This window comes from Lactuca saligna, chromosome 2 (assembly GCF_052625555.1).
Source record: "Lactuca saligna cultivar CGN05327 chromosome 2, ASM5262555v1, whole genome shotgun sequence".
Classification (NCBI taxonomy): Eukaryota; Viridiplantae; Streptophyta; class Magnoliopsida; order Asterales; family Asteraceae; genus Lactuca; species Lactuca saligna.
In genome coordinates, this window is record NC_136418.1 from 68,134,257 (window position 1) to 68,206,345 (window position 72,089).

Below are 72,089 nucleotides of genomic sequence, written 5' to 3' on the forward strand. Positions count from 1 at the left end.
CACCCAAGTATTTAAAAGGAAATTTCCCAACATCAAAAGGAAGAATTCCCAAAATAATTCTCCTCATATTCGGTTTAACACAACTGAAATAGATCTGGCTCTTTTCCATGCTAACCTTCAGCCCAGAAACATTTTTGAAATCATCAAGAGCTTCCCTTATGATTCTAGCCGAATTCCCATTACCATAAGAAAATACCAGAAGATCATCAGCAAAGCATAAATGAGAAATGCTAAGCACCTCACACTTATTATGGTATTTAAAATTATGGTTGTCTTCTATTTTCTTACCAAGAATCTTATTGAATACTTCCATCACTATAGTAAATAAGTAAGGTGACAGAGGATCACCCTGCCTAAGACCCCTCTTTCCTTCAAAATACCCATGGTCTTCACCATTAAAATTGATCATAAACCATGGGGAAGACACACAAGCCATAATCCACTGAATCATAATCGGATGAAATCCAAACCCTTTAAGACTTATATTAAGAAACTCCCAATCCACTGTATCATATGCTTTTTGAATATCAATTTTTAAGGTGCACTTTGGAACTCCCCTCTTGTTATTATATCCCACCATCAATTCCTGCGCAAGAAGAATATTATCCAAGATCGATCTTCCAGGAATGAAAGCAGATTGATTCTTACTAACAATTTTCCCCAAACAGCTTCTAATTCTATTCACTATAACCTTACTAATACACTTATACAAAGTGTTACAGCAGGCTATAGGTCTAAAATCAGCAACCTTCCTCGGCATATCCACTTTAGGAATTAAAATAACTCTCGTAGCATTTATCCCTTTAAGAAGCTTCCCTGTCCAAAAAAATTCTCTCACTGCTTTGCAAACCTCCGATCCAATAATATTCCAGGCACTCTTGAAAAATTTTGAAGAATATCCATCAGGCCCAGGGGCACGATTGTCATCAATTCCAAACATAGCTGCTTTAATTTCTTCATCTGTCACCACTCTGATCATATTAGTAGCATCAGTACTGTCTAACCTATTTTGGAAAATATCTTCAATTAACTCCGGCTTAACAGAATCATCCTTACACCCCAAGAAATTTTTGAAATACGAAACAAATTTATCCTTCAAAGCAATTCCACTAACCCATCTTCCATCTTCATCCAAAACCTTCATAATTCTATTTTTATTGCCCCTGCTCTTCACAATACTATGAAAAAACTTAGTATTATTATCGCCTTCCTGAATCCATTTAATTTTAGTTCTTTGGAATAAAAGCTTCTCTTCATCATTACAAGCTTCATTAAATTTGAACAAAAGATCAGCATGCTCATTCCTAATCTTATAATCACAAGGATTACAATCAATTTCCACTTGTTTACTTTCCAGCTTTTTCCTTAACTCATGAATTCGCTTCCCATATCCTCTGTATCTGTTACAAAGATCCCTACAATGCTTTTTAAGAATCTTCAATTTCTGACAAACCTTAAACATATAAAACCCTTCAATGTTTTCATCCCAAACTTCCTTGACCATAGGTAAAAATTCTTCCTTCTCAGTAATAAAATTAGCAAATCTGAAAGAAGGTCGCCATCTCATTTTACTCAATGGAATATTAAGAACAGCAGGACAGTGATCTGAAATTCTATAGGGTTTGAACATAGCATGAGCCAAAGGATAATCCGAAACAAACTTCAAATTAGTCATCACTCTATCCAGTTTCTTCAGGAGTCCCATACTTCCAGCAGGAGTTTTATTCCAAGTAAATTGAAAACCAGTCGAATTCAGGTCCTCAATTTCTAAACAGTTAATACATTCAATAAAGTCTTCAACACCTTTAGGAAACCTAGAACATCCTTCAGAATATTCCGAATGTTTTAAAGCAACATTGAAATCTCCTAATAATCCCCAAGCATCCTCTTTAACCACTAGTTTATGTTTCTTCAAATTCTCCCATAAATCTCTTCTATCCAGATAATTGGAAGCAGCGTAAATAAAAGACAAATACATGCTATAATTAGATTCACAGAATCTAACATAACAGTGAATAACTTGTCTAGATTGAGAAATCACCATCACATCCACAATTCTAGGATTCCATCCAACTATGATCCTAGTTCCAGCCTCACAACAACTATTATTAGAAACCCAATCCCATTGTCCAAAAGTCTTTGCACAAACACTCTTGAGATTTAAGATTTTGACATGAGATTCAATCACAGCACAAATACCAAGGTTATTACACCTAATAACATCAATAACCTCCTTCTGCTTAACAGATTTATTCAATCCCCTAACATTCCAAGCACCAACAGACATCATTGGGAATTAATAGTATTTTTGGCATTTACCTCCTCAAATGCCTGAGAACTCCCCATCTTACTTCTATTATTATCCGACTTCAACTTATCTTTATTCACTTTATTACTTTCATTTCCTGTCTTCTTCCCCTCTCCCTTGTTTGAAGTAATCAATTTGTTATTCTTGCTATCTTTAGAACCCATTCCAGCATCACCACTATCAACATTTTGATTAGCAACTGTCTTCACAATCTTATTATCCTCTTCCATTTTATCCAAAACTTCCTCTTCAATCTCTCCCAAGATTTCATAACTGTTTTTATTACTTAATCCCTCCCCTGTTATATTCTCACTACCAAGACTAAAATTGCCCATCTCTGCCTTATTATCCTTTTTAACTACAACCTCCTGCTTATTATTCTCCTTCAACCCCCTACTACCTATAACATCCTTCCCATTAACATACTTCTCATAATTTCTATTCTTTTCTAAATTCCAGTTACTTACTCCTTTATTACTCCAATTCCAATTTTGCCCTTTACCATTTCCACCTCTGTTCCTATTATTGCCTTTAGAGAAAATACTCCTTCTCCAAATCCCATTCTTCCCATTATTCTTCATATTATTCAATTGATTATAACCCTCTTGAGACTTGCTAGTGCCTTCACCATCATTGTTACCCATTACCTTTTTATATTTAACTTCTGTGAAACCATCCCCATTAACTACTTCCTTCCCTTTATTATTCTTTAAATTTCTCACTTCTCCATTATTATCCTCCTTCTCAACATTCATAGCAGCAACACAAACTTTATCCACATGCCCATAGACTTTACAATGATTACATCTAGAAGGAATCCAAGCATATTCAATATCAAAACTTTGAATCACAGCAGAATTAGAGACAAAATCCCAAGTAGCTATATCAATCTTCTTTCTCCATTCCTTCCCAGCTGCCATTTCAACAAGAATTCTAGCATAAGCATTCCTTCCTTTATGTTCCAAACACATATCCTCAGTAAAGGAATCAAAAGCCAAAGGAATACCTATCTTACTAGCAATTCTACATAAGTTTTCACCACTCCAAACTTCCAAGGGCAAATCAAATATTTTAATCCAAACAGGAATTTTGTCATGCTTATTCTTAGTTAATGTCAAACCAGGCCTCCAACGTTGAAGAAATAAAGGCATATTATTAAACATTAACCAAGGACTACCCTCCAAAACAGATAACATCCCCTTTTCATCACTGAATTTAAAGAAGAAAAATCCTTTGCTGTTCATGAATACCTCTTCCAAACCCACATTCTTCCACAGTCTTCTAACTTCTTTCTGAATTACAGGAAACGCCAACTTCTTGTCAATCATATAACCATAAAGAGTATTAGAAAAAGGAATACTTGCATTCTTTAGATTCTCTATTGGAATTATAACAGGACCATCCTCTTCCCCTTTCTCCCCTGGAATGAATCTAACATCAATCTTACCCTTATGTCTATTACCCTTTAACACACCAGCATAAGAGTTCATCACATTCCCCTGCATTCCTCCTTCCTCCTTATTGCTAATCTTAGCATTTCCCAAAATAGAAGGAAGTAAATTAATGCTATTAATAACAGTACCTGACTTCTCATTGCAGCTAGTATCCATATTACTCTTAGCATTAACCTCTTCTTCTAGTTCAATTTCCTCATCCCCACTAGTATCATCCTCACTTGAATCATTATCCCCTTCCTCGTCAGTATTCTCATCATCATCAGTATTACCTTCCATCTCCTTGTCTTTCTTTTCCAAATTTGACCTATCAACATCCATTTTCTGATTCTTCTCACTGTCTAAATCTTTCCCCATAGTCTTCTCAACTCCCTTTCCCACCTGTCCTTCTTCCTTCAATTCACTCAGAAACTGAAATCCAACTCCTGGAATGAACTCTTCATTATTATTAGCCCTTTTATCCCCATCAGTTATAGTCTTCACAACTTCATTATCTTCCCTATTAGAGTTATTCTGAATTTTAACATCCATCACCGATATGGTAGGGTTCACATTAACCATTTCACTAATAACATTCTTCAATTCAGAGATTGGACTCAAAACTTCATTACTCATCATCAACCCATCCCAATTTCTCATCAAATTAGCAGTATTACCAGTTGGGATAGAAACAACATGAGAACTTACCTTTTTAGAGTCACCAGACAACCCTTTCTTCAATTCCTTCTCCTTTCCTTCAGATCCAGGAATAGAAATGTTAGAATCCGACTCCCAAACTGAGACAGATTCCGATTCTTCTTCCGTTTCCTCCTCTGAACCATTTTCATTGAAGAACTCTTCCGTATCCATCAGAGCTAATTTATCCACCTTCTTCCTAGCTCTGTTCTTAATCCTGAAAGATTTCCCCTCCATTTTCCATCCAGCTTTGCTAATCCCAGATGCAACAGCTCCAGTCACACTTGGTTTGCGACGAGCTTTATAAATCGTGGCAGATGATTGTTCAATTACCCCAGGAGGAACAAGATCATTCACCTCCATTTCAGTTTTTGTATAACGAACAGCAGCACTTTTATCCGGAGGTTTAACCTTCACATCCTTCAATCTATCCGACTTGGAAGATGCTCCCATTAAATCAACGGAATTAGGAAAGATATTGCTTCACCGATTAAAAGAAATTCGTCGGAAAAGCAGCGCCGATGAATCTAAGCTAGATCGCACCACCGTCAGTAAGAATCAGGATAAGAGAGAGAAAGTAGAGAGAGAAAGCGAAAAAGCTCCTCCATATGTTTCATTTTTGAACTGAACAAGTTAACCGTTAAGAACCGATATCCTCTTCCAAGAATAGACGACCTCTTCGATCAACTCCAAGGAGCCAGCTACTTTTCTAAGATAGACCTTCGGTCAGGGTACCATCAGTTACGAGTCCAGGAGAACGATGTTCCCAAGACAGCTTTTAGGACTCGGTATGGACACTACAAGTTCGCAGTGATGCCCTTCGGTCTAACCAATGCACCAACTGTGTTCATGGACCTGATGAACCGGGTGTGCCGTCCCTTCTTAGACAAATTCATCATCGTGTTCATTGACGACATTCTCGTCTACTCCCGAAGCGAAGAAGACCACAAGCAACACTTGAGGCTAGTGTTGGAAACCCTTAGATCCGAAAAGCTATACGCGAAATTTTCCAAATGTGAATTTTGGATACGGAAGGTAACTTTCCTCGGTCATGTGGTAAGCGAGGAGGGTATTCATGTAGATCCTTCCAAGATTAAAGCGATAGAGAATTGGTCGGCACCGAAAACACCCACAGAAATTCGTCAATTCTGGGGTCTCGCCGGATACTATCGACGATTCATTCAGAACTTTTCCAAAATCGCCAAACCTTTAACCACTCTAACACAGAAAGGTGTACCCTTTTGTTGGAGTGATAAACAAGAAACCGCATTCCAAACATTAAAGAAAGCCTTATGCAGCGCGCCTGTTCTGTCTCTACCCGAAGGGACAGAGGATTTTGTTGTCTTCTGTGATGCGTCTAATCAAGGTTTAGGCTGTGTGCTTATGCAAAGAGGAAAGGTGATTGCCTATGCCTCTAGACAGCTGAAAGCACACGAGGTTAACTATACCACACATGACTTGGAACTAGGAGCAATAGTCTTCGCATTAAAGATTTGGAGACATTATCTCTACGGAACCAAGTGCACAATCTTCACTGATCACAAGAGTCTGCAGCACATCTTTAATCAGAAAGACTTAAACATGAGGCAACGGCGATGGGTAGAATTACTCAGTGATTATGAGTGTGAAATCCGTTACCACCCCGGCAAGGCCAATGTGGTAGCAGATGCCCTTAGCTGAAGGGATAGTACAGGCCACAAAGTGAGGAACCAGACGATGACCATCCATTCCAACTTACCCATACAAATCCAAGAAGCCCAGTTAACAGCCCTCAAACCCGAGAACGTGTCAGATGAAACCTTGAGAGGGATGGAAAAGAAACTTGAGATTAGAGGTGACGGGGTTCACTGTTTCATGAATCGAATCTGGATTCCCAAATCCGGAGGATTCAGGGAAATAGTCATGCAGGAAGCACACAGAACCAAATACTCTGTTCACCCGGGTTCGGACAAGATGTACTTGGATCTCAAGAAACAATACTGGTGGCCAAACATGAAAGCTGAGATAGCTACATTTGTGGGCAAGTGTCTGACTTGCGCCAAAGTCAAAGTCGAATATCAGAAGCCTTCAGGTCTGCTCCAACAACCCGAGATTCTCGAGTGGAAATGGGAGATGATTACCATGGACTTCATCACCAAACTACCCAAGTGTTCTAGTGGGTACGATACCATTTGGGTAATTATCGATCGTTTGACAAAATCCGCTCACTTCATCCCGATCAAAGAATCATACAAGATGGAGAGACTCGCACGAATCTACATCCAGGAGGTAGTACGTCTACACGGTGTACCTGTATCCATTATCTCTGATCGAGATAGTAGGTTTACCTCCAGATTCTGGCAATCCCTCCAGAAAGCCCTTGGAACCAAACTAAATATGAGCACGGCATATCATCCTCAGACCGATGGACAGAGTGAGAGAACAATCCAAACACTGGAAGACATGCTTAGGGCATGTGTCATTAACTTTGGAAAGTCGTGGGATACACATCTATCCTTGATCGAATTCTCGTACAACAACAATTACCACACCAGCATTAGGGCTGCTCCGTTCGAAGCCCTATACGGTCGTAAGTGCAGATCCCCTCTGTGCTGGGCCGAGGTGGGGGATACACAGTTAGCCAGGAGTCGAGTCCCCGACAGTGCTCTCACTGGTCCTGAAATCATCCGTGAAACCACCGAAAAGATCATTCAAATCCGTAACCGACTGAAAGCCTCACGTGATCGTCAAAAGAGTTACGCTGATAATCGTCGGAAACCACTAGAATTCCAGGTTGGAGACCGTGTCCTGTTAAAAGTCTCACCCTGGAAAGGCATTGTATGCTTTGGTAAGCGTGGGAAACTTAATCCAAGGTACATTGGACCCTTTGAGATCCTCTCCAGGATCAGTCCAGTTGCCTATAAACTTCATTTACCTCACGAACTCTGTGACAATCGTCAATCTTGAGTCAAGTCAAGTCATCAAGTCAAGCCGGTCAACTCGATTAAACCTTGTGTATTAGGGTTTGTGTTATGTTCATACCGTATAACTTGCTATATTAATGGGAAAACATCACTTGAGAAAAGTCTTGTGTTAAAAATTTCCTAAGCCCTAGTGCTAATCAATGAACTAAACTGATAAAAACCATGTTGAATACTCATTGGGAGTGTGTGGGATCCTTAACCATGACTTAACGGGGCTCAAGAAACTTGCTTAGCGGAGCCAAACACTCACAAATGCCACACTTGAAATCTCTCTCAAATATCTCTTTGTATGAGAAATCTCTCCAAGAAGGTCAAATCTATCCCAAATCTCTCCAAGTATGTGAAATCTCTCTCAAATATCTCTCTGTATGAGAAATCTCTCCAAGAATGTCAAATCTCTCCTAAATCTCTCCAAGTATGTAAAATCTCTCCCAAATCTCTCTCCAAAGTTTCCCGTAACTTTTTAGAATCATTCGGGTCATTCCGACGCTTAACCGTGTCAAAAACGGCTTAAAACGGGGTAAAAACGAGAAAAATAGACATTAGGAACCGAAACCTCTCGAGAAGAGAGAAGCTTCTTAGGACCCGAGGGTCCTCTTAGGGACTGAGAGCAAGGAGGAGCCGAACCCTCCTGAGCCGAACCGAACCTCGCCCTGGAAGAACCGAAACCGAACCCTGCTTAAGAGGAACCGAACCGAACCTCGCCCTGGAAGAACCGAAACTGAACCCTGCTTAAGAGGAACCGAACCGAACCTCGCCCTGGAAGATCCGAAACCAAACCCTGCTTAAGAGGAACCGAACCGAACCTCGCCCTGGAAGAACCGAAACCGAACCCTGCTTAAGAGGAACCGAACCGAACCTCGCCCTGGAAGAACCGAAACCGAACCCTGCTTAAGAGGAACCGAACCCGAACCCCGCTTAAGAGGAACCGAACCTCGCCCTGGAAGAACCGAACCCGAAGGTACTGTTCACCATTGTTCATTCGGCACCTTTCAGTCGGACGCATCGCCTCTTATCTCCGGACCGAACCCCCTCTCGCCTTCGCCTGTCGCTTCCTCGCCCTTTTTGCTTCCCTCTGTTCGTTTCATTTCCGGCTACAGCCCCCAGCAAGGACCGAACCTCGGCCTAGGGACCGGGAGGTCTCGCTGGGAATGCCTTTCTTCCCGGTTTTCGCGTAGTTTTGCATTTAAGGCCCGTTTTTAATTATTTTAACGCGGGATTGTCACCCAAAATCATATTTTAACATAATAAACTCTAAATATTCATAATTTAAACATATTTTTATGAAAATCATTATCTAAATAATAAAGATCTAATGGGGAATTTATTTAAGGTGGAGTGTTGACTTTGCCTTAACTTATGACACAAGCAACCACCCCACACCCACTCTATGACCAGCCATACCTCCCCACCTTACCTATATCACTTCAATGTCCCCTTACACTCAAATTTCACTCACTCCCACGTTTTTTGAGCTGGAACAAACAACCACACTCCTCATTTTCTCTCATTTCTCTCATTCCACTAAGTAACAAACACCACTTTTCTCTCAAACTTTTTCTACACAAATTTTCGAGATTCAAGGCTGATTTCAAGTGTTCTTCCACTCTTAGTAAGTAAAAATTCATCCTCCCTATTATTATTTCACTCCCTTCTACTCAAATCTTTGATTGCTTACACAAACTCCATAACTATAATGTTAGATTCTCGAATTCCTTCAAGGCATCTCCAAGTGTTCTTGAATTAAACACTTCCATTCTTCAACAATCATCTACTGAAATCACTTAAGGTGAGTTCATACCCCTACATTTTCATGTTTTCTCAAGTTTTCAGGGGGGGGGGGAATACAAGTTAAAACATCAAGAACATAACTAAATATTTCTAACAGCCTTCATCAGAAAAGTTCAACTCCATTCACGGATTGTTTTGGGCATCTTAAACATTTTTGTTTTCAAAACTGTACAAGGTGCAAATAGTTCAAGTTTGTAGCTTTAAAATGACTACTTGCACATCTCCATACGATTTTTTTACAATTTATGGTGATTTTTACAAAACTGCCTATCATTTCAAACAACAATCCGGACCAGTCTGTGATTATGGACTTTTTCACCCAAGTTGGAGGTCATTAAAAATCGTGATAAAAATTATGAGTAAACTAGACACATTTTTTGAACTCTCAGAATTTATGGATCTAGTTTTCGACTTCGTATGATTTTTCTATGATTTTTCCAAAACAAGGCAGAATGGCTAAAGTTAGCCAACAGCATATAACACTTTGTATTATGTTGAGCAAAGTGTATAATCATAAGTTCTAATATTTGAATGTGTTTCCTTGTTAGTTTATCATTATGAACTGAAACTAAGTCATTCATATTAAATATTATTCATTCTTTTTAGAACACGTATTATGTAACTATAAAAAATATAGTTTGATAAATTCACAACACTAATACATTTCCATAAACGAATTCATACATATTACATACATTTTAGATAAACTATAATAGGTATAGTTTATGATACATCGCTCAACACACTCGTACAAAAAGGGTACATTCATACAAGAAAGATTTATATCCACACACATTCCACGTAAACTTGTTAACCTATGTTGTGAGACTCTCTCTCTCCCCGTACGTCCGAGTGCGGGATATAATTCCTGGTAGTTATAATCAGAATCTCCTTGAGGGAGAACGTGATACTTGTATATAGATCTATATTGGGTTTGACACCCCACACCTTGCTGCTAGCTACAGTGGGACCTGCAGGTCTACGGGTGACAAATGTCATTTCATTTTCGCGACGCCTGAGAAACGTTGTGGCAGGTTTACATAGTCACAGTATGATTATAGCGACTCACCTAGGGAGTTAACAATTCATAAAGTTTACGGGATTTCATAAAACCGAAGTAGGTTTTAGGTTGATTAAAAATTTACTTTCCATATCATTTTAAACTCACGACATTTCTACTAAGTAATGATGATTTCTTATACATTTTGGTCTTTGGTTATAAGGCTACATTTTACGGATTTCAAGGAAAATATCGGATTTTTCTGAAACAAACGCGACATTTACATGTGAAAGACTTCTACTAAGTTTATTAATAAAAGCTTATGAACTCACCAACCTTTGTGTTGACACTTTTCAAACAACTTGTATTCTCAGGAAAACACTAAACAGGTAATCAAGTGCTTTTGAGGATAGGACGTTAAGGCGTCAAACTTTTCATATTTTGTCAACATATTGTAATTGATTTTGAAAAATGTAATTCATACAAGTGATGTAACTTTTTCAATTATATATATGTTGGTTGTGTTTGCTTAAATTACTATTGAAATTGTGGTTATGATACTATACATGAAGTCCTACACCCCCGGACGTTTCCGCCATCCTTGGTTTGGGGGTGTGAAAAACTCAGTAACATTCATCCTATCTTCCATGTTTCAAATCTCAAAAAGTGCCTATCCGATTAAACCCTAACAATTCCCTTAGACGAGATCGAGATCAATGAAAACCTTAACTTTAACTTTGTGGAGGAACCGATCGAAATCATGGATCGAGAAGTTAAACGTACAAAACAAAGTCGCATCCCGTTAGTGAAGGTTCACTGGAATGCCAAGCGGGGACCGGAATTCACTTGGGAACGGGAAGATTCAATTAAACAGAAGTATCCACAACTCTTTTCTTATCCATGATTTGTATCTTGTCTTATGTTCTAGACTTGAATTTCGGGACAAAATTCCCTTTAACGGGGGGGGGGGGGGGGGGGTAATGTAACAACCCGAAATTTCCGTATCATTTTATTGTAACTCTTCCGTAGTACAATTCGCGCAACCAATCGTCATTCCAAATTCGATTTCCGATCTTCCGTATAATTAAGTCATTATTTAGTACACATTTAAAATGACTTAATGGGTGTCTTAATACATTTAGAAATCATTTTAACACCCAACTTTAGTGATCGGAATATTTCTAGAAATTACCGTATCGGGTTACGGTAACTCAATCGGGTACGACCAAAAACCTCGACTAAAGCCGGTATCGGGTAGAATTCCACCGTGTCCGAAACTTAAACACTATATAAACGTGTTTAAGACTCCATTTGAAGCCTTTGGTCAATTTACCACTAAACACTACCAACCTCTCTCCTCATCCAAGTTTAAGAGATCAAAACTCAAATTTAAGGCTTCAAATCTCTAAGGTACCTTCCTAGCCTTAATCTATAGCATGTTTGGCTTCCAAATTCGACATTTAATCATAAAATAGGACAACATATGTGAGTTTACGGCCCAGGAGCATGCCTAGGCCATAAACACCAATTTGAAGGGTTTTAAGCCCTTAAACTCCTTCCTAAACTCATTTGGACTTTAGATATGGCCAAGGGACTTCAAGATATGGACTCTAAACAACTAAAACATAAATTTTATGAGGTTTGAAGGAGTTTACGGCCAAGGATCATTCTTGGGCCGTAAACTCATATTCAAAGGGTTTTTGAGCCAATTAACCCTTCCAAACCATAGTTGGGACTTAGATATGACCTTTGGGCTTGCTAATCTTGACTTGGAACACTTTAAACTTGATTTTTGAGTAATAAAAGTGAGTTTATGGCCAAGACATACTCTTGGGCCGTAAACTCCTCTAAAAGGGTGATTTAATGCCTTAAAACATGTCAAAATGCTTTCAAACTCAACCAATGGCTTTGTGGTAAATCCTAGATTCATCTAAAAATGAGTTGGAGACCTTAAACACAACATATGCCCTACATGTGTGAGTTTACGGCCAAAGAACTCCTCCTAGGCCGTAAACTCCTAAAAGTTTGTGAAATGGTAATCTAAATTCATAACAATGCTTAGAAAATTAGTTAGAATTACATGTGATTGCCCTAAATAGTTCAAATTAACCATTCTTAGCCATGGGTGAGTTTACGGCCGTAAACTCTATGAGTGTGGCCGTAAACTCATGTTTTAAATGATGTCAATCCATTCCAAGTGTTCCAAGGCATTTTAGATAATCCATTCTAGCAATCCCTATGTCCATTTGAGCCCTTAAACCATCCAAACCACACCCACATGAGTTTACGGCCGTAAACTCATGTATGTGTGTGTTCAATAGTTGTAAACTCTCTAAAATGATTACTCTTGGGGAGTAAACTCAAGTCCCAAGTCCCTAGTGCCATTACACGTCCGAAGATGTCACCCGGGTCACTCCAAACATTCGTTTTGAGGTGTTTAACCTCATTGGAGTGTAATGTTCCATATGATTAGTGAATGTATCCCTAATTGTATATATGTGGACATTATTTCATTTTACATAGGGACATCGCGAGTAATCAAACCTCGAACCAGCGTCTAGCATTCAAAACCGACACGTTTCCGAGTCCGGTGAGTTCATACCCCTACCCTTTTTCACTGTTTTTCACTGTTTTTAAGGGGAACACAAGCAAAGTACAAGGGAATTCTTGTACTCAAACCATGTTTTCAAATGTGTGTTTCATATTCTTATGCTTTTATAACTGATTACTACAACTGATAACAGATTGAACATACAGATCACGTAACATATATTTGTGAAATAGGTCTTTAAACTAGTATGTTTTACATATATTTCACAAATGGCTTTCCACATATTATCAGTTAAAAGCATGACATTAAAACATTTGAACATAATACCTGTACACTGTTTTGTCCTCCGTAACACTCCACACACATACACGAGTGGAGGACTATCATATTATTACTACTAAATTTGTTATTCCTGTATGATTGGAGACACGTCCTCAGAGAACACTCCACCCAGATTACGCGAGTGGAGGACTACACCCATAACCAGAATCTCTGGTATTTAGAGAGCGTGACTTGAGTGTATAGATCTATACGGGGCTGACTACCCCACACCTGGCTGCTAGCTACAGCCGAACCGAAATGGTTCAAGGGTGACTAAAGTCATAAGTATGTGGACGACTTATTGCCACATGTGGACTACTTATTGCCACAGGTTTTAGTCTATTGTATGGTTATGGAACTCGCAATTAGGATAACAGAGATTTACTTACAATAATAATGAATCACTTTATACATCTTTTACATCTTTCACGTTTTGTAACTAACAATCAGGAAAGTACGGGACTTTCCTGGGGAAAACATGGAACCTAATCACGATTACATCTTTTACATCTTTAACATCGTTTACATTAGAAACCTACATGCAGGAAAGCATGGGGCTTTCCTGGGTAACACTTACATAACTAGAAAGAGTAACAAACTGGATAACATTACATCTTTTACAATTTGTAACATACAATAAGGAAAGTATGGGACTTTCCTGGTAACACATGATAAGTAAACAGAACAGTTTAACCAGTCAGATAACCAACTATACATTTTCACATGAGTAGACATGTTTTCAGTGTACAACCTTATTATACTTTACATTTGTGAAACAATAACCAACTTTTAAGAAAATACGGGATTTTCTTGGTGTACATAACATTTCAGAAACAGAAAGGAAACCGATACATTTTCGTAAAACAAAACCGCTTATGAACTCACCACCTTTATGCTGATTTTCAAATCGCTTGTGTTCTCAGGTCAGCATTAGAACATGTACCCGAAGATCCTTTTGCTCGAAGACGGAGTACATGAAGATCCGTTTCATTTTGTTTATATATACTATGTATCACAACTGTACAAACTTTACTTTTGAAACAACTGTAAAACTTTTATTATGTAATGTAATGGTTGTTTTACTTTACTTACTATGTGCATTGGATTTGATACTCAACGTGGTAGTCAACCCCGGAAATGTTTTCCGCCTTCGGTTTTCGGGGTGTGACATCCGCTTGTTCCGAGATTTCTTTTTGCTTCCGTCTCCACTGGTGTATGTGTCGGGGGTAGTAGCTTCCTCATCAAAGTTGTCTTCGTGATCGATCAAGATTTTCGCAAGACATTTAGCACTGTCGTAGGTGTCTGGCTTCACAGCCAAGACATTCCCTTTTGTTGGCTGGGTCAATCCCCAGATGAATCTCTCGATCTTTTTACTCTCCGGGGTAACCATTCCCGGATAGAGTAATGCCAGGTCATCGAATCTTGAAGTATAAGCGGCTATGTTGGAACCCTTCATCTTAAGGTTCCAGAGTTCGTGTTCTAGCTTCTGAATTTTGCCCCGAGGGCAATATTCTGCGAGAAGAAGCTCCTTCATAGCTTCCCAACCCATGGCATTCGCTACAGGTAGAGTTAAGGATTTGACTCGGCTGCTCCACCAAGTCAGGGCTTTGTCAAGGAAAGTGCTGGCGGCGAATTTGACTTTGTCAGACTCCGAACAGGCACATATTTCGAAGATTGATTCGATTTTCTCGAACCATCGAGTTAGGGAAATGACACCTCTAGTGCCATCAAAGGTTGTGGGCTTCGCGTTCATGAAGTCTTTGTAGGAAACCCCAAATGAGGTTTGGAAGGGTTTTATGGCACAAAACCCCCATTTATACGAGTTCACGGCCTAGGGATGTTCTAGGACCGTAAACTCATGCTAGTGGTCCTAATCCTCATACAAATCTCGAATTTGATGGCCAGAGGTGATATACTAGGAGCTAGGTTAGTTACCTTGATGATTTGAAGCTTGCTTTGGATGATTTTGGCTCAAAATCGGATTTTAGAGAGAGAGTAGAGAGAGGAAGTAGAGAGAGAGGAAAAATCTACAAATGAGGCTCTCTCAACTTTATATATGTTGAAAGTTTGGGACACGGTAGAATTCTACCCGATACTGTCATCAAACGAGGTTTTTGGTCGTACCCGATTTAATTATTTTTATAACTCGACGGAATAAAACAATTATTTTCTAAATAATAAATTGGGGCGTTTCCATGGATTTCTAACGTATTTGGACAATTATTAAGTCATAATAACAAACTTAAAATTAATGACTAAATTTAGGAACGAACAGAAACAATTCAAGACGACGAATTTTTAATGACGAAACGGGGTATGACGACGGAACGAACTTCGGGTTTTCACAGTGATGTAAGTTGTAAAGCATTGTGGAAAATGTATATGTAAAAGTGAAGTAAGCTGTAACTTCTATTTTGAAAGGTTCGCGTGTTCCTCTAGAAAATCATATATTTCCTACTTGAATGAAAGTTAAGTAAAATGACACTACAAGCCTTTCTATGGGTACTAAGTGGGTACAAGTTATATATACTCAGAGTAAACAAACAATCGATTATGCGCATCTGCCCCAAGCTCACAACCCAACGGGGAACAGAAAGTAAGTCGGATAGCACACATTCCATTGGTTGTTAGATCGTTGTCATATATAACCTTGGTGTATTCACTTGTTACTCATGGAGTTATTTGTAATGGTTCCTTTATATCTAATGAAAAGTTCTTTAAGAAAATCTATATTTCTTATAGTAAAATAATGACTACGGTGACTACTTTTATAATAGCTTTGTTTATACTGCTATATATAATCTGATACCGGGTAGAAAGATAATTGAGTGAATCTGCCCTACGCCCACAACCCAATGGGAACAAGAAGTAAGGCGGAAAACACACATTTAACTATCTATTAGGTATTAGTTTTATATATAAACATGGTGTATAAACTAAGTTGTTATAGAGTTACTCATCTAAAGTCTCTAAAACTATATCGGCTTAATAAAATGGATTCAGCCCTTATATGGGAAAATCTCTAGTTTTGTATACCAAAAGTACTGACTTTGAAAAGTAAGTTTTGTACTAGAAAAGTTGTGCGTTGACTTTGTGTCCTATAACCTGATCCATACCTGGTACCCTTATGATGACTTAATGGATACTAAGCATAGATATATATATATATATATATATATATATATATATATATATATATATATATGTATGTATATATATATATATATATATATATATATATATATATATATATATATATATATAGATTCGGGTAGATAATAGATTGAGTGACCTAATTCCAAGCCCACATCCAACAGGAATAGGAAATGAAGCGAAGAGCACACATCCTATTAGCTATCGGAATCTGTTAGTATATATGTATCCTGCAGTGTATACATTAAGGAATCATAAAGCTAGCATTATGATCCTATCCTTTAATCGTAGCATTCTACCAAGGCATCTTCTGATCTGTGTTAAACCCGACTATTCCTTTGTCAAATATAAAAGTATATTCTCCCTAGTTTATAACTATCTTGACTAGAAAATAGATCAACTTTCAAGTAGTACTGACACTTTATGAAAGTAATGGGAAAAGTAAGTACACAGATGTCGTTTATAATGACATGCGGATGTACTAATAACCTAAAAACATATTTGTTTTATTACGGTCATAACGTGAAAGCTAGAACCCCTACTAAACACTCTCAATGTAAAGAGATTTAGGGAACCAAACGCAAACCCAACAATTTCTTGCAAGCCATGTAATTCACATTAACGTTATATGATCATATATACCCAATATAAAAATCACTAATGTGTTAGTGATTCATTGATATAATTAGATCCTGTTTGTGTGTTCTCATGCTATAGCAACTTAACCTGTTTGTTATGTTCTGTTCTGATATTGTTTGATTCTCTTGACTGTTTGTTCTGTTATGGTATCGTTTGATTCTCTTCACTGTTTGTTCTGTTATGGTACTGTTTCTTTGTGTACTTCATTGTACTAGAAGTAATGAATAACATTCTCCTAAACTATACCTATAATAGTTTACTAATGTTCTACCTGGACTGTTACTGAAAAGACTCATTTATCTACTAAGTTATGCTTATATTTTAAAAAGAAAGTTTTGTATAAGTATAGAGTAACATAACTTTAAAAGAGTTTTGAATTGTTTTGACAACTTATAAATAACATAAGTAACATTTTGAAAGATGTTTAAAAACAAATATTTACACAATTATCATTGTGTTCAACCTGTATTCCCCCCCCCCCCCCCCTTAAAACAGTTAAAATAGTTAAAAGATTCATTACGGGGTATGAACTCACTTGATGTGGGTGATTCAAACGGGTTTGCGAGTGTGACAACCTGAAATTTTCCATTCTAATCAAACCATTTCAATCCAATAGAAGTAGAGCAGTTACAGTAAAAATTCAGACTTAGAATATAAGTTTGGCAGTTTCAGGGTTTTACACCTAAAGAGATATTAGGAGAGTGGTTGCACTAGGATTTTGTGCAACACTGAAATTCCATTACCCTAGATCATTGGAATCCATTCTGAGAATAGAAATATTTTCTGCCAAAAAATCTCAGGACTATAAATAGAATTCTGAACCAAATTGGTTCATCAGTTGAATTCCATTTAGAGAAAAGCCAATTTCTCTCTCACGGATCTTCGGGTTTTCATCCCAGATTGTGAGTCTACTTCCCTAGATATGTTTTAATACTTGTTACATACTTAATAACATTATTTACATGTCCAAAACACAAGATCCGGGAGCTTACGGCCCAAGAACGTTCTTGGGGTGTAAACTCCAAAACAAGGCCTAAAGGCCATCTAGTCCCAATTCCTTGTTAGGAACCTAGTTAAGGACTTTATATATGAACATTAGAGGCTAGAAATCAATCAAAACCATATAGTTTTAGGAGTTTACGGCCAAGGATATGCTCTTGGGCCGTAAACCCCTTTTTCAAGGGCTAAAAGTGCCCTAATCACCCCCAAAGGCTTGGACTCTATTTTTGGCAAATACCTTAATGTGTTTAGGACCTAGAAAACATAAGAAAAGCACAAGTATTGAGGAGTTTACGGCTAAGAGTGGTTCTTGGGCCGTAAACTCCCATAAAGGGGTCAAAGGACACCCTAAACACTTCCTTAGGCCATGAGACAATTTGGGCATGTACCTAGATGAGTTATGGACTAGCTAAAACATTTAGAACCCCATGTGTGAGGGAGTTTACGGCCCAAGAGGTTCTATGGCCATAAACTCCAAGAAATGGTACCAAATGCTGCCATAAACTCTTCCAAAGCCAAGTACAAAAGCCTAGAATTGTTCCTAGTTATTATAGAGACTTGAAAGCACCATAATCACCCTCCCAAGGGAGTTTACGACCGTAAACTCCAAGGGAAAAGGGTCTTTGGGTCGTAAACTCCCCAAAGGAGTCAATATGGTGCCCAAACACTTGTATAAGCCTTGAATAAATTCCCACTAGAGTTGTATTAATTGTAAGCATCATTTCAAGACTTGGTTGAGAGTTTACGGCCAGGAGCTTACTTCCTGGGCCGTAAACTCCAATGAATATGGTCATTAGACCTTAAACTCCAAATAGGGGCATTGCACTCCTTTGTTGCAACCCTTTAGCCTCCTAGCACTTGACCAAAGGTGTTATCCTCGCGCTTAAATGTTATTACTTGTGTAATTAGTGTTATAATCACTAATTATTTATATACATATGTTTTCATATGTAATTAGGATCATTGTGTGTGTCTAAGTCTCCACTTGACACCAAACACTTGTCCGATCCTTCAGTACGATAACAGTCCGTGAAATTCCAATCACATACTGCAGGTGAGTTCATACCCCTTAACTAATGTTTTAAACTATTTTTAAATGTTTTATGGGGGGGGGGGGATACAAATAGAATCATGCTACTTATTATGTCAATCACATGTGATTAGTAAGTAGGATTATATTACTTATTACATCAATCACATGTGATTAATGTACAGCATTCAAATGATTTGGCTACTCATTAGCCGTTTTACCAAACAGTTTCCTTCAAATGACTTTTTATACACATTTTATATGTTTTAAACTCCTTTTTACACTGTACAGCTTACTCCGTACATTACCTTTCAAACTTATTTACAACTGTGTTTCAAACAAATGTTTCCTTATACTTAAACTGTTTTATTAAACTTATGCCTTCAAATTGTTTTATAGATTGACATCAAGTCGATCTTTTCTTAAAATAATACTTATATTTCAAATGTCTTACAAAACTTATTTATGCTTTTATATTATAAATTGCATGCCTCTATATGTATACTTATATAAGAAATGTTTAAAAGACTTAGGAAGGCTATCCACCCTATTTCCTTTTCGCGCCTTGAGATGTGGTCTGGTGGGATATCGGGTATTCGTCCGAAAGTCTTTTAAATATTAGTTATATATCATGTGTACATATATAGTCATAAAAGGTCCTCCCAGTTTAACATATGCCCTTGGGTAGCGAGGGTATACATCCATGTCCATACTTACCAGATAGATTACTAGTAAACTACCATATGGGTAGTTTAGGAAGATACTAGAATAATTACTAGAACACGATATCATACAATGAGTCCGTTCATTCATGAGTCAATACTTTCTAGAACTTTTCAGTACATTACATATACAACTATACTAGGACGAGAACATATACAGCTATACTAGAATGATTACATTACTATACTTGCTAGATAGAGAGAACACACATTACAGCTAGCACACGTAGAACATTATAGTACACTACTGTACTATTACATGATCACACTTACATGAGTACAATTACATGATCACACTTACATGAGTACACTTACATATACATAGAATAGACATCACTAGGGGCTATAGCACAGAACCAGTTCAGGATCTAACTATACTGATGAATCACACCGCAATTGTGATAGTTATATCGAGTATACATGATCATTAGTAATGTGGATGCTCACGGCTTGCATTCATGCAGGGGTCGTGGGTATGTCCCAAAATCCCTTTGATAGGGGAGCGTATAGTCTGGGATCTAGACATCACATTATACCTTATCCCTCAAATAAGGTAGTTGAGTACCGATGTAGTTATTTATATCAAATACTACAGTACTTGGAAGTATTACCCTAGATTTAAGGTAATAGGTACGGTTGTAGTTCGGCACTACACCATAGTACTACATTGATTTTTCCATTACATATTTTTAGTGATAACCTCACTTAAACATTAATGTACAAACTATATTTTTGGATAAGGATAGTTATACTTTGGAAAAATACATCCTCTTACAAGAGAGACACACACACAGAACAATTAGGTCTTGGTAGAAGACACCTTCATATACTAGAAGGAATCATCGGGATTCTAGGGTTTTTCAAACACTTACAATCCATATACACTTACAAATTCTTACATACAAATTAAGACACTAAATACTTATGTTCTCACCAGCTTCAAAGCTGATACTCGCTTTCAAAATTACTTGTATCCTCAGGTCATCATAGACAGGTACCGATGCAAGGAGAAAGGAAGATGGAGCTTGTCCAAGACTTATCTTTCATTTTGATTTATGCTTTAGTGTTTATCAAAATTTGACAGAACATATTTGTATAATAATTATATTATTAATGCAATGGATGATGTTGTTGCTTGTTTACTACTTTACATTGTTGTTGATATTATACATGACGTCCTCTACCCCAGAACGTTTCCGCCGTTCTTGGTTTTAGGGTGTGATAGCGAGTAAGGATGAGAAGTTCCATGAATAAAGTCCTGAGACACAATAAGTCCTAAATGATATATAAGGACACATATTGACATGAATATAGTATTTATAAACAACTATATGAAAGGAAACACCTTCCGGCACTTGGAAAGACCTTGACCAAGTGTTGGAATCACATGTGATTCAACAAAGGAAGGTAGAATGGCACTCACATGAGTTTACTACCATGGGTTTATGGCCCAAGGGAGTTTACGGCCGTAAACTCATGGTTACTCATGTGTAAGTGCAAGTTTGAAGGCTAGGGGATGATTTAGGGACCTTAGCTCTACCCTAGGATGAGGAAGACCACTTTCTTTGGAGTTTTTGAGGTGTTCACAGCCCTAATGAGTTTACAACCGCAAACGCATGGCCATTTATGTTTATGAGGGTTGTTTAGGGTCCTAAAGGTCATAATGAAGCATCCTAAATTCAAGTCTAAGCCTTAGGAAGTGTTTGTGGCATCAAAACATCCCTAACTTGAGTTTTTCGCCCTTGGACCATTTTGACATGTGTTTGCGGCCGTAATCACCTATGCATGATTGTATTTTGATTGTTTTGAGTCCTAAACACATCAAGGTAAAGTGCTAGGTTAGTCTCTTGGCTTAAGGAAGGAATTTAGGGCACTTTGGCACCATAAAAGGGAGTTCACGGCCCAAGAACATCCTTGGCCATGAACTCTCTTCTAACCCTTGTTTCTTAATGTTTTTAAGGTCTAGACATGTCAAGGGTAGTTCTATGTTTGGTTCCAAGGTCTATAGGCACATAGGGCACACTTTTGGCCTCATTTTTAGTGTTCACGGTCCAAGAGGATCTTGGAGCGTGAACACCTTTTCCTTGGGATTTATGGATGATTTCCATGTTATCTAGTCATGTAGTACCCTTTAATACACTCTAGGGTTGAAGTACTTACAATTGGGGGTGAACGGATGAAGATCTTTGGGAGAGAAATCAGGTTTTCTCTAGTTGGAAATGAAAGAAATGAACCAAAATGGCTAAGTCTTACTTATATAGTCTTGAGGGTTTGCAGCCCCAATACCATTTTTGCACCGTAAATTCCAAACTCTTGAAGTTTTGGGCACATATTGCTACATAATAAACCCTAGGGTATCCTCTCTCCTGATATCTTCTAAAGCACTAACTTTAAAACACTCAAACATATCCCAAAAGCTTGAAAGTTAGCAAAAACAGATTTGACTTCAACTGCAGTTGATGGTTTTACATAATGGAAAATTTTGGGTTGTCACAGACATGTTCTTGGGCCGTAAATCCCTTTTAAGGGTGAAAATGACACTCTAACACCTTAGTAAGCCTTGGATCTTATCATAGAACCTTACACCATTGAACTAAGGACTTCAATACACGAAATGGTACTTCATACCATGAGTTTACGGTCATAAACTCATGGGAAAGTGGTCCCATGGCTGTAAACTCCATACAAGGCCATTCTTGGACCTTAAACCCACCCAACCTCTTGTTTAAGCCTTGAAACACTTAACCACTTAAGTCATAATATTTTTAAGCCTCATTTGGTGACCCAATTGAGAGTTTAAGTCATGGAGTAAACTCCCCAGGGCTGTAAACTCCAAAAGGTATGGTCCATTGACCATAAACTCCCTTATAAGACGTTGACCAAAGTGTTTTCCTCACATTATGATGTTTATGAATGTCTAATTGGTTTTATAATCACTAATTATATATACATATGTCTTCATATGTTATTAGGATCATTGTGTGTGTTTAAGTCTTCACTTGACACCGAACACTTGTCCGACACTTCCATCTGATCCACTCACTACAGGTGAGTTCATAACCCTTAATTAACCTTTTTAAATGTTTCTAAATGTTTATAAATGCTTTATAGGAGGGGGGGAATACAAGTTGAATCATGCTAGTTATTATGTCAATCACATGTGATTAATAACTAGCATGCAAATGGATTTACTATACATTAACTGTTTTACCAAATATATTTCTTTAAATGACTTTCTTAAATGTTTTTACATGTTTAAAACTCTTTATCAAACTATCTTACATACTGTATGTTTCCTTTCAAGCTCTGTTACAAATGTGTTTCAAACAAAGGTTTTCCTTATACTTAAAATGTCTTATCAAACAAAATACTTTTAAATCGTTTTATAAACTAACATCAAGTCATCACTTCTTAGTATTAAACTTTTCAAAGGTTTTACAAACTTCTTTTATACTTTATATTGTCAGATGCATGCCTAGATATGTATATTTATATAAGTAATGTTTAAAGGACTTAGGACAGCTAGCTCGCTTTATTTCCTTTTCTTCGTTGGGATGTGGCCTTAGGGCATCGATTATGCGTCTAAATGTCATCTAAATATTAGTTATATATCATGTATACATATATAGACATAAAAGTTTCCACTAGTCAGTTCAGTACCGTTGGGTAGCAATGGCATACTTTCGGTTATACACGTACATTACTAGTAACTATAATAGGTATAGTTAGGAGATATTACATACTATTCCAAGTACAAGGAATCCCACGAGAGTCAGTTCATTCATGAGTCTATACTAATACATTACATATGAATAGATACGCTTACATGAATACGTTTACATAGATACGCTTACATGTGACAACCTGATATTTATTCCGTCACTGTAACCCGTTTCCGTTAATAGTACTCGTTTCTATTAAACTTTTACGTTAACATTTGGGACCAGGAAAATTAAATTAGAACTTTATTATGACTTCATAAGTGTCAGAACAAATTAGAAAAACGTGAAACACCCTCAATATTCCCTTAAAAACTTTTAGTTACAAACAAGCCAAATTACAACCATTTAATCGGGTACGACCATAAGCCCCGTTTAACGTTGGTATTGGGTAGATTCCCACCTGGTCACAAACTCAACCCCTATATAAGGGTTGAGTGGGCATTAAATTGAACTTTTCCCACTCTAGTCACACACTCTTTCTCTCTCTCTTCAAGGCCCAATTCATCCAAAAATCCGCAAGTTTTCGCCCCCAAACTGTAAGTTCTCTTACCCTAGATTGTTCTAAAGCTCATTTCATGTCAATATAGCATGAAAATCATCCAAGTATGTGAAGAACAAGTATTTTACGGTCCAAGAACCCTCTTTGGCCGCAAACCCCTAAAAGGGTGCCAAAATGCCCCCAAATCCCTTCCTTAGGCTTAGAGACTAACTTAGAACTTCCCCTTGAAGTGTTTTAGACCTTTAACATTAAGTTTGGAGGCTTGAATGAGGGTTTACAGCCCAAGAGCATTCTTAGGCCATAAACTCCCTCAAATGATGCAAATTGAGCCCTAAACCCCCTATTTAGCCTTTGACCTTAACTTCGAAACTTGTAGGAGTGAGCTAAGGACCTCAAAAACTAAGGGAAAGGTGTGTCTAAGGGTTTACGGCCGTAAACCATAGTGTTTATGACCGTAAACTCCAAAGGAGTGGCCCAAGGACCGCAAACTCCAAGGGAGTACCCCTTTTGGACCCTAATCACTTCTCAAGCCATGGATTTAACCTTAGAACCCTTCATAGTGATGTAAGAGACCCTTAAGCACTCAAATACACTCCTCCCATGAGTTTACAGCCGTAAACTCATGTGGCAATTGGTCCCTCAACCACAAACTCACCTAAGGTGGGTAATTGAGGAGTAAACTCCATAGTGACGCCTTACACTCCTTCCTTTCAACCAAATAGCCTCCTAGCACTTGACCAAAGCGTCTTTCTTCGCATTAGGATGTATATACGTGTTTCATTAGTGATTTAATCACTAAATATATGTAAAAATATGTCTTCATATGTTACTAGGGTCATAAAGTGTGTTCAAATCTTCACTTGATGCCAAGCACTCAACCGACACTTCCACCCGATCCACCCGCTGTAGGTGAGTTAATACCCCTTAATTAACCTTTCAAATGCTTTTAAATGTATTTATAGGGGGTGGGGAATACAAGTTGAATCCAACAAGTTATAGTATCAATCACATGTGATTTATAACTTGCAATCAAAAAGAATTTTCTATATTTTTAGTTACTTGGCAACAAAACTATTTTAAATAATTATCAAACGTATTTTCTATGTTAAATTGTTATTAAACTATTTTCAAACTATTTTTAAACTTCTTTTCTTTTAACCTATATCTACACCAATATATTTATATAATAAGACTTGAAGGACTTAGGAATGATAGCTTGCCTTACTTCATGTTCTTGTTTGATTGTGGTCTTAGGGTATACTGTTATCTATCCGACTGTCGTTGAATTCTTAGTTAGTATCATATATGTTTGTGTTAGATATGAAAGTCTTCACCTTATTCAATACCTTTGTAAACCAAAGGCATGCAATCCCACACTCTATTTAACTATATAGGTATAGTTAAGACTACTGCTCATTACCCCTATCAGTATGATGCTCACTATAATTACTACCATTACGAGTTAACACATGTTAAAGAGAACACTCTATACACTATACTATAAAGTTTATTATTCTATAATACATGTGAATACACTACTCCAGAATGCGACACACTATTCCTCTATACGACACTCAACTGTGCGAATACCATGTAACCAGAGCTTCCCAGAAGGAAAGCAATACTACATGTATACAGGACGGACACTATTACGTCCCGACTGTTAACTACAGTCCGAACCGACTAGGCCCAGGGGTGACAAAACATCGCTACACTACGTATGACCGGGAAGGTCATCGGACACTCTATTATCACTCAGTTTGGTTACATGAGAGATCACATCCATACCCAAATTAAACACACTAAGAATTAAAGTCTAAACTAACTTCCCGAAGTGAATATATATATATATATATAAAAAATTGAAGTTGCAACACTATTATAACCAACCGGCAGTAAAACTGCTGGAATAAGATATTATCTTACCCCATCTACTTTACATGAATGAAATCTATAACCTTGGTTTTATAATTGAGAGTCTCAATGGGAAAACTATTACACACTCAAAGGATCAAACTTACAAGTATTGAAATTTGGAAAATATAGGATTTTCTAGGGATTTTACTATTTTCAAACATTAATCACAACATTTATATTACATGATTGTAAACACTTTTATACAAGCAATGAAACTAAATTCTTATGAACTCACCAGCTTTATGCTGATACTCGTTTTCAAAATAACTTGTAATCTCAGGTCAAAAATAGACAGATACCGATGCAACTTTTGAGAAGATGGAGCATATACAAGACCCATCTTTTATTTTTGTTTATACTTTCGGTGTCTGTCAAACTGTATAGAACATGCTTCTATTTACAATTATTATATTAATGCAATGGTTGTTGTCGCTTGTTTTTTACTAATATCCATTGTTATGATACTGTACATGACGTCCTTCACCCCAAAACGTATTCCACCGTTCTCGGTTTTGGGGTGTGACAGATTGGTATCAGAGCATTGTTTATAGTGAATCAAGTATATCAACCCATAAAAGATATGTGAACTATAAACACTTCGGGACTAAAACACTCTGACCAAGAATATATACTTTTAAATACTAAAATATTTAATTAAGTATATATATATATATATATATATATATATATTCATAAATACAAACGGTCAGTATCATACTAGAATAGAACAAAAGTATTAAGATTGTTGAGCAGCACAATGAGGCTTAGAGACATATAGTCACATCTGGGTGGATGTAGCCTGATCAACTACATTTTCCTAGAAGTGACTAGCATGTGCCTAAGAGTGATTGTGATGTTGCAACAAGTCTAAAAACTTACCAACACTACCACAAGAACGTTAGAACAAGAATACTATAGGAGTATTCTGCATTCTACTAACTACATATGTGATAACTAAAAGGGTCGTTACTAGTAGGGCAATATTTGCTAAGTGGATACACTATGGTTACATGTGACTAGGGCGCTATAGACTTAGAATCTGTGACCTTTGCTTCATTTCCTATCTTGTTTGATTGTGGACTTAGAGTTAGGGTCTCTTATTCGAAGGTCTATCCTGCTCCGGTTACATGTAATTGGTATGCACTATGCAAGTATTGGGTCGGCTAGTAACGATCATCTTATAAGTATCTTAGATTAGTACGTTTATTAACCTTTCTTTCCCCATTCTCGCGTAGATATCATGGCTGGCTTCCACCTTCCCGGCGATCCGTACTATGCGAACCAAGGCAATGGGGGATGGCTCGATGAAGAGTCAGAAGATGATCAGCCGATCCCTTTGGATGATCACAGTGACAATAGTCAAATTCGGGTCAAGTCAAAGTCAAACAAAGTCAATAAGTTAAACCGAACAACTCAATTAGCCCTTGCGTGTTAGGGATTACGTTATGTATTTACTAAACAATCCACTATTTTAATGAGAAAGCATCATTTGAAAAATCCATGTGATTGAATTTTTCCTAAGCCTTAAATACGGTAAAAAAAATGAACCAAAGCGATAAAACATTTATGCACACTCATCGGAAGTGTGTAAGACACTAAAACATGGCTTAATGGGGTTTACGCACCTTGCATTGCGAAGCCAGACACTCAAAAAGGTCACAAACAAAACCTCTCTCAATCATTTTCACTTTATCTCTTTCTATTGGAAATCTCTCCCAAATCTCTCTCAATGATTCCCGTAACTTTTTGAAGTCATTCGGGTCATTCCGACCCTTAACCGAGTCAAAAATCGCTTAAAACGGAGTTAGAACGGGTAAAATACCCTAAAAGACCCGAAACCCTTTATGTGGGGACGAAGCCTCTTAGGGCCAAGAAGCCTCTTAGGGACCGAAACCAAGAGAACACCTCTGCTGAACCGAAAGCTGTCTCGGAACTGAAACCCCCCTTTCGGGTGCGAACCTCACACAAGCCCGAACCCGAAATTCCTGTTCATTTCGGTCCATTTCGCTCCTGCTCGCCTCTCGGTTCATTTCGCTCCCTCGGTCTACTTTGCTTCGGATGGTTTCGGACCGAACCTACCTTTCGCTTCTTGCTGTTTCGCTTCAGTTTGCCTCTCACCCAGCCTCAGGAGGATCAAACCTCCGGCCAGGACCGAGAGGTCTCGCTGGAAGATCAATTCTTTCTGATTTTCGACTACGACTTCATTTTAGCTTCGTTTTTCATCATTTTAACGCGGGATTTTCACCCAAAACTTTATTTTAATATATAAGGCCCCTTAATTAATGATTAATCACGTTTTGGGGGATAAAACCTTATCCAAGAAGAGTGGGTGAAGTACAAAGGTTGAGTGTTGACTTTTCTTTGTATTATGACACAAGCAACCACCATACTCACTCGATGACTAACCCACACTCCTCCCCACCATACCTTGTCACTTCCTTGTCCTTTTTACCTTACTCACAAGTCATTCCCACGTTTTTAGAGCTGGACATTCATCCTCTCTCCTCATTTTCTTTCACTTGCTCTCATTTCACACAAAAATAGCACAACTTTTCTCTCAAACTTTTTCTCTTTATTTCAAGACTCCAAGGCTGATCTTCAAGCTTTATTCTTCTCTTGGTAAGTATAATTCATCCTCCTTGTGATTATTGCACTTCATTCTACTCAAATCATTGATTGCTTACACAAACTCCATCACTTTGATGTTAGATTCTCGAAAATCTTCAAGGCATCTTCAAGTGTTCTTGAGTTGATCACTTCCATTTTTCAACAATCATCTACTGAAATCACATAAGTTGAGTTCATACCCTACATTTTCATATTTTCTTATGTTTTAAGGGGGAGAATACATGTCAAATAAACTAAATATTTCTAACAGCTTACATCAGAAAAGTTGGACTCCATTCACGGACTGTTTTGGTCAACTAAAACATTTTTGTTTTCAAAACTGTACAAGGTGAAACTAGTTCGAGTTCTTAGCTTTAAAATTACTACTTGCACATCTCCATATGATTTTTCTACAAATTATGGTGATTTTTGCAAAACTGCTATCATTTCAAGAACCAAACCGGACCAGTCTGTGTTTATGGACGTTTTCACCTAAGTTGGAGGTCACTAAAAATCATGGAAAATTTTATGAACAAACTAGACTCATTAACCAAACTCCTAGAATTTAGAGATTCTGATTTGGATCTTTTATGAAGTTTATATAAATTTTCTAATGTCACACCCCGAAAACCAAGGCGGAAACATTTCCGGGGCGGACTCCACGTTGAGTATCAAATCCAATGTACATAGTAAGCAAAGTAAACAACCATTACATTACATATTAGAATTTACATTTGTTCAAAAGGAAAGTGTTACAAGTGTTATACATATATCATATGAACAAAAGTAGAGACTAGTCTTCTGTACGCTCTGTCTTCTCCAAAAGGATCGTTGGGTACCTGTCTAATATGGACCTTAGAATACAAGGAGTTTGAAAATCAGCATAAAGCTGGTGAGTTCATAAGATGTTAGTTTTCCTGAAAATGTAAAAGATCCCTTTGGTTTTCTGAAAAAAGTTTGTTATCCAAGAAAATCCCATATTTTCTTATTTGTAGAGTTTGATTAACTGTTTTATTACACAAATCTGGTTATGTTCAATTGTCATCTCAAGAAAATCCTATATTTTCCTAAAAGTAAGTTTAGTTATTGAATCCCGATGTTATGTTCGATTATCTATCGTACTTGTCATATTATCTATGTATTCTGATATCCTAATTGTGTTACGCTTGAATGTACCTAGATGTGTGCCTTCGTATTCGTATTCTTATTCTTAATCATATTCATACTCGTATTTTATATTTGTATTCGTATTCATATTTGTGTTCCTATTCGTATTCGTATTCGCATTCGTATTCCTTGTCCTATTCCTAATCCTATCCGTATTCGTATTCGTATTCGCATTCGCATTCGCATTCGTATTCGTATTCGTATTCCTACTCCTAATCCTAACACTATTCGTATTCGTATTCGCATTCGCATTCGCATTCGCATTCGTATTCGTATTCCTACTTCTAATCCTAATATTATTTGTATTCGTATTCGTATTTGCATTTGTATTCGCATTCGTATTCGCATTCGTATTCGTATTCCTACACCTAATCCTAATACTATTCGTATTCGTATTCGCATTTATATTCGTATTTGTATTCGCATTCGTATTCGTAGTCGTATTCGTATTCCTACTCCTAATCCTAATACTATTCGTATTCGTATTCATATTCGTATTTGTATTCGCATTCGTATTCGTATTCCTAGTTATACTTTCGTATTCGTTATGTTCCTAGTTGTACTTTCGTATTCGTTCTGTTCCTAGTTGTACTTTCATATTCGTATTCATATTAGTTCTAATTGATGATTAGTAGGAATTATTCGTAGATTATGAAATACAGATTGTAACACTTTATCAAGTAATCTATGATTAGTTTGAAAGCTAACTTCGTAATTCGAACTATTTGATTAACACAATTTTGGATATTTAAAACATACAGATTATAGACATTTGAACTGAAAATAATAAATTTGAGTACAAGATTTACCTGTACTTTTGTTTGTATTCCCCCCTGAAAACATTTGAAAAAAAAAACATTTGAAAAAGGGTAGGGGTACGAACTCACCGATCGAGAAGCGTGTCGATTGGATGTTAAACGTCAGTTCAAGGCTTGAAAATGCACGAGGTTCCTATGTAATGTGAAATGATATACAATGGTATCTAATTAGACTTTAAATCACTAATTAGATATGATTGTACACTCCAAGATGCGAAAACACTTCGAATCAAGTGTTCGGAGTGACCCGGGTGACATCTAAGGACGTGTAGGACCCAGATATGGAGTTTACTCTTGAAGAGTAAACTCCTTGAGGAGTTCATGGTTCATTGACTATATCTCCATGAGTTTATGGCCGTAAATTGATAGGTGGTGGGTTCTTGGATGCCAAATGGTCATACAATGCACACGGGAAGGTTCTAGGATTGATTTCATGGCTTAGGAAGTGATTGGGACTCTAAATGACCTTGGATAAGAGTTTACGGTCTATGAAGATGTTCTTCGGGAGTTTACTACCTTAAACACGAGTTTACTACCTTTATATTGGTCGTAGAGTCAAATCTTTGACTCTAACTATCCATTCACACTTGTGCACGCAAATTAAGGAGGCTCAGCTCGACGCTTTGAAACCTGAAAACGTGGCAGGTGAATCCCTTAGTGGGATGGAGAAGAACTTGGAAGTCAAGGGTGGCGGAGCCATATACCTCATGGATCGGATCTGGACATCGAAACACGGTGGCTTCAGAGACTTGGTCATGACGGAAGCTCACAACACATGTTATTCTGTCCACCCAGGTTCAGATAAGATGTATCTGGATCTTAAAAAGTTATACTGGTGGCCTAACATGAAAGTAGATATTGCTACCTTCGTGAGTAAATGCCTTACTTGCGCAAAGGTCAAAGGTTGAATAACAGAAACCCTCTGGTCCTCTACAGCAACCGGAGATACCAGAATTGAAGTGGGAGCGAATCACTATGGACTTCATAACTAAGTTGCCCAAGACGACGGGTGGACTTGATTCCATATGGGTCATCATCGATAGACTGACCAAGTCTGCAAACTTCTTGCTAATCAAAGAAACAAACAAGATGGAGAAACTTACAAGAACTTACATTAAGGAGATTGTAAGACTGCACGGTGTTCCCTTATCTATTATCTCGGACAGAGATAGTAGATTCACTTCGAGGTTCTGGAAGTCATTACGAAGTTCCCTAGGAACTAGGCTGGACATGAGTACGACCTACCATCCACGGACCGACTGGCAAAGTGAGAGAACTATCCAAACCTTAGAAGATATGTTGCGCGCCTGTGTGATTGACTTTGAGAAAGCTTGGGATACCCATTTATCCTTCGTCGAATTTTCCTACAACAACAGTTATCACACGAGCATTAAGGCAGCTCCATTCGAGGCCCTCTATGGCCGAAAGTTTAGATCCACTTTGTGCTGGGTTGAGGTGGGTGATACCCAGTTAGCTAAGGGACGAGTTCCCGAAAGCACTCTGTCACACCCTGAAAATCAAGGGCGGAAACATTTCCAGGTGGACTCCACGTTGTGTATCAAATCCAATGTACATACTAATCACAGTAAACAACCATTACATTACATATATATGAAAGTTTACATTTGTTTCAAAAGTAAAGTTATACAAGATATACATATGCATCATATTAACAAAATTTGAGGCGAGTCTTCCACGCACTCCGTCTTCACCAAAAGAGATCACCGGGTACCTGTGTAACTTGGACCTGAGAATACAAGCGGTTTGAAAATCAGCATAAAGTTGGTGAGTTCATAAGTGGTTTTGTTTTATGAAAATGTATCGGTTTCCTTTAGTTTTCCGAAAAGGTTTGTTGTCCAAGAAAATCCCATATTTTCTTATGTAAAGTTAGTTTAGTTACCATTTGTTACCAATTCGATTATTTGTTGTATTTCACCCCAGGAAAATCCCATATTTTCCTAATTGTAAGACCAGTTGTATATCACAAAGTATAGTTTATTACTCAAAACTATATATTGAAAATCTTGGGATCACTATCCCGAAAGAGATATAAGATAGTTTGACACATATGAAAATACAGATTTAAGATCATGGGACTACCATCCCGGACTAGACACGAGATAATTTGATATATATGGAAATATAGATTGAAAACCATGGGATCACTATCCCGAACAAGTTATAGATTTAGACCATGGGATTATCATCCTATACTTGATATAGGTTGAAATCATGGGATTACTATCCCGTAATAGATATAGATTAAAAACCATGGGAACACTATCCCGGACAAGATATAAGTGTAAACCATGGGATTACCATCCCGTAATAGATATAGATTCAAAACTATGGGATTACTATCCCGTATAAGATATAGTTAAAAATCATGGGGCAAACATCCCGAATTAGATATGAAATACCATAATATTCACGAATTGTAGATAGGAAGTAGTTTGATAACCTTGGGACTAACATCCCGAACTAATTACAAGATAGTTTAATACGCTAAGAAATATAGTTGAAAACCATGGGATCACTATCCCGGACTAGATATAAAATAGTTTGATAATACCATGGGATCACTATCCCGAAAGAGATATAGATTCTAAAACCCAAACTGTGAATAAACTAATATTAATACATGTTGTGAGTCGGGTAACCATGTTAAAACGACAACGAGACCTCCTTGACGTTAGTCAGACGTCGAAATGATATCCAGAAATTTGTCACCCCAGGCATGCCCGCCTAACTGTAGCTAGCAGTTAAGGTGTGGGATTATCAGTCCCGAATAGATCTATTCACAAATTCCTCGCTCTCCCTCCAGGAGACTCTGGTTACACTTCCGGGGAGGATTTACTGATCATCCATAAAGGGTAGTGACTATCTCACAAACTAGTACTAAACTATTCACAGGGTTCTCATAAGATATCAACATACAGAAGATTATGAAACGTAGTACATCAAATATAGATATATACAATGAAATTATCTGACAATACATTCAAATGATACGGAGATAAACTGAATCGGACATAGTTTATCTAATAACTTTATATAGATACCAGTACATGAATAAACGAACAGTAAAGAAATCTAAATTATTCCCATAATAATTTGATTGGTTTGGTTATTTTCTTAACTAAAATACATTTAGTTGTAATTGATAAATCATTCCTTATGCTCAGCATAATACATAAGGAGTAAAAGAGTATATAAGTTTGTCAGATATTGTTTGAAACAAATCAATGTTATGATTTGAAAACAGTTATAGTTTACTTGTATTCCCCCCTGAAAACATTGAAAAACACGGAAAAGGGCGTAGGGGTATGAACTCACCGAACGAGAAATGTGACGATTTGGATGCTAAGAGTTGATCCAAGGCTTGTAAACACACGAGGTTCCTAAGTATAATGTAAAGATACACATTTGTATCTAATTAGGACTTAGATTGATTATTGGATAGGGACAAGTATTTCTAGTCGCGAAAACACTCCGATACAAGTGTTTGGAGGGACCCAGGTGGCGTTTAAGGACATGTAATGATGCGAGGGCCTTAGGAAATGAGTTTACTTCCCAAGAGTACACTTCTAAATGGTGTTTACGGCCTAAACACCCATTACCCATGAGTTTATAGCCGTAAACTCATGATGGGTGGTTTATGGTACAATTTGGACTTCAAACACTTAGGGGACAATTTCTAGATTTGGTTTAAGGGTTTGGAATAAATTTTAAATACCAAAATGACACATTTTAGGGAGTTTACGGCCTAGCATGGTCTCATGGTCGTAAACTCCTATAAACCCATGAAAAGTTGTGTTTTTGGATTCCAAACTAATCACATGTGATTGCTAAAATTGTTTCAACGCCTTACATGCATTTACTTGAAGTTTTGAAGGGATTTTTTGAGTTTACGGCCAATGAGACCCCTCTCATGGCCGTAAACTCTCTTAGAGAGTAAATCCATATGTTTTAAGGCTAAAAACTTGCATGTAAGGGCTTCTAAAATTCCCTTAAAGCCTTGAAATGAGTTTGGGACACATTATGACACACTTTTTGGAGTTTACGGCCATGGAACACATGCTATGGCCGTAAACTCTTAAATGAAAGGGTTTTGATGTGTTTAAGGCCCTTAAACTATTTTTGGTTGCTCCTATGATTTATTCCAAGGCTTTTGGTGGTGTTGGATGGCTTTCTAACACCTTAGAAATGAATTTGCACCATGTTTCATGGAGTTTACAGCCCAAGCACAAGCTTTGGCCGTAAACTCACAATAATCCTTTAAAAATTATGTTTCAAGTGTCCAAATGCTAATACCAATATTCTAAAATTCATATCTAAGCCATATTAGTGATTTGGAAGGGTTTAAGGTCAAGAATAGCCCATAAATATGAGTTTACGGCCCAAGCTTGTGCCTTGGCCGTAAACTCCTTCAAATCCATCAAAAACCATGTTTTAAATGTTATAAGTCCTTTCCATGAAGCTATTAAGCCATATCTAAAGTCCATTTGTGTTTAGGAAGGGTTTTAGGGCTTAAAAACCCCATTTACATGAGTTTACGGACCATGCTTGTGCCTTGGCCGTAAACTCCTTCAAATGTCTCAAAATCCAAGTTAAAAATGTTACAAGTCCATTCCATGATGCCATCTAGCCATATCTAAGGTCCAATAGTGTTTAGGAAGGGTTTGTGTGCTCTAAAACCCATGTTATATGAGTTTACGGCCTAAGAGGGTTCCAGGGCCGTGAACTCATGAATGATGTCTTAATCCATGCTTTGAACTCGAATTTGAAGGCTAAGAAGGTTACATAACAAGCTAGGGAAAGTACCTCAGAGATTTGAGGCCTTAAATTTGAGTTTTGGACCCTTAAACTTGGATTTAGGAGAGAGGTTAGAGAGAGAGTAGAGAGAGGAAGAAAAAGCTTTAAATGAGTGCTTAAACACGTTTATATAGGTCCTAAAACTTGGACATGGTGGAATTCTACCCGAGACCGGCCTTAAAGGAAGCTTTAGGTCGCACCCGATTAAGTTTCCGTCACCCGGCGGGGACGTTTCTAAAACTTATGAAATAAATATTTTAGGCTAATTACATGAGTTCCTGAGTGGTTTAGACACTCATTAAATTATAATAAATATATAAGTTTAAATAATTTAATCCAAGTGGAAATGGAACGAATTTGGTAACGGCGAATTTTCGGGTAGAACGGGTTTTGGCGATGAACAACTTCGGGTTGTTACACACTCTCACGAGTCCGGAGATCATTTGGGAAACGACAGAGAAGATCGTTCAAATTCGTGAATGATTGAAAGCCTCTAGAGACCGACAGAAAAGCTACGCTGACAAGTGAAGGAAACCGTTGGAATTCCAGGTGGGCGACCGAGTCCTACTGAAGGTCTCACCCTGGAAGGGCTTAATACGCTTTGGAAGCGTGGGAAGCTCAATCCAAGATACATAGGGCCTTTCGAGATTCTTGCGAGAATTGGCCCTCTAGCTTACAAACTCAATCTACCACGTGAACTCAGTAACGTATATCCTACCTTCCACGTGTCGAACTTGAAAAAGTGTCTATCCGAAGAGACTCTTGTTATTCCACTCGACGAGATCGAGATCAACGAGAGCCTCAACTTCGTGGAGGAACCAGTAGAAATCATGGATAGAGAAGTCAAGCAAACGAAACAAAGCCGTATCCCAATAGTGAAGGTTCGCTGGAACGCAAAACGGGGACCTGAATTCACTCGGGAACGAGAGGATCAGATGAAACGGAAATATCCTCATCTTTTTCCTTAGTTTCCTGTAAATACTTTAATTGCTTAGACTTTAATTTCGGGACGAAATTCCCTTTAACAGGGGATGATGTGACAACCCGAAATTTTCATTCGGTCAAACCCTAGAAGTCAACCACTTCATATCATAAATTAATATCATTATTTCTTATTTTAAGAAACATAAAGTTCGTTTGATTATTTTAATATTATTTTAAACGAACGGGTGAAAGAAAGTGTCGCCTCGGGTTGTAAATTTTAAAAACCGCAAACACCTCGTGTCTTAGAAACTCTCGGCCAAACTATTTCGTTTGAGTCGAGAAATCATACCAAAATCCAAAAACTCATCTTATCCATGAGTTTACTCCTTAAGTCTAGTCAATATGAGTTTACTCCCTATTTATCCAAAAGAGTAAACTCCCAAAAGAGTAAACTCAAGAAAACCTCTTAAGTAGCAAACTAGAAACAATTCAAAATCTTCAAACTTGTAAGTGTTCTATCCATTCCAAGTTGATTAAACACTTAATCTAGTGTTTGTGCATCTATTCATCCATTCACTTTTGTGTTTTTGATTAGATTTCCAAAAACACCAAGAACACACACTAAGTGTTCTTGGACTTTTAGCATACTTCAAGCTTCCTTATAGTAAGTACTTCCATCCTTGAGTCTTCTTAAGCTTGTAGTACATATTAACATCAAAGAAAGTCCCAAGAACACCAAGATCAAGGTGTTCACGGTTTTGGGAGGCTCCCAAAACCGTAAACACCATTTATGGTGCAAAGTGGTGCCTTAAGGTGCCTAGATGCTTCACCATGCCTTAGGGACTTGTCTAGCTTAATCCTTAATGAGTTTATCACACAAAAAGCACCAAATACTTCCATTTTTATGTGTTTACGGTTTGGGGATCTCCCAAAACCGTAAACACCCCAAAAAGTGCATAAAAGTCCCATAAAAGTTCAATGGTTATTCCTTATGTCTAAATCTAACCTAGACTATTGCCATGACTAAGCTAATGATCCATGCATGGATCATGAAAGCCCAAAATGTGATGGATTAGTGATTACTAGTGGGCTAGAAAGTGGTTTGGGCTCAATGGTTGGGTTGTGCATGGTAAACCACAAATTGAATTAAGGTTGCATGAAGACTAGGGCAACATTTTTAAGGCTTCATAAGTGCTAAAAATGTTACTATTTGCTTCATAAAGCCTCCTAGCCGTTTTTGACACTCTTTGGTGGATTAGGGTTATACTTTAATGCTTATGATGACTCCTTAATGCTTCTTATGGCTCCTTAATCAAGCATAGTCGTTTTTTTCATTCACAAGTCTCATGGACGTTTTTTTTGTGTTCTTTCAAGAGTTACCTTAATTTCTATTTACTAGTTTTAATGAATAATTGGTTGGTTGGCTTGTAACTACCAACTTTGTAATAAAGGCTTCATATAAAGCCAAATTATGCATGGAAAAAGTAATGCACGAATTTTAATCAAAGAACCATTATTTTCACTTTGAATTATTGTTATAATTCTCAAATTATCTTGTTGGGACGTGTTCTTGACTTGATACGAACTCCATCCAATAGGTCTTGGATTGTTTTCATCGGTATACAACTTAATAGGTCTTGAGTTGTTACTATACTAATCTATCTATTTCTTTCCATTCACATATCATTTGTGGTTGCTATTCTCTCTTAATTTACCTAAACACTACCCTACTCACTAAATCAAGCCCATACATGCATCATAAGTGGTATCAGAGCGCAGAATGGATTTTGATGATCCAGAGTTCCTACAAAATCTTCGAGAAGCATTAAGAAACATCCAAGAAGGTGGAAATCGAAGGCAACCTCACCGTGGTGAACATAGGGTTGTGGAAGAATTCAAGGTGTCTGAATTGCCTGAATTTGTTGGTGGAACTGATCCTGAACGCTACTTGGAGTGGGAAAGGAAGATTGAAAGAATGTTCGAGTATAAAGAAGTGGATGACGAAAAAAGCTGCAAGTATGCCATTCTCAAGCTAAGTGGTGGTGCTTCATTGTGGTTTGTAGGGCTTAAGGCCAAGAGAACCCGTGAAGGCAAAGAAAAAATTTGTTCTTGGCTTTCTCTAAAACGAAAGCTAAGAAAGAGATATGTTCCTTCTACTCATAGAATGGCCACTTACAAGAAGATTGCTGATTTGAGGCAAGGAAAAATGAGTGTTGGAGAATACATTGATGAATTTGAGAAGTTGTCCTTGATGGGGGATATTGAAGAAATTGAAGAACAAAAAATGACTCGTTTTCTAAAAGGGTTGAACTACAACATTGCTAATGTTGTGGAGTTATATCCTTATGCTGATTTTGGAACTCTTTGTGGTTTGTGTTTGAAGTTGGAGGGGCAAGCCAAAGCACGTTATGGTGGGAGTTCAAGTTCAAGTCTCGAAAGTCCCAAGTCCAAGTCGTGGTCCAAGCCCGAGTCTAGCAATAGACAAAATTCTGTTTCTACTCCTTCTGGTTCTAGTAGTGTTCCCGTTGCTCCTAAACTTACTAGTGGTACCAAAGAAACTAGTTTGCCGAAAATTAGATGTTTCAAGTGTCAAGGTTTTGGTCATTACCAAAATGCTTGTCCAAACAAAAGGGTGGTGACTTTAAGGGAGGCCATTGAATGTCGTGAAGAGTTGGAGGAAGAAGAGAGGTTGACGGGTATTTTTTATGATACACAACAAGAAAAGGAAGAAGAGGAGGAGGTAGAGTATGAAGCACCGGTGTATGATACAGATTTGGTGCTTAGAACCCTTAAAACTCAAGGGGTTCAAACCGTGGCTGATGTGGATCAACGAGACCAATTGTTTCACACCAAATGTTTGGTTAGAGACAAGTGGTGTAGTTTGATTATTGATGGTGGAAGTTGTACTAATGTTGCCTCTAATGTAATGGTGACCAAATTGGGTTTGTCTACTACAAACCACCCAAAACCATATGTTCTTCATTGGTTGGATGATGGAAGCAAAATAAAGGTGACAAAACAGGTTAGAGTTGGTCTAACTATGGGGTCTTATGAAGATGAAGTGTTGTGTGATGTTATTCCTATGGATGCATGTCATATTTTGTTGGGGCGTCCTTGGCAATTTGATAGGGACGTGTTACATAGAGGGAGAAGCAATGAATATGAGTTGAAACACAATAATAAAAAAATTGTGTTAAAACCCATGTCCCCAACGACCATAACGTCCATGATTTCTAAACAAGTAAAAAAACCTAATCTTTCTATGTTTGCTAGTGAAAGGGAAGTGGAGCAAGTTCTTGACAAAGGTGATGTTATTTACATGCTTGTGGCCAAAGAGCATGTAAAGGTGGAGAAGATGGTGCATGGAGAAAACACTATTGCTGATTTGCTTTTGGAGTTTCAAGATGTGTTTCCAAGCGAATTACCACCGTGTTTGCCTCCAATCCGCGGTATCGAACAACAAATTGACCTTATTCCGGGTGCTCCTTTGCCTAATAAAGCTGCCTATAGATGTAATCCGGAGGTGACAAAAGAGTTGCAAAAACAAATTTATGAACTCATGAAAATGGGTTATGTTCGTGAAAGCCTAAGTCCTTGTGCTGTTCCAGTTTTGTTGGTTCCAAAAAAAGATGGTTCTTGGAGGATGTGTGTTGATAGTAGGGCTGTTAATAACATCTCCATAAAATACCGATTTCCTATTCCTAGAGTTGATGATTTGTTGGACGAGTTGCATGGTTCTATTGTGTTCTCAAAAATTGATTTGAGAAGTGGTTACCATCAAATGCGTATGCGTGAAGGGGATGAATGGAAAACAGCCTTTAAAACTAAACATGGCTTGTATGAATGGACTGTGATGCATTTCGGTCTAACTAACGCACCTAGCACTTTCATGCGACTAATGAATGAAGTGCTAAAATCTTTTTTGGGCAGGTTTGTGGTTGTGTACCTTGATGATATCTTGGTATATAGCAAGAGCTTGGAGGATCATTTGGTGCACTTAAAACAGGTTTTCGAGATGCTTAGAGCTCAAAAACTCTATGGAAAGCAAGAAAAATGTTCGTTTTTAGTGGAAGAAGTGGCATTTTTGGGTTTTGTGGTTTCAAAATATGGCGTGTCCGTAGACCCATCCAAAACTGAAGCAATCAAGTCATGGCCTATTCCTACTAACATTTCTGAAGTTAGATCATTTCATGGTCTTGCTTCTTTCTATAGAAGATTTGTTCGTGATTTTAGCACCATTGCAAGTCCCATGACAGGTTGTTTGAAGAAAGGAGTCTTTGCATGGGGAGAAGAAGCTCAAAAGGCATTTGAGAAACTCAAGGCATTATTGTGTGATGCTCCTATTTTAGCTCTTCCAGATTTTTCTCAACCATTTGAAGTGGAGTGTGATGCAAGTGAAGTTGGTATTGGGGCTGTTTTGATCCAATCCAAATGTCCTATTGCTTATTTTTCTGAAAAGTTGGGTGGTGCTCGTTTGAATTATTGCACTTATGATAAGGAGTTTTATGCTATTGTTCGTGCTTTAGATCATTGGAGTCATTATTTGGGTGCAAATCATTTTATTTTGCATTCTGATCATGAATCCTTGAAGTACATCAATGGGCAACAAAAGTTGAGCACAAGACATGCAAAGTGGGTGGAGTTCTTGCAATCCTTTCATTTTTCATGCAAATACAAGGATGGCAAAAGCAATGTGGTGGCTGATGCACTCTCGAGGCGTTACTTATTATTGGTGACTTTGGATGTTCGTTTCTTGGGATTTGAAACTCTAAAGGACCATTATCAATCTGATATGGAGTTTGGAGATATGTTTTTGAAATGTGTAGGTGGTCCTAATGGTGAATTTGTGATTCAAGATGGCTTTCTATTCAAAGGCAATCGCCTTTGTGTCCCAAAACATGCAATACGGGAGTTGTTGATTCGTGAAGCTCATGGCGGTGGTTTGGCTGGTCATTTTGGCATTACCAAAACTTTGCAGGTGCTTAAAGAACATTTCTTTTGGCCGAAGATGTTGGGGGATGTAACCAACATAGTGGGCAAGTGTGTTACATGTCATATGGCGAAAACAACTTTCAAGCATGGTGTTTACACTCCTTTGCCGGTTCCTATTCATCCTTGGGAAGATGTGTCCATGGATTTCATTATGGCTTTGCCTAGAACTCAAAGGGGGAAGGATTCCATTATGGTGGTGGTGGATAGGTTTTCAAAAATGGCTCACTTTGTGCCATGTCATAAAACCAATGATGCATCTAATGTGGCTGATTTGTATTTTAAAGAGGTGGTTCGTTTGCATGGTATTCCTAAAACAATTGTTTTTGATAGGGATTCCAAATTTCTAAGTTACTTTTGGAACACTTTATGGAGGAAAGTGGGTACTAAGTTACTTTTTAGTGCATCCCATCATCCACAAACGGATGGGAAAACGGAGGTTACTAATAGAATTTTGGGTGCTTTGTTGAGAGGGTTGGTTAGCAAAACCCAAAAAGATTGGGACATCAAACTTGCACATGCTGAATTCGCCTATAATCGTTCTCCTACTTATGCTACAGGTCTCTCTCCTTTTGAGGTGGTGTATGGTGTGAATCCTTACATGCCTTTGGATTTGATTCCATTACCAAAGGATGAATTGGTTCACAAGGATGCTAATGACAAGTTGAAGGCCATGATGAAACTACACCAACAAGTTCAAGAGAAGATTGAAGCTGTGAATGAGTTGTGCAAACAGAAGTCAAACAAGCATAGGAAACCACGTGTCTTTCAAGATAGTGACTTGGTGTGGGTGCATATGAGGAAAGAACGTTTTCCTAACAAAAGGAAAAACAAGTTAATGCCAAGAGCTGAAGGTCCTTATAAAGTGGTGTCGCATGTCAATGATAATGCTTACAAGGTAGATTTAGGAGGAGACCATGGAGTGCATTCTACCTTTAATGTGGGAGATCTTTCACCTTATCTTGATGATGATGGACTTGATGAATTGAGGTCAATTCCTTTCAAAGGGGGAGGGGATGATCCATGCATGGATCATGAAAGCCCAAAATGTGATGGATTAGTGATTACTAGTGGGCTAGAAGGTGGTTTGGGCTCAATGGTTGGGTTGTGCATGGTAACCCACAAATTGAATTAAGGTTGCATGAAGACTAGGGCAACATTTTTAAGGCTTCATAAGTGGTAAAAACGTTACTATTTGCTTCATAAAGCCTCCTAGCCGTTTTTGACACTCTTTGGTGGATTAGGGTTATACTTTAATGCTTATGATGACTCCTTAATGCTTCTTATGGCTCCTTAATCAAGCATAGCCGTTTTTTTCATTCACAAGTCTCATGGACGTTTTTTTGTGTTCTTTCAAGAGTTACCTTAATTTCTATTTACTAGTTTTAATGTAATTGGTTGGTTGGCTTGTAACCACCAAATTTGTAATAAAGGCTTCATATAAAGCCAAATTATGCATGGAAAAAGTAATGCACGAATTTTAATCAAAGAACCATTATTTTCACTTTGAATTATTGTTATAATTCTCAAATTATCTTGTTGGGGCGTGTTCTTGACTTGATACGAACTCAATCCAATAGTCTTGGATTGTTTTCATCGGTATACAACTTAATAGGTCTTGAGTTGTTACTATACTAATCTATCTATTTCTTTCCATTCACATATCATTTGTGGTTGCTATTCTCTCTTAATTTACCTAAACACTACCCTACTCACTAAATCAAGCCCATACACGCATCAGCTAAGGACTTGAAAACCCACCAAATACTAAACATATGAGTTTAAGGTAGTAAACTCATGAGTTTAAGGTAGTAAACCCAAAGAGAAATGACCATGAGGCCGTAAACTCCTCAAAGGAGTGTAATGATGCCCTAATCTCTTCCAAAGACCAAACCACCAAGTAGAAATGCTTCAAAGGACTTGTAAAACCTCAAATCATCATATGGTCAAAAGATTTAGAGCTTACGACCGTAAACCCTTGAGTTTACTACCATAAACTCCTAGGGTAAAGGTCATCATATCCGTAAACTCCAAAGGAGTTTACCCTTGAACCCCAAACACAATAGCAAAGTCCTTTAGCACTTAGATGCAATCCTTATGGCTTGTAACACTTACATAAGGTGTTTTACATGCCTTAGGATGTCTTAAAATTTTCAATTAGTGGTTTAAAGTCTAATTGGATACATATATGTGTGATTATATGTTAACTAGGATCATTGAGTGTGAACAAGTCTTCACTTGTCACCTACCAATCCTACATCATTCAGTTCATCCAAACCACCATCTACAGGTGAGTTCATACCCCTAATCAATGTTTTAAATGATTTTAAATGCTTTAATGGGGGTGGGGGGGAATACAAGTAGAAAACAACATATTATTAAATCATTTATATGTATTTTATAACTGTGTTTTCATTCAACAGATTTCACATACTACAAAATGTGATGCATGAAATGGTTTTCTATCTTTAAAATACTTTGTTATCAAATGTATTACTTTTGAAATGCTTATCAAAATGACATCAAGTCACTTTTTATATTTGTTCAAAATCCTTAGATGTCTTACAAAACCATTTTACATTCTTGAACTAAACTATGCATATACACTTATATTCTTATATATGTATTGATGTTATAGTTGTCATCTTTCATTTAGTTTCCCACACCCGTGAGTAGTGAAAGTGTATAAACCTACTTGAATAATCAATTACCTTTCAGTAAATTATCATAGGGATAATTTGAAGATATCAAACATTATTCCCATTACAAGGAATCACACAAGAGTCAGTTCATTCATGAGTCTACACAAGTACATTACCTGATACATCATTTATATATGATTACATGATACATGAGTACGTTTACATATGCTTACATGATACATGAATAACATACATAAGTACTGTTACATAGATACATTATCTTGTATTCACTTACCTGGATACTTGTACCTAGAGTTATGAGGAAGATTTATTCGTACCTTCTGTGTAAATTTTCCTGCCTATCCCTATTCGACGGGATGTCTAGACGGGACTAACCATTCCGGAACCCAGCTGTTAGCACCACTGGGTGATGAACATCCACGGATGTCTAAGGTTATCACTTATAATAGATAGATTGATATAGGAACTAACCATTCCTCCATCCTACTGTTGCAACAAAGGATGAGATGAAAATCTTCGGATGATCATTAGGTTACCACTTATATTAGGAGTCGGCTACGGGACTAACCCTTCCTCCAACCTGCTGCTGCTACAGAGGACAATTGGACAGTCTTTGGATGTTCATTAGGTTATTCCTATCGCTTACTGTGATGGCGTGTTAGTCCTGGTATCCAGGGATAACACTTACATGGTTATATTTTTCCTATTTACTTTATTTTGTGATATATTCACATAAACGATGAGTTGGATCAATTATTGTTCGTAGTAGTCAAAAAGAAGGAAAAACTATCATTTTACTTACAAAACATTCGGGTCTTGGTAGAAGACTACATTGTCATAACAAAATATTCTGTAACAGCCCGTTATTTCAAGTCAGTAAAAATCGAGTCCTGTAACCTCTTTGAGAAAGGAATTAGAATATCATCGAAAAATGAAGTATTCAAAAACTCTATTTGGAGTACACTATGTGGTAGTTATCGTCTTAAGGTTTCCAAACATATAAATAACACAAAAATCCGAGTTATAACGAAGAAATTATGATCATTCTAAGTTTTCCGACAAAAACCGGCAATACGAAGTTGCGTAAAAACGCAAAGTTTCAATAAAACACTTTCTAACCTTAGGTGTCTAAATGGAAGTCATAGATATCGTTAAACTACAAACATGCATAAAAAGAACGCCCAAATCGGACATCGTATGAATAAGTTATGAATTTTTAAAGAAATTTCTTAATCACGTCATTTTAATAAATAAATAATAAAAATAATTCCGGAATTTGCCAACGGAATCTAAATGAAAGTTGTAGATCGTAGTCTCACCTTCGCGGGGATATAAAGAACGTCAAAAACGGAGTTCGTATGAAGGAGATATGAATTTTCGAAGTTTGATAAATAATTTATATATAATTTTTATTAAAAATTCGGTATTATCCGAAGAGGAGTCAGCGTCCTCATCCAAGGTACGCGCTGCGTACCCCTGTACACCCTGCGTACCTGAGGAGCTTGGTCTCAAACCGTCCACGTCGCCCTATGTGAGGCTACTGACCCGCCCGTCCGACCCGCCGTCCCATCCGACCCGACAGACTGAGTCGTCCCATCCGAGGCCGAGGCAGTCGAGGCTTCGGTCACGCATGACGTACGCGTACGCGCTGCGTACGAGCGTACGCCCCGCTTATGAGGCTTCTCAGGCCCCCTATAAATAGCATGCAAGGGTTCCCGGGAAAATGGCTCATTCTCTCTCCTTTGTCTTGCGTTTTACCTCGTTTTCTGTGCTCGCACTACCCCGAAGCCCTGGTCATTTTGTGCAAGTCCCGAAGGTCGATTTTACTCCCGAGGAATCCCGAGAATCCCGAGGAAAATCCATTTCCCGAGACGAAACTCTGCCCGGTTTTCCATCTTGCTATCTTCAAACTTTCAAGTGAGTTTATACCCCTTTCAAACACACTTTAAATACATTTTAAATGCTTTTATACTCTTTTAGGGGGGGAATACAAGTAAACATACGGTTATTATCGTGTATTTTATAAAGTTTCACTTCACTTGTTTTATCGAATAAATCATTTGGAATTCATTACTACTATGGAAAACTCTAGTCATACTTTGCATGCATTAGACTTATACAAAGTATATAACGATTTAAAAGTACCTTTCATTGTTAAGTCGTTTTATACATTCTAAAAACTTATGATTTTGCTTTGTCAAACACTGTGAAAAAGGATAAACTTTGCATACAAATCTATCATTTTAATACAGTCTTAGTTGAGAATCCATGAGACGTGTATATCTTCAAACGTTACTTTTCTTTATTAGAAAGTAATGCTGCAAGTCCTGTCTATAACCAGAGTCTCCCGTTCGGAGAATGTGTCAAATGTGTATAGATCTATACGGGAAGTCATGATCTCGCGCCCTGACTGTTAGCTACAGTCCGTCTTTTGGGGTGACAGTTGTCATAACACTGTGACGCCTGAAGAACGTCGTTACAGGCATATTATGTTTAGTATGGTTATAAAACTCATCGGATATACAATTATTATGGTATTATGCTTTTATGAACGAGTAGCTATTAAAACTATTCTTCATCTAACAAATGCGATCTTCGTATAGCTTTATTATATAAAACTATGACACAACTTTAAGAACGTCGGTTTCTTGCGATTTTTGGTCTTAGAGACTGCCAATTATGTTAGGAAAATAAGGGTTTTTCCTATATATAACCAAACAACTAATAGGAAAATAAGGGATTTTCCTGGTGAAATTATTTACAACTTATAGCACGAACATTCATATGCATTTCATACTTTTATAAGAAAATAAGGGTTTTTCTTGGAAAACACAACAACTCGTATCTCAACCATTAGGGAAAATATGAGATTTTCTGGATCTAATACATTCACTTTATAACACAACAAATCACAACTCTTTACATTTGAAATGCTGCGTTTTCTGGAAAACATACACCCATTTTGGAATGACATCAAATTTTTCTAAACTACTTATGAACTCACCAACTTAATTGTTGACACTTTTTCTTTGAATTAACTTGTATTCTTAGGAAACCGCTAAGCAGGTTTGGGAATCAACTTTTGGGATTAACGCGCTGGCGTTAATTACTTTTTTTGAATGATGTTTATGTATTTATCTTTTGAACATGTAATGAATTCAATTATGTAAACATCTTGGAAACTTTAATATATATGGTGGTGTGTACTTTCCTTTCTATGAACTGTTATAATACTGAATATGACGTCCTCCGCCCCCGAACGTTTCCGCCGTTCTGGTTTGGGGGTGTGACAGATTGGTATCAGAGCTTTGTTTATAGGGAATTAAGTATATCAAAACCATTCCTTTTTGATATACAACTATAAACTCAACTGGGCAAAAACACTCTGGGAAAATTCATACTTTTGAAATTAAATCTAATTAGTTTTAAGGTAAGCATGCACTCATTTTATACTAATAACAGTTTCATAGTAAATAACTTTAGAAGTATTATAAATAAGTTGTGCAGTACAGGTACGCCTTGGGACATGTAATCGGAACTGGGAAGAATATAGCCTGATCAACTATATTTGTCCAAGAGCTGACTAACGTATGCCAAGGAGTGTCTGCAATTGACAACAAATTTAAAACTTACCAAAAGCATATCGTTAAAGAATACTAAGGGAGTATTCGAGTGCCATCAACCATTAAACTTAAGGGTAAGTTTCATGTTGTAACAACCCGAAATTTCCGTATCATTTTATTGTAACTCTTTCGTAGTACAATTCACGCAACCAATCGTCATTCCAAATTCGATTTCCGATCTTCTGTATAATTAAGTCATTATTTAGTATACATTTAAAATGACTTAATGGGTGTCTTAATACATTTAGAAATCATTTTAACACCCAACTTTGGTGATTGGAATATTTCTAGAAATTACCGTATCGGGTTACGGTAACTCAATCGGGTACGACCAAAAGCCTCGTCTAACACCGGTATCGGGTAGAATTCCACCGTGTCCAAAACTTTTTTTTTTTTTTTGAAAGAGCCAAAGCTCAGCAAACTTTATTAAAAAGAATAAAAGAATACAATCACCAAAAATTCAAACAAAGTACAAAAATAACCAACCTATCCATAACCAACTACCAAACCACTTCCTAATAATAAGAACCAACCACTCACAACCCCAATAATCCCTAAAATCCTTAAAATTAGCCCAAGGACTTATTGAATGAGGGAAAAAAGGTAACTTCACCCCCTTGCATCTCCAAAAACTCCAAAAAAACATGAACAAAATAGCAAGGGGTAAGGCCCTTAAAAAAACCCTCAATCCAAAGACTAAACTTTAAGGAAAAACCAACTAAGACCAAAAACCTCAACCAACAATTCACAAATAAAACCCAAACATATTTAAAACTACTATACAATTTAACAATGCGATCCGAATTAATCTCCAAGAGCTGAACAATCCCACTTCTTCTATCCCTTTTCCAATTCTTCATCCTCCTCTTGATTTTCTGCATAAAACTCTCTTCCTTCTTTTCACTATGATCCATCTTCATCCAATGCAATAAATTCCTGCAAATAATACAAAACCCAACGAGCCAAAAACTAACACCAACACTCCAGAAATTCAAAATAAGTTTCAGACTTGACATGGCATCAATCACATGTCTAGGATTCTCAATTTGAATAATCACATAAAAGATCATATCCAAATTGAAAATCCCATTGGTACAAGTCAAATGATTAGAGAGATAACTCCCCAACCATTGACAATTTCCGTCAATTCCTTTGTAAAACCAATTATTCCAAAATTGCCCCCAGCTAAAACCGCTACTAAGAACATACTCAATATAATTTCTCCGCTGCCAACCCCAATTAAAAATCACTTCGACCATCAACTTCACAATTCTGAACCTGAACATCATCTCTTATTTTTGTCCTTTCCATAAATGCCCCAATCCTTATAGATTCTTTCATTAATCAATTTTTATTATTCCTTAATCCTAACAGCTTTAATCTTATTTCATTCTCAATACAGGTTATCACTCCTTCAGCTGTTAATCTCCTCTTATTAAAAATCCTAGCATTCCTTTCCTTCCAAATATGAGCCACACAACTCGCAAGAATACATTTATTAATTAAATTCTCACCAGAATCCTTGTAAAACAGCTTGCAGCACTTCAGAATCAGATCATTCCATCCACCCATCACCAAATTAATTCTCATCTTATCACAAAAGTGTCTCCAAATACTTTGTGAGAAATCACAATTAAAGAAAAGATGATTATGAGAATCAGGAATAAGATTACAAAAAGGACAGAGGAGAATTCCTGATTTTTCCCAAACTCTAACACGATCTTGAGTTTTCAATCTATTCAAGATAGCCATCCATAAAATGAAAGAATTTCTAGGAATGCCCTTACCATACCAAACGATTTCCTTCCATGGCACCTTATTCCCAAAATTATTGATATCTCTCCACACTTGACTACACGAAAATTGCTTGCAATTACCCTCCTTATCTCTCCATCCAGCAACATCTCTTATATTTGGATCTATACAAAACATAGGAGCATCCTTTAGACCTGAAAATTTATCAACCCAATTTACAGGCCAACAATAAGTATCATAATCAAGCACATCACTAACCAAAGATAAGTCATTAAATCCATTGCTAAACCATTCTCTTCTTGGAATGATAGTGCTTAAAATACCTAAAGGATGCCACCAATCATGCCATAAAGAGGTATTTCTCCCATTTCCCACACAAGCAACAATATGAGGTCTAACTATTTTCCTAATCTCCAAAAATCTCTTCCAGGTCCAGCTCATGCTTTTCTTTTGCAATATATCCCAAAAATTCCTCTTTCCAATGTAATAAGTTTTCACCCATTGCACCCATAAAGAATTATTATTATTAACAACATTCCACACATGTTTTGCAAGTAAAACATCATTCCATTTCTTTAAATTCTTAATCCCCAATCCTCCATAATCTAAAGGTTTACAAACATCATCCCATTTGATTTTAGCTTTCCCATTAACTTTTTCACCATTAGCCCATAAGAAGCTTCTACACATCTTTTCTATCTCTTTTATAGTAGCAATGGGAATTTTAAAAATTGAAGCCCAATACACATGAATAGAAGTCAACACATATTTAATGAGCTGCAACCTTCCAGCAAACGATAAAGTTTTGCATTTCCAGTTGAAAATTCTCATTCTAATCTTTTCTAACAACTTCTTGCAATCTCTTTCAAAAAGTTTAGTAACACACATAGGAACACCCAAGTACTTAAAAGGAAATTTCCCAACATCAAAAGGAAGAATTCCCAAAATAATTCTTCTCATATTCGGTTTAACACAACTGAAATAGATCTGGCTCTTTTCCATGCTCACCTTCAGCCCAGAAACATTTTTGAAATCATCAAGAGCTTCCCTTATAATTCTAGCCGAATTCCCATTACCATAAGAAAATACCAGAAGATCATCAGCAAAGCATAAGTGAGAAATGCTAAGAAACTCACACTTATTATGGTATTTAAAATTATGGCTGTCTTCTATTTTCTTACCAAGAATCATATTGAACACTTCCATCACTATAGTAAATAAGTAAGGTGACAGTGGATCACCCTGCCTAAGACCCCTCTTTCCTTCAAAATACCCATGGTCTTCACCATTAAAATTGATCATAAACCACGGGGAAGACACACAAGCCATAATCCACTGAATCATAATCGGATGAAATCCAAACCCTTTAAGACTTCTATTAAGAAACTCCCAATCCACTGTATCATAAGCTTTTTGAATATCAATTTTTAAGGTGCACTTTGGAACTCCCCTCTTGTTATTATATCCCACCATCAATTCCTGTGCAAGAAGAATATTATCCAAGATCGATCTTCCAGGAATGAAAGCAGATTGATTCTTACTAACAATTTTCCCCAAACAGCTTCTAATTCTATTCACTATAACCTTACTAATACACTTATACAAAGTGTTACAGCAGGCTATAGGTCTAAAATCAGCAACCTTCCTCGGCATATCCACTTTAGGAATTAAAATAACTCTCGTAGCATTTATCCCTTTTAGCAGCTTCCCTGTCCAAAAAAATTCTCTCACTGCTTTGCAAACCTCCGATCCAACAATTTTCCAGACACTTTTGAAAAATTTTGAAGAATATCCATCAGGCCCAGGGGCACGATTGTCATCAATTTCAAACATAGCTGCTTTAATTTCTTCATCAGTCACCACTCTTATCATATTAGTAGCATCTGTCCTGTCTAACCTATTTTGGAAAAGATCTTCATTTAACTCCGACTTAACAGAACCATCCTTACACCCCAAAATTTTTTTGAAATATGAAACAAATTTATCCTTCAAAGCAATTCCACTAACCCATCTTCCATCTTCATCCAAAACCCTCATAATTCTATTTTTATTGCCCCTGCTCTTCACAATACTATGAAAAAACTTAGTATTATTATCGCCTTCCTGAATCCATTTAATTTTAGATCTTTGGAATAAAAGCTTCTCTTCATCATTACAAGCCTCATTAAATTTGAACAATAGATCAGCATGCTCATTCCTAACCTTATAATCATAAGGATTACAATCAATTTCCACTTGTTTACTTTCCAGCTTTTTCCTTAGCTCATGAATTCGCTTCCCATATCCTCTGTAGCTGTTACAAAGATCCCTACAATGCTTTTTAAGAATCTTCAATTTCTGACAAACCTTAAACATATAAAACCCTTCAATGTTTTCATCCCAAACTTCCTTGACCATAGGTAAAAATTCTTCCTTCTCAGTAATAAAATTAGCAAATCTGAAAGAAGGTCGCCATCTCATTTTACTCAATGGTATATTAAGAACAGCAGGATAGTGATCTGAAATTCTATAGGGTTTGAACATAGCATGAGCCAAAGGATAATCCGAAACAAACTTCAAATTAGTCATCACTCTATCCAGTTTCTTCAGGAGGCCCATACTTCCAGCAGGAGTTTTATTCCAAGTAAATTGAAAACCAGTCGAATTCAGGTCCTCAATTTCTAAACAGTTAATACATTCAATAAAATCCTCAACACCTTTAGGAAATCTAGAACATCCTTCAGAATATTCCGAATGTTTTAAAGCAACATTGAAATCTCCTAATAATCCCCAAGCATCCTCTTTAACCACCAGTTTATGTTTCTTCAAATTCTCCCATAAATCTCTTCTCTCCAGATAATTGGAAGCAGCGTAAATAAAAGACAAATACATGCTATAATTAGATTCACAGAATCTAACATAACAATGAATAACTTGTCTAGATTGAGAAATCACCATCACATCCACAATTCTAGGATTCCATCCAACTATGATCCTAGTTCCAGCCTCACAACAACTGTTATTAGATGTCACACCCCCAAACCAAGGATGGCGGAAACGTCTGGGGGTGGAGGACTTCATGTACTTATCACAACAACGTGTATAATAGTGCTCAAAGTAAAAACAACCACCATATATATAATTGCAAAAGTTACACCAAAGTATATGTTTACATGTTTCAAAAGCAATTACATTATGATGACAAAATAAATTGTTGACGGTTTAGCGTCCCATCCTCAAAGCGATGAAGTTTTCCTGTTTCACTGATTTCCTGAGAATACAAGTAGTTTTAAAAAGTGTCAACACAAAGGTTGGTGAGTTCATAAGAGTTTTGTTTGGAGTAGAACCCGTTTTTCCTTGTAAAATCGATAGAGTTTGATTTCCAGAAAATCCAATATTTTCTTAGTTAAGTGTGATTAGAGATATTCCTACATGATGCATTAATGGACCCTAGAATGACCCGTAGAGTTCCTTTATAATCGCCCAGTGTATATAAGTTATATAAGATCTAAATTGGATAAAACGTTGAATATAGTGGGTCTGCCCTAGGTCCACAACCCAACGAGGAACAGGAGATGAGGCGGGCACCACCAATTCTAGGCCAATCAAGGCTAAATTCTTATATGACCCAAACATATACACTCAGCGACTATAGTTGAAGTCTAACAATTCTAGAGGAGTATAGTTTTAATATCATAATAACTTTGTATAGAGACCCGGTACCTTGTATTTGTACCCCTTTTTGTATAGAGACCCGGTACTTTGTATTTGTACCCATAGAGAATAAAAGGTGATTTTAAATCGACATAAAACTCATTTAGGTTTTTAAAAAAATAAAATCCCGTAAACTTATGGATTGTTCCCTATGTGAGCCGTTATAATCATACTATGACTATGTGATCCTGCCACGACGGTCTCAGTGTTGCGAAAAATAAAATGACATTTGTCACCCGTAGACCTGCAGGTCCAACTGTAGCTAGCAGCAAGGTGTGGGGTGTCAATCCCAATATAGATCTATATACAAGTATCACGTTCTCCCTCAAGGAGATTCTGATTATAACTACCAGGAATTATATCCCGCACTCGGACGTACGGGGAGAGAGAGAGAGAGAGAAAAATAGAGAAACTCACAATATAGGATAACAAGTTTACGTGAAATGTGTGTGAATATAAATATTTCTTGTATGAATGTACCCTTCTTGTACGAGTGCGTAGAGTGATGTATCATAAACTATACCTATTATAGTTTATCTAAAATGTATGTAATATGTATGAATTCTTTTATGGAAATGTATTAGTGTTGTGGATTTATCAAACTATACTTTTTATAGTTTAATAATACGTGCTCCAAAATGAATGAATAATATTTAATATGAATGTCTTAGTTTCAGTTCATAATGATAAACTAACAAGGAAACACATTCAAATACTAAAACTTATGATTATACACTTTGCTCAACATAATACAAAGTGTTATGATATTTACATGCTGTTGGCAAAATTTAGCAATTCTGCCCTGTTTTGGAAAAATCATAGAAAAATCATACGAAGTCGAAAACTAGATCCGTAAATTCTGAGAGTTCACAAAATGTGTCTAGTTTGCTCATAATTTTTATCACGATTTATAATGACCTCTAACTTGGGTGAAAAAGTCCAAAATCACAGACTGGTCCGGATTGATGTTTGAAATGATAGGCAGTTTTGTAAAAATCACCATAATTTGTAGAAAAATCGTATGGAGATGTGCAAGTAGCCATTTTAAAGCTAAAAACTTGAACTATTTGCACCTTGTACAGTTTTGAAAACAAAAATGTTTAAGATGTCCAAAACAGTCCGTGAATGGAGTTGAACTTTTCTGATGAAGGCTGTTAGAAAAATTTAGATATGTTCTTAGTGTTTTAACTTGTATCCCCCCCCCCCTGAAAACTTGAGAAAACATGAAAATGTAGGGGTATGAACTCACCTTGAGTGATTTCAGTAGATAAGTGTTGAAGAAGGAAAGTGTTCAACCCAAGAACACTTGAAGAATCACTTGAAGATTCGAAGATCTAACACAATTATGAGAGAGTTTGTCTAAGATATCCATGATTTGAGTGGAAATAAATGAGATAATCATAAAGAGAATGGATTATGCTTACCAAATGTGGAGGAAAAACTCAAGATCAGCCCTTAAATCTCGAATTTCTAGAGAGAGAAAGTGAGAGAGGAAAGAGTTTGATCTTCTTGTGAAATGAGAGCAAATGAGAGAAGTGAGGAGAGAGGATGAATAATCAGCCCTCAAAAACGTGGGAAGAGGGATAATTGAGTGAAAAAGATATTGATGTGACCTAGGTAAGGTGGAGAGGTGTGGTTAGTCAAAGAGTGGGTGTGAGGTGGTTGCTTGTGACTTTGGATAAGACAAAGTCAACACTCCACCTTTAATAATTCACCCATTTGATTTTTATTATTTAAATAATGATTTTCATCAAAATATGTTTAAATTATGAATCTTTAGAGTTTATAATGTTAAAATATAATTTCTGGAGAAAATCCCGCTTTAAAATCATGAAAAACGGGCTTAAAATGTCAAAAATATCAAAAATGGGCTAAAAGTGGGAAATATGCGAAATCTGGCCGAGGCTCGACCTTCTGGTGCTGAACCGAGAGAGAGGGAGGCAGAAACCGAGAGAAGAAGAAGAGAGAAGGAAGGAGCCGAGAGGGGAGAAGGGAGAGGGTAGGAACCGAGAGGTGGGAGGGGACAGAGAGGCGCGCGAGACAGAGAGGCGGAGTAGCGAACAGAGAGGCGGAGGCGGACCGAGAGGCACCGAGAGTGGAGGCGGACCGAGAGGCACCGAGAGGGACTGATCGCTCGGTTGGTCTCGGGTCTCTTAGCCACCAGAGGCTCGGTCTCTGGTCTCTTAGCCACCAGAGGCTCGGTCTCTGGTCCTAAGAAGCCTCTCATTCCGGTTTCGGTTCCTAAAGCCTATTTTTCTCGTTTTCGCCCCGTTTTAAGCCGTTTTTGACCCGGTTAACGGCCGGAATGACCCGAATGATTCCAAAAAGTTACGGGAAACTTTTGAGAGAGATTTGGGAGAGATTTCTCACACTTGGAGAGATTTCTCACACTTGGAGAGATTTGGGAGAGATTTGACATTCTTGGAGAGATTTCTCATACAAAGAGATATTTGAGAGAGATTTCACATACTTGGAGGGATTTGAGAGAGATTTGACATTCTTGGAGAGATTTCTCATACAGAGAGATATTTGAGAGAGATTTCACATACTTGGAGAGATTTGGGAGAGATTTGACATTCTTGGAGAGATTTCTCATACAGAGAGATATTTGAGAGAGATATCACATACTTGGAGAGATTTGGGAGAGATTTGACATTCTTGGAGAGATTTCTCATACAGAGAGATATTTGAGAGAGATTTCACATACTTGGAGAGATTTGACATAGAGAGAGATAGAGTGAAAACGATTGAGAGAGGATCCATGTGGGACAGTTGTGAGTGTCCGGCATCGCAATGCATGGTTCGTAAACCCTGTTAAGCCTTGTTTAAGGATCTTACACACTCCCGATGAGTATGCATCATTGTTTTATCAGTTTGGCTCGCCACGTACTACAGTTTTTAGGTTAAAGAGATCTAGTTGTACGTACTTTTCGATTCATGTTTTCTTATTAGAATAGTGGGTTGTTTAGTAAATACTGAACGTAAGTCCAAGTACACAAGGGTTAGTTGAGCTAACCGGTTTGACTTGTTGACTTTATTTGACTTTGATTTGACCAGAATTTGACGGTTGTCACATCATCCCCCCGTTAAAGGGAATTTCGTCCCGAAATTTGCACTTCGAATGGGGATCCAGGAATTTAGAGGAAAGATGGGGATACCTTTTCGTAGTACAAGAATTTGATTATGGTGGGGAATAACTTGCCCGATGCCACATGATTGCTACTATGCATGCTTTAATCGATGCTAGATTTAGCATATAAAGAAATTCGGGATTTTAAATGTCGATGTTAGAAACACGTACTGATATTTGCGGGTGGTTCCGGAGTGGTTTCTCCCTCGGTGATTGCAAACATCCTCCCGCCACCACCAGCATCTCTTGTCCTTGGGCATTCCCTTTTAAAGTGTCCCGTTTCTCCACACTCGTAACAGGTTGGGCTTACTCCAGAGCCGGGTACCTGGTTGATGGGTCGTGCTGGTGCCTTACAGAAACGAGCAGTGTGCCCCTCTCTGTCGCAGTTTTTGCAATGCATCTTTCGGCAAGCCCCAGTGTGATGGAAGTTACACTTGTTGCATTTTGGAAGTGTTCCAGCGTATGGTTTTATGGGAGTTGGCGTGGTGAGGGTTGTGGCAGCATGAACAGCAAGGATCTGTTGCTTCTTAGCGAGGCCTTGGGTTGATTGGTCCTTCTTGTTGTCCCAAAACTTTCTTTCGTTGTTCCCTCCTCTTGCTTGGGTAAGGGTGGTTGTCATAGTGTCATGGTGGGCATGATGGTCAATGAGTTGTTGTGCTAACTCCTTGGCGCTGTCGAAGGTAGTTGGTCTTGAGGCGAGCACGCTATCTTGAATTTCGGGGGACAATCCCCAGAGGTAACGCTCCAACTTTTTGTCTTCCGGGGTGACCATAGCGGGACAAAGGAGTGCTAGATCACAAAATCGGTTGGTGTAAGTTGTAAGGTCAGAGCCTGCCATTCTGAGATTCCATAGTTCTTGCTCCAGCTTTTGCACTTCACCTCTTGGGCAATATTCCTTCAACATCATCTTCTTTAAGTCCTCCCAACTTAACGAGTTAGCCACTGCAAGCGTAAGCGACTTAACTTTGCCGTTCCACCAAGTGAGAGCTCTTCCGATGAAGGTGAATGTCGCGTACTTGACTTTGCTCGCTTCGGGGCAAGCACAAATCTCAAAGATTGCTTCGGTCCTCTCGAACCATTGAATTAGTGCGAGGACACCCCCACTTCCATCGAAGGAATCGGGTTTGCCATTTGTGAAGTCCTTGTAAGTGCATTCCCTTGTGCGTCCTGCATTATCCCCGTGGTTAGGGTTTGTGGCTCCAGATCCAGCACCACCAGTGCTATTTGTGCCAATTTGTGACATTGAAGCTACCACGGCTGCTGTTACTGCAGCTTGGAACATTTCGGGATCAAACTGGGGAGGTGGCGTCGGAGGTGGTGGCGCTGTGCTGCCCGAAGGTCTGGGTCTTTTCCTTGGTGGCATCGTTCTGTCATGAGTTTGCAAAAAGGAAAACTGATCAGATGGTAAGTTTCTACTAGTAAAGACAAGTCAGTTGTTATAGAATTTGATTTTTCCTGCATTTTTCTTCGATTTAAGAATTCCTTATATATAGTTCATAAAGGAAGTCCATATGAATGAACTTCACGAGTTAGTGGGTTTTGTGGTCTCTCTTAGATTTTTCACGAGTGTGCTCAAGGCGATTGGTGCGGATCGTATGTATTCTTGTATTTGCATCAACCTCTGCGATACTATGGAGAGTTGTTCTACCCTGAATCTCGTTTCGGGCAACTCTATAGACTAGGATTGGAAAATTTTTATCTACTGAGTTTCCTTCGTTTATGTTGTAGAAGCTTCGTTCTCTATTAAACGACATATGTTGGTCTTGTTCTTTGCTCCAGGTTTCCAAGCACTCTACCCAAGGAGGCGTCGGGCCTTGAAAGCCGGTCGAGGGTTGGGATTCGGAACAAGAGTCATCGGGGTTAAGTTCTCCACTTCAGGGTCGGAGTCAGAACCATCAGCATAGCCTTCAGCTTGGTGACCATCTACAGGGGTTGGGTAATCATTCTCTGGCTCCTCTCCGAGCCATTTGGTATTGTCGTGGTTAGGGTAGTACGGGTCGTCGTGTGGATGGAAATCCAGCCATGATATCTTCGCGAGAAATGGGGATATAAGAAATAATTAAGCAAACGTACTAATTAGCTAATTATACGATGATCTTTATCAGGTACATCAACAAATTGTTTAGTGCATACTAATTATATGTATTCGGGACAGGATAGACCTTCGAATAAGCGATCCTAACTCTAAATCCCCAATCCAACGAGAACAGGAAGTAGAGCAAAGATCCACAGATTCTAAGTCTATGACGTCCTGGATACATAAAATTTTAATGTATCCACTAAGCAACTATTGACCTATTGATAAGGATCTATTTAGTTCTCGCAGATGTAATTTTAATAATGCCAAAATACCCCTATGGTATTTCATTGTGGTAGTGTTGGTAAGTTTTTAGACTTGTTGCCACATCACAACCATTCTTGGGCATATGCTAATCACTCCTCGGACCAACATAGTTGATCAGGCTATGCTATTCCCAAGACTGATCATACATCCCCAGGCTTACCTGTGATATCCAACAATCATTACTTTTGTTTTGTCGTAAAATGATGCTGACCTTAGTATATATGCATGCATGTATACTTTTAACAAAAGTTATTTATTCTTAAAGGTATAGTGGTTTTGAAATCTTAAAATCAGAGACCTTAGTCCCAATGCATTTATAGTTTGTATATCTTATGTGGTTCGATATACTTAGTTCACTATAAACAATGCTCTGATACCAATCTGTCACACCCCCAAACCAAGGATGGCGGAAACGTCTGGGGGTGGAGGACTTCATGTACAGTATCACAACAACGTGTATAATAGTGCTCAAAGTAAAAACAACCACCATATATATAATTGCAAAAGTTACACCAAAGTATATGTTTACATGTTTCAAAAGCAATTACATTATGATGACAAAATAAATTGTTGACGGTTTAGCGTCCCATCCTCAAAGCGATGAAGTTTTCCTGTTTCACTGATTTCCTGAGAATACAAGTAGTTTTAAAAAGTGTCAACACAAAGGTTGGTGAGTTCATAAGAGTTTTGTTTGGAGTAGAACCCGTTTTTCCTTGTAAAATCGATAGAGTTTGATTTCCAGAAAATCCAATATTTTCTTAGTTAAGTGTGATTAGAGATATTCCTACATGATGCATTAATGGACCCTAGAATGACCCGTAGAGTTCCTCAATAATCATCCAGTGTATATAAGTTATATAAGATCTAAATTGGATAAAACGTTGAATATAGTGGGTCTGCCCTAGGTCCACAACCCAACGAGGAACAGGAGATGAGGCGGGCACCACCAATTCTAGGCCAATCAAGGCTAAATTCTTATATGACCCAAACATATACACTCAGCGACTATAGTTGAAGTCTAACAATTCTAGAGGAGTATAGTTTTAATATCATAATAACTTTGTATAGAGACCCGGTACCTTGTATTTGTACCCCTTTTTGTATAGAGACCCGGTACTTTGTATTTGTACCCATAGAGAATAAAAGTTGATTTTAAATCGACATAAAACTCATTTAGGTTTTTAAAAAAATAAAATCCCATAAACTTATGGATTGTTCCCTATGTGAGCCGTTATAATCATACTATGACTATGTGATCCTGCCACGACGTTCTCAGTGTCGCGAAAAATAAAATGACATTTGTCACCCGTAGACCTGCAGGTCCAACTGTAGCTAGCAGCAAGGTGTGGGGTGTCAATCCCAATATAGATCTATATACAAGTATCACGTTCTCCCTCAAGGAGATTCTGATTATAACTACCAGGAATTATATCCCGCACTCGGACGTACGGGGAGAGAGAGAGAGAGAGAGAAATAGAGAACTCACAATATAGGATAACAAGTTTACGTGAAATGTGTGTGAATATAAATATTTCTTGTATGAATGTACCCTTCTTGTACGAGTGCGTAGAGTGATGTATCATAAACTATACCTATTATAGTTTATCTAAAATGTATGTAATATGTATGAATTCTTTTATGGAAATGTATTAGTGTTGTGGATTTATCAAACTATACTTTTTATAGTTTAATAATACGTGCTCCAAAATGAATGAATAATATTTAATATGAATGTCTTAGTTTCAGTTCATAATGATAAACTAACAAGGAAACACATTCAAATACTAAAACTTATGATTATACACTTTGCTCAACATAATACAAAGTGTTATGATATTTACATGCTGTTGGCAAAATTTAGCAATTCTGCCCTGTTTTGGAAAAATCATAGAAAAATCATACGAAGTCGAAAACTAGATCCGTAAATTCTGAGAGTTCACAAAATGTGTCTAGTTTGCTCATAATTTTTATCACGATTTATAATGACCTCTAACTTGGGTGAAAAAGTCCAAAATCACAGACTGGTCCGGATTGATGTTTGAAATGATAGGCAGTTTTGTAAAAATCACCATAATTTGTAGAAAAATCGTATGGAGATGTGCAAGTAGCCATTTTAAAGCTAAAAACTTGAACTATTTGCACCTTGTACAGTTTTGAAAACAAAAATGTTTAAGATGTCCAAAACAGTCCGTGAATGGAGTTGAACTTTTCTGATGAAGGCTGTTAGAAAAATTTAGATATGTTCTTAGTGTTTTAACTTGTATCCCCCCCCCCCTGAAAACTTGAGAAAACATGAAAATGTAGGGGTATGAACTCACCTTGAGTGATTTCAGTAGATAAGTGTTGAAGAAGGAAAGTGTTCAACCCAAGAACACTTGAAGAATCACTTGAAGATTCGAAGATCTAACACAATTATGAGAGAGTTTGTCTAAGATATCCATGATTTGAGTGGAAATAAATGAGATAATCATAAAGAGAATGGATTATGCTTACCAAATGTGGAGGAAAAACTCAAGATCAGCCCTTAAATCTCGAATTTCTAGAGAGAGAAAGTGAGAGAGGAAAGAGTTTGATCTTCTTGTGAAATGAGAGCAAATGAGAGAAGTGAGGAGAGAGGATGAATAATCAGCCCTCAAAAACGTGGGAAGAGGGATAATTGAGTGAAAAAGATATTGATGTGACCTAGGTAAGGTGGAGAGGTGTGGTTAGTCAAAGAGTGGGTGTGAGGTGGTTGCTTGTGACTTTGGATAAGACAAAGTCAACACTCCTCTCTCAAATATCTCTTTGTATGAGAGATTTCACATACTTGGAGGGATTTGAGAGAGATTTGACATTCTTGGAGAGATTTCTCATACAGAGAGATATTTGAGAGAGATTTCACATACTTGGAGAGATTTGGGAGAGATTTGACATTCTTGGAGAGATTTCTCATACAGAGAGATATTTGAGAGAGATTTCACATACTTGGAGAGATTTGGGAGAGATTTGACATTCTTGGAGAGATTTCTCATACAGAGAGATATTTGAGAGAGATTTCACATACTTGGAGAGATTTGACATAGAGAGAGATAGAGTGAAAACGATTGAGAGAGGATCCATGTGGGACAGTTGTGAGTGTCCGGCATCGCAATGCATGGTTCGTAAACCCTGTTAAGCCTTGTTTAAGGATCTTACACACTCCCGATGAGTATGCATCATTGTTTTATCAGTTTGGCTCGCCACGTACTACAGTTTTTAGGTTAAAGAGATCTAGTTGTACGTACTTTTCGATTCATGTTTTCTTATTAGAATAGTGGGTTGTTTAGTAAATACTGAACGTAAGTCTAAGTACAGAAGGGTTAGTTGAGCTGACCGGTTTGACTTGTTGACTTTATTTGACTTTGAATTGACCAGAATTTGACGGTTGTCACATTAGAAACCCAATCCCATTGCCCAAAAGTCTTGGCACAAACATTATTCAAATTAGCAATCCTAACATGCGATTCCACCACAGAGCAGATACTAAGATTATTGCTTCTAATAACATCAATAACCTCTTTCTGCTTAACCATCTTATTTAAACCTCTAACATTCCAGCATCCTATCGACATCATTGTTGACCAGCATAATTTTTGACGTCAACCTCCTCTAATGCCTGAGAGTTCCCAACTATACTTTTACTACTCCCCTGATTCTTCAAAATACTCCTCTCATTGCTAATACCACTCTTTATATTATCCTTCTCGATTATCTTAGATGATAACATCATATTTTTCTTTTTCCCGTCAATATCATCCAAAGATTCTTCATTAGCTCTATTCTGCAATTCTCCTTCTTTTTCCCCTTTAGTATCTTCTTCCATTCTATCCAAAACTTCCTCCTCTATTATTCCCAAAACTTCAAAACTGTTTTTGTTATTGCCTTCAATCATTGATTTATTGTTATTATCACTCCTCATCTTTTCTTCTTCTTTATTATTAGTATTCATATCAGCATACCCTTGTTTCTTATTATCCTTAACCCCCTGATTACCCTCCATATTCTTACTATTCACGTACTTCTCATATCTTCTATTCTTATCTAAATTCCAATATCCAATCCCCTTATTGCCCCAATTCCCATTCTGTCCTTTTCCATTATCCCCTCTATAACCATTATTTCCTCTAAATTTATTCCCCCTATTATAATTACTATTCTTCCCATTAAATCTCTGATTATTCACCTGAGAATAGCCTTCCTTAGTTTTGCTTGTACCTTCTCCATTATTATTACTTGCCTTCTTCTTATAATTGACTTCCACAAATCCATCATCCTTAGCAATTTCCTTTCCTTTATTATTCTTAATATTCTTTCACCCCCATTTTTAACTACTTTTTCTTCACTCAAAGCAGCAAGACAAACTTTATCCATGTGCCCAAATACCTTGCAATGATTACATCTCGAAGGAGTCCAAGCATATTCCACATCAAAACTCTGAATTACAGCAGTATTAGTAACAAAATCCCACGTAGATATATCAATTTTCCTCTTCCATTCCTTATCAGCTGCCATTTCAACAAGGATCCTAGCATAAGCATTTCTTCCTTTGTGTTCCAAACACATTTCCTCAGTAAAAGAATCAAATGCCAGCGGAATACCTATCTTGCTAGCTATTATACACAAATTATCTCCACTCCATACTTCTAGAGGCAAATCAAAATTTTTGATCCATACCGGTATTTTATCATGATTATTTTTTGTTAAAGTCAAACCTGGTCTCCAACGTTGAAGAAATAGTGGCATATTATTAAATATCAACCATGGGCTTCCCTCCAACACCTCTAACATCCCTTTTTCATCACTAAATTTAAAAAAGAAAAATCCTTTGCTGTTCATGAATACCTCCTCCAATCCCATATTCTTCCAAAGTCTTCTAACCTCTTTCTGTATCACTGGAAAAGCCAACTTCTTGTCAATCATATACCCATACAAAGTATTAGTATAAGGAATACTAGCACTTTTTAGATTTTCAATTGGAATGATAACCGACCCTTCATCATTATCAATTACTCCTGGTATATATCTAACATCTATTTTACCCTTATGCCTATTTCCTTTTAACACACCTGCATAAGAGTTCTCTAACTTCCCCTGCACCTCATTCTCAACCACTTTACCATTTTTAGCAACTCCCAAAATAGAAGGTAAATTATTAATACTATTAATAACTGTTCCTGATAACAACTTCCCATTATTATTATTACTAGTCTTATCAATATCCTCCTCCTCCATCATTATTTCTTCATCTTCACTTGTCTCTTCCTCACTTGAATCAATTTCCCTCTCTTCTTCTTCTGAACTCTCTTCTTCTTTATCATCTTCCACCTTATCCTCTGTCTTACCCAATTTCAAATCATCCATATTCATATTCTGAATCATCCCCTTATCAACTCCCTTCCCCACCTGTCCTTCTTCCTTCAGTTCACTCAGAAATTGAAATCCAACTCCTGGAATGAATTCTTCTTTATTACTAGCACTTTTCTCCCCATTAGTTCTAATCTTCATAACTTCATTATCTTCCATTTTAGAATTATTCTGATTTTTAACATCCATCACCGATATGGTAGGATTCACCCTAACCATTTCACTAATAACATTCTTCAATTCAGAGTTCGGACTCAAAACTTCATTACTCATCATCAACCCATCCCAAATTTTCATCAAATTAGCAGTATTACCAGTTGGAATAGTAACAACATGAGATCTTACCTTTTTAGAATCATCAGACGACCCTTTCTTCAAATCTTTCTCCTTTCCATCAGATCCAGGTATAGAAATGTTAGAATCCGACTCCCAAACTGAGACAGATTCCGATTCTTTTTCCGTATCCTCCTCTGAACCATCTTCATTATAGTACTCCTCAGTATCCATCGGGGCTAATGTATCCACCTTCTTCCTAGCTCTGTTCTTAATTCTGAAAACTTTCCCCTCCATTTTCCATTCAGCTTTGCTAATTCCAGATGCAACAGCTCCAGTCGCACTTGGTTTGCGACGAGCTTTATAAATTGTGGCTGATGATTGCTCAATCACCCCAGGAGGAACAAGATCATTCACCTCCATTCCAGTTTTTGTATATCGAACAGCAGCACTTTTATTCGGAGGTTTAACCTTCACATCCTTCAATCGATCCGATTTGGATGACGCTCCCATTAAATCAACGGAATTAGGAAAGAAATTGCTTCACCAATTATAAGAAATTCGTCAGAAAAGCAGCACCGATGAATCGAAGCTAGATCGCATCACCATCAGAGAGAATCAGGAGAAGAGAGAGAAAGTAGAGAGAGAAAGCGAAAAAGCTCGTAAAGTGGCTTGGTCACCGTGTCCAAAACTTAAACACTATATAAGCGTGTTTAAGACTCCATTTGAAGCCTTTGGTCAATTTACCATTAAACACTACCAACCTCTCTCCTCATCCAAGTTTAAGGGATCAAAACTCAAATTTAAGGCCTCAAATCCTTAAGGTACCTTCCTAGCCTTAATCTATAGCATATTTGGCTTCCAAATTCGACATTTAATCATAAAATAGGACAACATATGTGAGTTTACGGCCCAGGAGCATGCCTAGGCCGTAAACACCAACTTGAGGGGTTTTAAGCCCTTAAACTCCTTCCTAAACTCATTTGGACCTTAGATATGGCCAAGGGACTTCAAGATATGGACTCTAAATAATTAAAACATGAATTTTGTGAGGTTTGAAGGAGTTTACGGCCAAGGATCATTCTTGGGCCGTAAACTCATATATCTAGGGTTTTTATGCCCTTAAACCCTTCCAAACCACTCATATGTCTTAGTTATGAATATTAGAACATTGGTTTTAGCATTTGGACACTTGAAATAGGATTTTGGGGGACTTATGTGAGTTTACGGCCAAGGCATGTGCTTGGGCCGTAAACTCCATGATTCATGGTGATAGAATGCAAACTAAACACCCCAAAAGCCTTTAGATGAATTTTAGAAGCCCTTCTATGCAAGTTTTAGACCTTGAAACACCTTGTAGCACCCTATAGAAGAGTTTACAGCCATGAGAGGGGTCTCATGGGCCGTAAACTCCATAAAACCCTCAAATATCCCATACAAACTCATGTTAGGCCTTGGAATAATCCTATTAATCACATGTGTTTTGTTTTGGAACCATTTAACATCATTTTCATAAGAAAATAGGAGTTTACGGCCAGGAAATCATGCTAGGCCGTAAACTCCCATAAGTGGGTCTAATTGATGTTTTAAAATCATTTCAAGTCCTTAAACCAAGTCTAGAAATTATTCCCCTAAGTGTTGAAGTCATTTTTGCCCATATTTGACCCCACCATGAGTTTACGGCCGTAAACTCATGGGGAATGGGTCTTGTGGCCGTAAACTCCCTAAAGGGGGTGTTCCTTGAAGTCCCAACTCATTTCCTAAGTCCCTCGCATCATTCATGTCCCTAAACACCACCTGGGTCCCTCCAAACACTCGTATCGGAGTGTTATCGCGACTTGAAGCATTTGTCCCTATCCAACAATCAATCTAAGTCCTAATTAGATACAAATGTGTATCTTTACATCATAATTAGGAACCTCGTGTGTTTACAAGTCCCGGATAAACTTTTAGCATCCAAATCGTCTCATATCTCGTCCGGTAAGTTCATACCCCTACCCTTTTTCACTGTTTTCACTGTTTTCAGGGGGGGAACACAAGCAAAGTACAAGGGGATTCTTGTACTCAAAACATGTTTTCAAATGTGTGTTTCATATTTCACATGCTTTTATAACTGATTACCACAACTGATAATCATTTGATCATGCAGATCACGTAACATATATTTGTGAAATAGGTCTTTAAACTGTTATGTTTTACATATATTTCACAAATGGTTTTCCACATTTTATCAGTTAAAAGCATGGCATTAAACATTTGAACATAATACCTGTATACTGTTTTGTCCTCGGTAACACTCCACACATATACGCGAGTGGAAGACTATTATATTATTACTAGTAAATTTGTTAATCCTGTATGATTGGAGACACGTCCTTGGAGAACACTCCACCGAGATACACGAGTGGAGGACTGCACCCATAACCAGAATCTCTGGTATTTAGAGAGCGTGACTTGAGTGTATAGATCTATACGGGGCTGACTACCCCACACCTGACTGCTAGCTACAGTCGAACCGAAATGGTTCAAGGGTGACGAAAGTCATAAGTATGTGGACGACTTATTGCCACATGTGGACTACTTATTACCACAGGTTTCAGTCTATTGTATGGTTATGGAACTCGCAATTAGGATAACAGAGATTTACTTATAGTAACAATGAATTACTTTATACATATTTTACATCTTTTACATCTTTCACTTACTGTAACTAACATTCAGGAAAGTACGGGACTTTTCTGGGGAAAACATGGAAACCAATCACGATTACATCTTTTACATCTATAACATCGTTTACATTAGAAACCAACATGCAGGAAAGCATGGGGCCTTCCTGGGTAACACTTACATAACTAGAAAGAGTAATAAACTGGATAACATTACATCTTTTACAATTTGTAACATACTATAAGGAAAGTATGGGACTTTCCTGGTAACACATGATAAGTAAACAGAACAGTTTAACCAGTCAGATAAACAACTATACATTTTCGCATGAGTAGACATGTTTTCAGTGTACAAACTTACTATACTTTACATTTGTGAAACAATAACCAACTTTTAAGAAAATACGGGATTTTCTTGGTGTACATAACATTTCAGAAACAGAAAGGAAACCGATACATTTTCATAAAACAAAACCGCTTATGAACTCACCAGCTTTATGCTGATTTTCTAACCGCTTGTGTTCTCAGGTCAGCGTTAGAACAGGTACCCGAAGATCCTTTTGCTCGAAGACGGAGTACATGAAGATCCGTTTCATTTTGTCTATATATACTATGTATCACAACTGTACAAACTTTACTTTTGAAACAACTGTAAAACTTTTATTATGTAATGTAATGGTTGTTTTACTTTACTTACTATGTGCATTGGATTTGATACTCAACGTGGAGTCAACCCCGGAAATGTTTTCGCCTTCGGTTTTCGGGGTGTGACACATGTGCTCTAGCTTATAGTAAATTTTTAACTCTATTCTCGTACAGTCTAAATGGCGGGATTCCATCACCCCAATGACCCCTACTACCCCAACCAAGGTAATGGAGGGTGGATCGAAGGAGATCCTGAAGAAGACGAAGAGCCTATAGAGTTGGAGGGAGGGGATGACTCTGGCACGGATTCGGAGCCAGAAATTATAAATCCACCAATCCCACAACCTCCCGTCCACGTGAGGAACTTCCAAGGACCCACTCCAGTGTGGGGAAGTCACCTCCATCATTGGAGCCAACAACAAAGCTTACGCCCTCCCTACGGCATGTGCCGAGACTTCTATGATGTGAGAGGCGGGGGATCAGCCGACCAAGCACTTCCGGTCATGGTTGGCAAACTCGCCAACCAGTGCTATCAATCCGGAGTGCAAGCCAACCGAATCCGAGAGGTCAATGTGGAAGTACAAATCCACACGGCCGATATCAACCTCCTAGAGATGTTGCAGAACGACATCCACATTCACGCCGAAGCATTTCAAGCACAAGCAAATGCGGCCTTCGCAGAATTAAGAGAACAACAAGCTGCGTTTGATAGATGCCTCATGGAGTCGAAGCAGTCCGACACGGAGTCGAGCTCCAAACGCAAAGCGCACCGCAAGTAGTACTTGCCCGACTCTCAAATTTTGTTATAAATTAGGACTTCGGATAAAAGTATTATTTTCTTTAAATTGTTCTGTAATCGGAGGCCTTTAGAAAGGCCAAGAACTTTTGTCTAGACCCCGTTGTAACACAACTATATGTTTAATATATATAAGGGTATATCCCTTTTCTTGTTGTTGTTAATCATGCGCAATTCGTTCAATTCATTGGTACATCTATTCAAACTTTACTTTCAAGCTCAAAACATTGTGTCGGTCAAACCCAACTTCTTAGAACTATTAGAATTTAACTCAATATCATTCAACTCTGAACTGCCAAAACTTATAAATTTTTCCATTTTTTTTCTTTTGGTAGCGCGATGCCTCCTCGTCCAAACCTAAGGCCCAGGCCGGTCACGGCACCACCACCACCTCCACCACCAACTTATGATCCAGCCATGGTCCAGGCTGCTATCACAGCAGCAGTAACTGTAGCCCTCTCGCAAATAAACTCCCACGGAAATGGAGGGGCGGGAAGCAGCACGAATCATCCAAATCATGGCACTGGTCATGGCCAAGTAAGAGAATGTACTTACAAGGAGTTCTCTAACGCTAAGCCAAAAACTTTTAATGGAACTGGGGGAGTCATTGCATTAATGCAATGGTTCGAGAAGACCGAAACGGTCTTCGAGATCTGCTCATGCCTGGAAGCAAGCAAAGTCAAGTTCGCTGCTTGCACTTTCGTAGATCGAGCCCTCACTTGGTGGAAAAGCCATGTGAATTCGGTGACGCTCACTGTCGCCAATGCCATGAGTTGGGATGATCTAAAGGTTCTACTACTGGAAGAATACTGCCCAAGGGGCGAAGTGCAAAAGCTTGAGTAGGAGCTCTGGAATCTGAAAATGACTGAGTCTGACCTAGTCACCTACACAGCTAGGTTCAACGACCTCGCTGCACTGTGCCCTACCATGGTCAACCCAGAATCAAAGAATGTTGAAAGGTACATTTGGGGGTTGTCACCCCAGATTCAAGGGCATGTCCTAGCTTCCGGCCCAGTTACCTATAACAGCGCTAAACGCCTGGCTCAGCGACTCATCGACCACGGAGTAAAACACAGTATCATTTCAACAACCGCAAATCCACCTAGGGAGGCTCAGGGCCAGAGTAGGCCTTGGAACAAAAGGAGGGGACAAACCCTCCAGGAAAACCCGAAGAAACAACAGGTAATAGCGACCCACGCTATGACTGTACCTGCCAACCCTGCCCCCACAAGCTCATATAATGGGAAACTTCCTAAGTGCAACCGATGCAGCTTCCACCACCACGGTCCTTGCCATGATCTTCAATGCACCAAGTGTAATAAGAAGGGACATACAGCCCGCTATTGCAAAGAGCCAACCCAACCATCCGTCCCCACTACTAATACCGGGGTAAGCCGCGCCTGCTTTGAGTGCGGAGACACGGGGCACTACCGCAGGGACTACCCAAAGGCAAACAACCGGAATACCGGCGGAAGGGGCCGAGTTTTCACAATGGGACAAGATGAAGCCATTGCGGAACCTACTGTTGTTACGGGTACGTTTCTTCTCGATAACTCGTATGCATGCATTTTGTTTGATAGTGGAGCGGAAAGGAGTTTTGTGAGTCACGACTTTAAAGGCTTGCTAAAATCAATACCATAATCATTAAGTGAACCATTCATAGTCGAAATGACCAACGGGAAAACCGAAGGCACTAAGGAGATATACGTAAACTGCACCCTAACTTTAAACGATAATCCCTTTTCAATCAACCTCATGCCAGTCTCGATTAAGAGTTTCGATGTCATCGTTGGCATGGATTGGCTGAGTTCTCATCATGCGGACATTCTATGTTACAATAAGGCCATTCGCCTTAATCTGCCAACCGGCGAAACTTTCATTATCTTGGGCGACAGACCCAATACCACTCTTCGTATCATCTCAAGTATCCAAGATCGGAAATGCCTACGCAAGGAGTGTCACGCGTTCTTGGCACATGTTGTAGATGTGAAACGCGAAGTCCAGGACATCAAGAGTGTGCCCGACGTATGCGATTTTCCCGACGTTTTCCCCGAGGACCTTCCGGGAATACCTCCCGCGAGACAAGTTGAGTTCAGAATCGATCTGGTTCCCGGACCTACCCCAATAGCCAAAGCACCCTATCGATTAGCCCCGGCAGAGATGCAAGAGCTATCCAGCCAACTGAATGAACTACTTGGAAAAGGATTCATCAGGCCGAGCTTCTCGCCATCGGGAGCACCCGTACTGTTCGTGAAAAAGAAGGATGGATCATTCAGAATGTGCATCGACTACCGAGAACTCAACAAACTTACCATCAAGAATCGATACCCCCTACCCCGAATCGATGAGTTATTCGACCAACTCCAAGGAGCCAACTACTTCTCCAAGATCGATCTGAGGTCGGGATATCACCAGCTGCGAGTCCTGGAGAGTGATATTCCCAAGACGGCCTTCCGAACACGATACGGACATTACGAGTTCGTAGTGATGCCGTTCGGACTAACCAATGCCCCGGCCGTATTCATGGATCTTATGAATCGGGTATGTCGTCCATTCTTGGATAAATTCGTGATAGTATTCATAGACGACATACTCATTTATTCAAAGAATAAAGAAGAGCATGGTCAACATCTGAGGCAAGTTTTAGAGACGTTACGGACTGAGAGACTGTATGCAAAATTCTCAAAATGTGAGTTTTGGATTAGAAAGGTGGACTTCCTCGGTCACGTGGTCAGCAAGGAAGGAATCCACGTGGATCCATCAAAAATCAAGGCTATCAAAAACTGGTCTGCGCCAACTACACCAACAGAAATTCGCCAATTTCTAGGTCTTGCTGGTTATTACCGAAGATTCATCCAAAATTTCTCCAGCATCGCAAAGCGTCTTACCGCCTTAACCCAGAAAGGTGTGACCTACAATTGGGGAGAAAAGCAAGATGCTGCATTTCAGACTTTGAAACAGGCCCTTTGCAGTGCGCCCATCCTTTCTCTCCCAGAAGGGACCGAAGATTTTGTGGTGTATTGCGATGTTTCGAAGCAAGGGCTGGGCTGTGTACTAATGCAGAGGGGAAAGGTTATTGCATATGCCTCACGACAACTGAAAACGCATGAGGTCAACTACACCACTCATGATTTAGAACTTGGGGCGGTGGTCTTCGCTCTTAAAATCTGGAGACACTACCTATATGGTACCAAATGCACTATCTTTACAGACCACAAGAGCCTACAACACATCTTCGACCAGAAGGAGTTGAACATGAGACAGTGACGTTGGGTCGAATTGCTCAACGACTACGGATGTGAGATTCGCTATCATCCAGGAAAAGCTAACGTCGTGGCAGATGCCCTTAGTCGTAAGGAGTACTCTGGCCGAAGAGTGAAGTCATTAGCCATGTCAATCCATTCGCACCTGTCAACACAAGTCAAGGAAGCTCAAATAGAGGCCCTAAAACCCGAAAACGTGACAGGTGAGACCCTTAGGGGAATGGACAAGAATTTAGAAATCAAGAGTGACAGAGCACACTACCTCATGAACCAAATATGGACACCCAAGTTCGGTGGACTTAGAGAGGTAGTTATGAGCGAGGCACACAAGACTCCATACTCCGTACACCCCGGGTCAGACAAGATGTATCAAGATCTCAAACAACTCTACTGGTGGCCAAACATGAAAGCAGAGATCGCTACATATGTGAGCAAGTGTTTGACTTGAGCCAAGATCAAAATAGAACACCAGAAACCCTCAGGACTACTCCAACAACCTGAAATTCCTGAGTGGAAATGGGAGCAGATTTCCATGGACTTCATAACGAAAGTGCCCAAAACTCAGGGTGGCCAAGATACTATTTGGGTAATCATTGATAGATTAACCAAGTACGCTCATTTCCTACCGATCAAGGAAACGGATAAAATAGAAAAGCTATCGAGAATCTACATCCGAGAGATCGTACGACTCCATGGAGTGCCAATGTCTATCATCTCGGATAGAGACAGCAGATTCACGTCTAGATTCTGGCAATCATTGCAAAAATCCATGGGAACAAGATTGGACATGAG

The 72,089-nt window shown here is 38.1% G+C and overlaps 1 protein-coding gene across 1 annotated transcript; it reads left to right on the forward strand.

The window, feature by feature from the left end:
- Nucleotides 1–37,855: 37,855 nt before the first annotated feature.
- On the forward strand, nucleotides 37,856–44,607 carry LOC145029796 (uncharacterized). The gene is made up of 6 exons (XM_078978254.1): nucleotides 37,856–39,208; nucleotides 39,473–39,722; nucleotides 40,152–40,798; nucleotides 40,931–41,691; nucleotides 41,845–41,986; nucleotides 44,587–44,607. The coding sequence occupies exons 1-6, from the start codon at nucleotides 37,856–37,858 to the stop codon at nucleotides 44,605–44,607; spliced, it is 3,174 nt and encodes a 1,057-aa protein (XP_078834380.1).
- Nucleotides 44,608–72,089: the final 27,482 nt, after the last annotated feature.

What these genes read in the sequence shown, in the direction of transcription:
- LOC145029796 (XM_078978254.1), top strand. Translation starts at nt 37,856, where the DNA reads ATGGATTTTGATGATCCAGAGTTCCTACAAAATCTTCGAGAAGCATTA. An exon ending in AGATGGTTCTTGGAGGATGT is followed by an intron (nt 39,723 to 40,151) that starts GTGTTGATAGTA and finishes TAGTGGAAGAAG; the next exon opens with TGGCATTTTTGGGTTTTGTG. An exon ending in ATTTAGGAGGAGACCATGGA is followed by an intron (nt 41,987 to 44,586) that starts GTGCATTCTACC and finishes ATTCTGTAACAG; the next exon opens with CCCGTTATTTCAAGTCAGTA.